Source organism: Rhea pennata, chromosome 21 (assembly GCF_028389875.1).
Source record: "Rhea pennata isolate bPtePen1 chromosome 21, bPtePen1.pri, whole genome shotgun sequence".
NCBI classification, from domain to species: domain Eukaryota; kingdom Metazoa; phylum Chordata; class Aves; order Rheiformes; family Rheidae; genus Rhea; species Rhea pennata.
In genome coordinates, this window is record NC_084683.1 from 3,347,284 (window position 1) to 3,418,663 (window position 71,380).

General features: G+C 50.9%; 2 protein-coding genes and 2 pseudogenes across 2 annotated transcripts; 2 read left to right on the top strand and 2 right to left on the bottom strand.

Annotated features, from left to right (window-relative positions):
• Positions 1-1,413: 1,413 nt before the first annotated feature.
• On the top strand, positions 1,414-15,365 carry LOC134149718 (alanine--tRNA ligase, cytoplasmic-like; annotated as a pseudogene).
• A 123-nt stretch (positions 15,366-15,488) lies between these two features.
• LOC134149719 (exosome complex component MTR3-like) lies at positions 15,489-16,283 on the top strand. Its single transcript, XM_062592930.1, has one exon. It carries the CDS (start codon positions 15,489-15,491, stop codon positions 16,281-16,283), a length of 795 nt encoding a protein of 264 aa, XP_062448914.1.
• Positions 16,284-20,481: 4,198 nt separating this feature from the next.
• LOC134149720 (RNA-binding Raly-like protein) lies at positions 20,482-47,081 on the bottom strand (annotated as a pseudogene).
• Positions 47,082-49,979: 2,898 nt separating this feature from the next.
• On the bottom strand, positions 49,980-56,422 carry LOC134149721 (eomesodermin homolog). The gene is made up of 6 exons (XM_062592931.1): positions 56,357-56,422; positions 51,466-52,085; positions 51,037-51,191; positions 50,729-50,850; positions 50,131-50,289; positions 49,980-50,036 (listed from the first exon to the last, which is right to left on the bottom strand). The coding sequence occupies exons 1-6, from the start codon at positions 56,420-56,422 to the stop codon at positions 49,980-49,982; spliced, it is 1,179 nt and encodes a 392-aa protein (XP_062448915.1).
• Between the last annotated feature and the right edge of the window lie 14,958 nt (positions 56,423-71,380).

The window sequence follows — 71,380 nt, forward strand, 5'->3', positions numbered from 1 at the left end:
ACCCAGTGGATCCACCCTTCCTGCACTGGCTCTTTCTCCCCCTTATTCCCCTCCTGGCCCTGGCCTTTCTAGTACCCCTCAGACGCCCCTCAGGCGCCCCTCAGACGCCAGCACCTCAGCCCTGCGCACCAGAGCAAGCCCGCGCTGAGCTTCCCGAAGCCTTGTCGTAACGCGGGATCACAGCACCCGCAGAGAGCATGCGCAGAGAGCATGCGCAGAGAGCATGCGTGGCACTGCCTGCCTGGGGCCACCAGCAGCGCTCTACAGCGGGGCTGCAGCGCCTCAAATGGCGGCGCCCTGCCCAGCTTCCGCCCAGCTTCCGCTGAGCCGTGTCATATGGCCTCATGTACTGCCATTGCATCAGCCAGACGCCGCCCTGCCCCTCAGCCTGGCAAAAGGGGTGGGGCTTATCCTGAGTGAAGATGATGACAGCCAATCGGAGAGGGGCACCCGGTGCCATCAGCGGGGGCGGGGCAGCTCTTGCAGAGCGGCTGGTGGTGCAGAGTGAGGGACTGCGGCGGGGGCTGCGCCAGACTGGGTGCTGGTGGCAAGGCGCTTGCGGCCTGCGCAGCACTGCTGGGTACAAGCCTGCCGCAAAGCGTGCCGGGAGCCTGCCTCTGTCAGCGGCCATGGCGGATGCAGGGGCCGGAGCAACTGCGATGGCCTGCGGGACCTCTGCCAGGGCTCTGGGCGGCTTGAGGGGCTGTCGGCATTTGGGTTTGCCCCCACAACCTCTCTCTGCCTCCCAGAACGGTGCAGGCCGGGGGAAGGTTCCCTGCGAGGGGGACGGTGGTGAGAGGGTGGAGGCAACAGCATCGCTGGTACTGGTGCTGCTGGGAGAGGCTTTTCTTCCCGCCTCCCTCAGAGGCCGAGGACAGTGCTAAGTACCATGTACAATACGCAGGAGCTGGTCTTCTGTCACTGGTGTGGGTAAGGTAATGTGACTGCTTGCAGGGGTGATTTCCAGGCATCCTTACAGCTGACCCAGCTTGGAGCAGGTAGGTTGGAGCAGGCGATCTCCAGAGGACCTTTCCAACTGCAGCCACTCTACGATCCTATGATTTATTCACCTTGAATTGTTGTAGGACTTAGCAGTTCTCCCCAGAGATAGGGCAAGGCAGACACAGTCTCTGACTAACAGTTCAGTATCCAGGTGAACTTGGGATCTTCAAATACATGGTTTCAAAAAACAGGTAACTAGAGCTAGAACTGCAGACATCTGGGAGGTTGGAGGGGGTAGGTTTTGGATCAGCACCATTTGGGACGGATTGATGATTAAACTGGGGAGCTGGTGAAAGTAATTGTTAATGTGAAGAACCCCTTTTAAGGGATAAAGGCAGTGATCCTGATGTTAGTGCTTGAGTTGACAATGTGATGTCTTGATGCAAGAGCCTTGTTCTTTGCTGTCCCCTCAGATTGCACCAAGGCCTGGCTGCTTTCCCTTGCACTTGCTTTTGACAGCTGTGGCTTGCAGTTTTAAGATGGAAGTTACACTAACAGCTAGCCAGATCAGGCAACGATTTATTGACTTCTTCAAGGAAAACAAGCACACTTATGTGCACTCTTCTTCTACAATACCCCTGGCTGATCCCACACTGCTTTTTGCCAATGCTGGCATGAATCAGGTAGGATTCCCACTCTGGTACTGTGGTTCTTATGGAAATTGCCTGTAGCAATTGAAATCTATGAGGCTGTCTGCAGAGCTTTTGGAATGCCCGCCCCTTTTTAAAAAGCTCCTCCTGGACGCCTGAACTTACCAGTAGTTTGTCAAGCTCTAGGTGCAGTCTAAAGCCTCTTGTAGCCTCTTAGATGGCAGTGCATTTGCCTTTCTCCTCTTGGATAAACGCCTGCTCCCGGTGTGACTAGCTCTGTAAACGCTTCAATTTGCAGTTTTCTCTTCATATTTTAGTGGCTGGTCTCTGGGCTGAGCTTGGTCACATTCCTCTGATTTCATTTTAGTGAGATTAAGATTTGTCCCTTTATATCCTGAAGACAGGGTTTTCAAACAAACTACAATCTCTTCCATGGATTGTTGGAAAGTCGTTCCTGTTTTCATGATCCCCTTTCATCACTTTGTTATAAAGAGGTAGCTGGTGCATCTCCTGGGGTCCCCTGCTCTATTGCAGAGTTGGTAGAAACACTAGGAGAAGTTCCTGAGTCTGCTGGGTTGACTGTGCAGCCATGGGAGCACTGCCAGTATCCCTTCCTTGACCCTTTGGACCACAGCTGGTGCTGCAAATAGGTGCATGAAGAATCCTGGCACAAATGACTAATAACTATTTTAATGAGTGATTGGGGCTGGGCTACTGAAAGTGCTGTGCAGGAGATCAGCACACAGTTTTTGCTAACTATATTGCCAGCTGGTAATCTGGCTGCTTTCAGTCCCTTTGGAAGTCCTGGCGCTTGATGTGCTCCAGGAACATGTACATGTGCTGAGTTACAGCCAGTTTTACTCCTCCTTCCATGTAGGAGACAGCAGCCTTGATGTTTCTGAATGCTACTTCAGGTATGTCCAGGCTTGTGGCATATCACGAGGTAGATAAAACTCATTGCCTTGCTTTTGCTAGCAACATTTGAAAGTGAGCTTATGATACTTTTCCTTCATTTAGATTTCTTTCTTCTTTTTCCTCTCAGTTCAAACCCATCTTCCTCAATACTATTGACCCCTCACACCCACTTGCTAAACTGAACAGAGCTACCAACACTCAGAAATGCATCTGAGCTGGAGGCAAGCACAATGACCTGGATGATGTGGGAAAGGACGTCTACCGCCACACATTCTTTGAGATGTTGGGGTCCTGGTCCTTTGGGGAGTATTTCAAGGTAAAACTGGCAGCTCTGAATCTTTAGCGCAAAGTTGCCCATCTCCATGATTTCAGCAAAGTGTTTGTCTACAAATGTACCAAGAGGAAAGAAAAGACCTCTGCTCAAGACTAGTTCCAAAGGTTCCCAAGGCATGTTGTGCTCCTTTGGAATAGGTAAACATGGAGTAAAAACCCCACACTGCAGGATGTTTTGAGATTAGTCTCAGTGTTTACAAAGGTGCTTATATTCTCACTGCTGGTTTGGTGTCTTCAGGTAGAGGTTTTATTGGCAGTAGCCATGGAAAGTTGTGTATGTTCTGACTATGACCTCAAAGAGGAGTGATCATAACATAATGATATTGTTGCCCAAGATTCTTGCTAGAGGAGGGTTCGACTTCGCAAAAGGGATGTTAAGAATACAGTATAACAGCAGATTTCAAAGGGTTTTTTTTAGGCAGAGAACCTTCTAGGGGCTAATTTGACTGCATTTGGAAAGCCATATGAGATGTTCCATGTACCTTGTGCGTTACATATATTAGTTTGCATATTTCTTATAACAAAAGTCTGCAAATTCTTGACTGTTTCCTCTGTGGAGAGCCGTTCTGGTCCAGCTTCTGTCTGGTAGACCTAATAGCACAAGGAGACGTCTGGAGAGACTTGGCTGAAATGTTGTGTGGAGACTAGTTTCCTGATCTTCTGAATGACCCTAAGTCAGGCATAGAAGGTTTCTGCATGTTTGAGAGACTCCCTGGGTAGACTGTAGTCAGCTAGTGAGTACAGCAGCTGATACTCTGCATGGGCGGGTGTTGCATGTTGAAGAGAAGCTTCCTTTTACTTGCTTATTTCATCTTTCCTTCTACAGGAACTCGCTTGCAAACTGGCTCTGGACCTTCTCACCAAGGAGTCTGGCATCCCTATTAAAAGACTCTATGTTACTTCCTTTGGTGGAAATGAAACTGCAGGGTTGCAACCAGACCTGGAGTGCAAGCAGATCTGGCTGGATTTGGGGTAAGGTCCTACAGTCAAGGAAGCTGCATGTTTTGATAAGCAATAGGGAAGGTATCAGCTAGGCAGCATTGGAGGCTTCTTTTGTGGCTTGAGGGGGACAGATGTCTCTGGTCCTGCTTGCCCAAGTATGAGTGCACTTCTGAGTTTTGGTAGTTCTACCCAGTTTAGCCAGCAGATGCAAGAGGTCAATACTGTTGAGGAAGGTGGGTTTGAACTGAGAGGAAGTCTAAACCAAGGAAGGCATCTGGGACCTGTCTCCAGCACTCAAAAGTACAGCTTTGTGTTGACGGGCGCTCCTTTGCATCAGGAAATCTTTAATTTTTCACAATTTATGCAACTATCTGCCTTTGTTTGGCGAAAGGTGGAATGCCTTATGTGGCAGAGTAACAGGCGTATCTGGCATATCACAAATAATGTTTACAGGGTGGTAGAACTGCAAAGCCAAAGGGAAGCACTAGTGTTAGATGGAAGAGGCCAAGACCTGTACCCTAGATCTTCCAATTCAAAATTTCTTGTATAAGCTTAAGAACATAAGTGCCCTGCTAGGTCAGACCAACAATCTTTTCAGTTCAGTGTGTTGTCTCTGACAGCAGGAGGAGGAGATGCTATTCAAAAAGAACAGGCGGGCCTGGCTGTGGTCTGCACTCTTTTCCTCATCCATTTCCAGCATCTGCAGTTGTTGGATTAAGGACAATAGAGCGTGTGACCACAAGGCAGGCAAGGAAGGGTTGGCTACTGGTGACACTCAGAGTTCATGAGGGGTTAAACAGGATAGATTTAATAAAGGACTTAACACTCCAAACCGCACAGGAAGCCCTGGGAATCGCACAGAGAAGTCACTGATGGGAGGCTGCCAGAGGCATGGGTCAGACACACGAGTGGGACGCCCAGACAGGGCTCCACTTGTATCCTAAGGGCTTCTTAATCTACTAGAACTGTTCCCTTGTCTCTGCTTTGCTAAGCCTGAGTAGCTGCTGGCTGGGAAGCAGCTAGACATTGTTGACAAAATGGAATGTGCATGCCTGGGCATGATGGGAATTTGGTCAATGTGTAGTTTCACACGCTGGGCCTGCTATCATGTACTCTGCCAGTCACTGACTCTTCAACAGGTCTTCTGCAGGTTCTCTCACTACAGAGGGATACCCTTCTATTCTGTTTATGTTGTAGGGACCTGCACCTCTAAAGTATATCTGATCCTACTTTGAGCCTGTTGGATTTTTGTAATTCTCAGTCATAGTCCACCCTCAACCTCCTCCCCTCCAAACTGAAGACTCTTACTATTTCTAGCTTCTCTTTGTAAAGCAGAAGTTCTACCCCTAGGTAGTTTTAGCTGTCCTCTTCTGTTCTTTCTCTGCCCCTGCCTCACCCTCCCTGAGATGTGGAAACCAGAACTGCACTTAGCAGTCAAGCTGTGAGTATGCTGAAATTTGATGTAGCAATGAAATGCCTTTGGTATTGTGGCTGTTGCCCCCTGTGAAACCTGTTATGAACCCCATGACACAGATCTAGACTGTGGGGCAAAACCTGCCTAGCATGCATTAAAGTGAGATAGCCACTTTTGTTCCTGACTGAGGCTTCACTGAGAAGTTCTGTAGGCCTCTGCCTACTCAGCAAGGAATCTGGGTGGTAGGATCGTGAGAATTAAGCTCTTGGCTTGGTCTGTCACAGGGCCCTGACCACTCTTCTGCCCATTCAGGGAATTGCTGAACTGAAATCTCTTTGATATAGTCCTCAATTCAGGGGATTCCTGCCTTGCCATGAGTCTCTGTTGTTCAACAGGAGTTTCTTATTACAGGCTGTCTGAGAGTAGGATTCTGCCTGGCAATATGAAGGAGAACTTCTGGGAAATGGGAAACACAGGCTTCTGCAGCCCTTGCAGTGAGATCCACTATGACCGGATTGGGGACAGAGATGCCTTGCACCTGGTCAATCAGGATGACCCCAATGTCCTGGAAATCTGGAACCTGGTGTTCATACAGTTCCACTAGTGGGTGAGACCTGCATTTCCAGGTGGCTCCGGTTTTGCATGGGAGTTTACTCAGGCTGTGTAGTTAGTGATGACTCCTAGCACAAGACCACATTTTTGACCGTTCTGCCCATTTTTCTTCTGAGCTGCTGAATGGAGAGCACAACTGAACTATGAGTCCTGGGACTTGCATTTATCCATGCTGTTCCTCATTAGACATGTAGAGTCCCATTAACCACAAGCCATCTCTCCTGTCAGCCTTAACCCCAACTTAGCAGTTTGGCCACTTTCTCGCCCTCTGACTCAGATGTCTCTTTACTGCTTTGCTGTTTGCTACAGCCTCATTCCTGTACCTACAAACACCTTCAGCAATTTAAGCCTTGTAGAAAGCTTTTGAACTTTGGTATTGCAGCACTGAGAAGTTAGAGGAGTTGTGGCGCTTGGAGGCTTGGCACACTATCATTGACTGAGGGAGAATCCATATGAGCCTTGCTCTTCATTCAGTCCTGCAGGGTCACCCTTCAGTGTCTTCCTGTCTCCCATCAGGCTCTTGAGGTCAACAGGTTTGGGACTGCTGACCATTCCTTTTTTTCAAGAAGCTGTGCACTTTGCAATGTCCCCCAGCCAGCTTGAACAGAAGAGGTTGGTTATACCTGGTTTTGAGGGCAAATTAGGAATGATTCCATAGCTCACTAGTAGGGGTTAAGTGGGAAAGAGATGCCATCCTGATCTGGGTCTAGGTTGTTGTTGAGGTTCTTGTTAATTATATTTTATCACAGTTCCCTTGTGTGTGATTTGTGTATGGGCCTGTCTCTTATACAACAAAATCTCATGGAGAGGAGAGATGGGCATGTCTCTGCAGTGCCTCTATCCGTAATGGCTTGTCTTTCCTTTTGGGTTTGGACAGGGAAGCTGATGGGAGTCTGAAACCTCTTCCCAAGAAGAGTATTGACACTGGGATGGGTCTGGAGAGGCTGGTTTCTGTGCTGCAGAACAAGATGTCCAACTACGACACTGACCTTTTCATTCCTTATTTTGAAGCCGTACAGAAGGTATGAACAGGGTAGTCTGGGCTTGAAGACTGACCCAGCTTTGTCTGTTTCCCTATTTCCTGGACCCTCAGGGAGATGTAGGGAGGTGATTGGGCAGGGATAGTGTCTGCAGATCTCTGCTTTCCCAGCTATGGTGAGCTCTGCAGATTTGTCCTTTGCTGAGGAGGGTAGAAACTCAGGCTGGCCCAACTGATTGCTACCTTGGGGTATGTTTCCAGTGCAGAGTGAGGGACATGAGCCGTGCGGCTTTCCCATCTATTTCCTGTGAGCTGTCCTAATCGTGTACTCCTTGGTCATCTCTGACAGTGGGAGATGCTCTGGCCAAGAGCCACCCTTTCGCCAATGATAGATAGCACATGTTGCCACTGAGTACTAGACTCAGAGACAGAATTTGTCCTTCAGACTTCTACCCAGAACCTCATGTTGTGCTAATCTGCAGAAATCCCCTGCAGAGAGGAGATCTCTGCCCTAAACCATGAATGGTCACTTGCAGAACCAGTGTGCAATTACTCTGTCTTCCTGGGTGGGGAGGGCTGTTACCAGTGCCAGGAACTAACTGTCATGAGCCCTCTGTGTAATACACATTTATTCCTATGGAAGTGTCAGAGCTCTCCAGGTGCAGATTGTACTGGAGAAAACACGGAAAGCTCAGATACTTCCTGATCCTCAGAAGGATGTGGGGCAGAACTTCAGAGTTAGAGCTAGAGGGCCACCTTTCCATATGTTAAAGCCATCGGCTAGGCAAAGCAAGTGTGTTCTTGTTGTTTTCCTGCTGTGTGTGGATGTGCTGGAAGCCTGACTGTGAGGACCTTGGCCCATGGTGCAAGATTTGCACCATGTGCAGCCACTCCATTATTACAGCAGTGTCTTTCTCATGGGTAGAGATAGAGACATCCCTAAAAAAGGGAAGCTGGGACCCACATGACAGAATTGGAAAGGCTTTTTCCTGGGCAGGTTAATGCCAGGCTGGAATCTAAGAGCCAGTGCACAAAACAGATGTTTTCTTCTTTGGATCTCCATCCACTCTGTCCCTCTCCCTACCTCTGCTCCCTTGGGTTTTTTATGCTGTGGTAATTTTACTCTACCTCCCCCTGGCCCTGGACATCCTTTGGCCCTGCAAATGCAGGCTGTGGCACCATATGGAGCCCAGCAGCTCTCTGTCTTCCCTGGATACATCAGCTCAGCTTCTTGTAAGAGGAGTGTGCTGTCTCTGAGCCCTAGGAAGGGAGGGGAGATGAGGCTGACTTGTTAGGTGCTTCCCCTGCAGTTCTGCCATGGTGCTGATCCCCCCCATTGTGCCAATTGCCTCCTCTCTGCACAGGGCAGTGGTGCCAGGCCGTACATGGGACAGGCTGGTGCTGATGATGCAGATGGCATAGATACGGCCTACCGCGTGCTGGCTGACCACGCATGAACCATCACGCCGGCCCCTGCTGATGGGGGCAGACCTGACAACACTGGCAGAGGGTAAGAAGGGGACTGCCATGCTGCTGCTGCTTCTGTTTTGTTCAGTACAGCTTTCCTGAGGGGAGTGGAGTCTTGTGAGTCTGTGAAATGTCTTTGAAGGCATCACTAGAGCAGTAGATAGAGGAGTGCTTGCCACAGTATATTTGACACTTCAAAAAGCCCTGCAGCACAGTCCCCCAAAAGATGAAGACACGTCAGTCTGAATGCTCTAGTGAGTACCAGTCCCACTGTATCAACCCCCAGAAAGGATCATTATGGACAGGTGGACACAGAGCTACACTTGCAGTAATGCTGCTGTCAAAAATGTAATGAAATTTGGGCTGGGGCACTGTGTAGTGGGTACCACTCATAGGACTGGTTCTGGGCACCTAGTGTGTCTGAGGAACAGGGCTGAGGCCAGGCACTTCACCTCTGGCTTGCTGCTGGTGAGAGCAGTTAGCTGAGAGAAGGAGAGAGGGTAAACAAGCCTTCATTCTTGGTCCTGGAAGGGGATGCTGGTAGGTGGATACAGAGGGATCTTATGAGCATGAATCAGAGATGTAATGTTAGCATGAGGGCTTGTGCTATCTCCTAGGTATGTGCTGAGACGGATTCTCCGATGGGCTGTGCGCTACTCCCATAAGAAGCTCAATGCCCCCAAGGGCTTCTTTGCTACACTGGTTGATGTTGTGGTACAGTCATTGGTAAGTTCTCTTTTCACTCTGCTATATGTGCTAGCATGTGCAGATCACCGTGCTGAAGGGCTGATCCTCTTGGCTGTGTAGGGAGGTGCCTTCCCTGAGCTGAAGAAGGACCCAGATATGGTGAAGGACATCATCAACGAAGAAGAGGATCAGTTCCTGAAAACACTCACCAGAGGACGTCGCATCCTGGACGGGAAGATCCAGAGCCTGGGAGACAGTAAAAGCATCCCTGGTAAGGCTGTGACTTCTTTCCAGATGCACCAAAAGATGTTTATCATTTGGGGCTGAGTCAGGGCTTGGCTGGGCTGGGAGCTGAGAGCTGGAGTCAAAAGCCTGTTGCTCAGCGGAGGGCCACCCCATTTTTCTTTCCTCTGTGTTCGCTTCCTTAGATCTGCAGCTGCCCAGACACAACATGGTAGTGTGATCTCTGCCCTGAGCATGCCAGTGAAGAGCTTATCAGGTGTTCATGTTCACCAGAGACTTGTTTTCTACCCTGCCAATTACTGACTGCCATAGCACAGAGCCAATTGGGTGGGACAACCAGTTGAGAGCAGGAAAAGGGATATTGGCTCAAGGAACAGGAGTGCTGACTACTATTTTTACTCTGCAGGTGACACTGCCTGGCTTCTGTATGACACCTATGGTTTTCCTGTGGATCTCACTGGGCTGATTGCAGAGGAGAAGGGCCTTGTTGTGGATATGGAGGGCTTTGAAGAAGAGCGGAAAAACGCACAGGTAGACAACAGCTCGAGGGGGCACTGGTCTGAGAGGATGCAAGGAGAATTCCCAATCTTTAAGCTTCTGGTCATGAGACTGCTCCTTTTTTCTGTGTACACTCACACCTCTGTGCCCTATGGGAGAGTCCGGAGCACACCATGAGACTTCCTATGGGACATGCCTTTCCTGTGTAGCTGAGGCTGTGTTTGTACACTAAAGTTGTGAGGCCTGTGGCCTCTAACTCAGCCTTCAGACAGAATTACTGAAGTCCTGGGAGCACCTTCCCTTGTTCCCATGGAAGTCCTGGGCCTCCCTGTCTGAGAAGCAGAGTGTCCAGTCAGGCCTGTAGCTTGGATGTGTCTCCTGACGCATGCAGTACAGCAATATAGGGTAGCATGGATGAGCAGGCCAAGTACTTGACCTGCCTGTGCTGGGCTCAGATTTGCTTTGAGTGCCTGCTGGCAGTGCTGGAACAGCCTGCTCTGAAGCCAGAAGAGGTGGGAGCATTCTACCAGGTGGCGGGTGTTTGCCCAAGCATAGCTCTGAGCCAGGTGATCCTAGGAATGTGAGAGTGAGAGCTGTGTGTCCAGGCTGGTGTGTGCAAGCCAGTGCTGAAGTGGGTAATCTCAAACGTCTGTGCTTGTCACTTGCAGCTCAAATCCCAAGGCAAGGGTGCTGGAGGGGAGGACCTTCTAATGCTGGACATTTAGGCCATTGAAGAGCTAAGGGCCCGAGGGCTGGAGGTGACTGATGACTCACCGAAATGCAGCTACACTTCAGATCCAAGTGGTGCCTATGGTATGAGAAAGCCTTCTCAGAACCATCCTCTGCTGCGAAACCTTTCCTCATACATCTCACAGGCAGGAGCCTCTCTGTCAGGTCTTCCTGGCATTTGCCTCAACAAGGGCCCCTCTGAGTTTACCTTCCTTGGGGCATGAAAGTGGGTAAAACACATGCACATGAATAGCACGTTTGTAATAACTTGAGCAGAGAAAGAGAATTGCAGACTGTCCAAGGGCTGCTGTAGGGACTGTTCACATCAGTTGCTGCTAACCTGATCAAAGAGACCTAAGGGGACTCTTCCCCGCAGCTTCTTGTCTCCACGCTACAGTGTCTACATTTCCTACATGCCCGTTGCCAGTGCCACACAACTTTGCAGATGCTCCTCAATCTATTAGTGTCCTTGGCCTGCTTGCTGGTTTTGGCTCTTGCTGCTAATTCTTTGATATAGCCACACATGCTGCTGTCTTGTATTGTGAAAGTGTGGAAAGAAGTGTCATTCTCTGCCTTGAAAAGTATTGAATCAAATTCCCTCTTCCTCAGCTAAATGTTGTCCTAGTTCTTCCTCTTTACACCTGTTTGTGTGTATAACTGCCATGAGCTTGTGCAATAACTGGGAGCCTTTGCTATGAAGTTCTGCTTCTACATGGTATCTGCAAGGTTTTCCTATTCTACTGACACTGCCTGTCCTCCCGGTGACAGATTTTGGGAGCCTCGTGGCCACAGTGAAAGCCATCCGCAGGGAGAAGAAGTTTGTGGAGGAAGTGTCCACTGGCCAGGAGTGTGGGATAGTACTGGACCGCACTTGCTTCTACGCTGAGCAGGGTGGGCAAATCTATGACGAGGGCTACATGGTCAAGGACGACGCCAGCAGGGAGGATGTGAGTGGGCTTGAGAGTCTGTCATAGTCTGAACTGGGGCCTGGGCGGGTGCATTCAGAGAGGAAGAAGGTGTCAAACAAGCTCTAGCAATTCCATGTCCATAGCAGGCATCAGACATTTCACAGGTTTTCTTCTTGGGGGTGCGGCATAGCACAGGTGTGCTGGGGTTTGCTCCCCTGCTTCTTGGGAGGCTTCACTAAACTTCATAACTTCATACTGCAGTGTTAGGCTGTCACCAGGATGCAGGTGTCTGCAGTGGTGGTGCTGGGACATGGTGCTTCTGAGCCATGAAGTGGGGAGCTGATTCAGTTCTGCCATGCCCCGTAACTGTGCCTCACCTTGTCCTTCATTCATTTCTCTGCTTTGCAGCCTGCATACTATGCCTGCAGGTGCTTAGCTTGCTCATATCACATGCAGCAGTCCAGCTTTCCCTCAGCTGAGGCTTTTCCAGTTGCAGTCAAGGCCTCTGGCTAGACTGTCTGTCTCCCCCTTGGTCTGTCTCCCTCTGCTCACTGAGTGCCTTTCCCTCCTTGTACAGAAAACAGAGTTCACGGTGAAGAATGTGCAAGTCCGAGGGGGCTATGTGCTTCACATAGGAACTCTGTATGGGAGCTTGAAAGTAGGAGATCAAGTCCATCTGTCTATTGATGAGGTGAGTTAAGACACAGTATAATAGATGGCTTCACCTCTCAATTCTGGGAGGTTTTACCCATTTCGTTCCATTAGTGCTGCTCTGGGATGAGAGTCTGCTCTCCCTGCAGCATGTGGTATCATGGCTCTTCCAGTTGAGCTGGAGTAGTGGCCTTCCTGCCTGAGATCTGGCTTCCTCCTTCTGCAAGGCAGATAACACGCTGCTGGCTCTGAGCTACGGACACTGGCTTTTGCTGGTCCGTAGCAGAATCATGTTCAGGGCATGACTGGGAGCTGAGACATGTATGCTGCCCCACTGTCTTGGGGATGACAGCTGAGAGCCTGGGTGGGCTGCCGTAGTCCAGACATTGCTGTAGCAGGCTCAGCCTGCCGAGTGAGCTCTAGGCTAAGCCCAAGTCTGCAAAATGCATTTCCCTTCCCTGAAGGAGCTCTTCTGGAGCAAAAAGGAAGGCTACCATCTTGCAGCGCTTTTACCTATTGAGGAGGGGAGACAGTGTCTGTGACCTGGTCTGTCCCTGGCCTCTTTTCAGACAGGCCCAGTGAGGGGACATCCTGGGAAATGCTGTGTGCAAATCGAATGGGAAATGCCCTACTCCCTAAGCCAAGGCTCCAGGGCAGTGGATTTGATGAGCTGTTTCTGGTCTCCTCAGGCTAGTTCAGGTTTCCCTTGAAGCTGCACCATAAAATGCACTTCCCTTGTTAGAGACTCTGCAGTGCAAGGCCCTATTTAACAGTGGCTTCCTCCCCCAGACCAGGCGGAGGTCAGTCATGAGCAACCACACAGCCACCCGCATCCTCAACTTTGCCCTGCGCTCAGTGCTGGGGGAAGCTGACCGGAGGGGGTCATTGGTGGCACCAGACAAGCTGCGGTTTGACTTCACGGTCAAGGGAGCCTTGTCTACCCAGGAAATCAAGAAAGTTGAAGGAATTGTCAACCGGATAATCGACGAAGCGAAGGTGGGTATGGCTGTCAGGTTCAGAAGGACCTTGTGGGCTGGGATGATACTCAGTCAGTTCACTGTCCCAATCCTGTAGAAAGGATCCTGTTCTTTTCCTGGCAGACCCAGGCATAGGCTTGCCACAGTGTCTGAACTAGCCTCAGTGGACGACTGGGGCACCAGTTTTCAGAAGAAATCTGGTGTGAACCCCATTCATTCTGTGCTTTCTCCTCCCTGTGATTGAACTGTGCAGTGTAACATGGGTTTATGTTTGTTGCCATTCCCCAAAATGTTCCAGGTCAAAGATAAGTTTTGCCTTGGTCACCAGTTACCATTGACTCTTCTCACATGGACTGACTCTCTGTGTTCAGTCTTTATGTTCAGCTGGACAGGGACATAGTTAGGAAAAAATGCCTTGGGTCAAGTTTTTGTATGATCTGGGATGCTGGAAGTTTGGCCCAGCAGGAGTTTGCTGAGCTACTGATGCAGTATTGTGCACAGATCTGAATGACCTCAAGAAAATTTTGATTGATACCTTGCTCTGTTCACTGGTTCTGAGGCCTCTCTAGGAATGGAGTAATTCCTTGCCTGCTCTAGTGTCGTATTAGCTATGAGAGCCAAGGAGAACTTGACAGAGTAGTTTCTCAGGCCTGGCTGGTGATGTGAGCCAGACCCACTATGATGTGAGAGAGTTGCTCTGCCCAGCACAAGCCCTGTCTCAGAGCAGACCGTGGAAGGAACCCTCCGCGCTGCTTGGGAGTTTGTAGTTAGAAATCACTGAATGTGCAGGAGCACACAGGGTCTGAGCAGGCCCTGGTATCAGGAAACTTGAAGATGGAGTAGCTGTTAAACAATTTGGGATCCCTGCAACTCAGCAAACTGTCACTCCTGTGAGGTACATAACTTTCCTTTTAGGATATTTCAGAGGAAGCCAGGATTCTGTTGGAATGCAGGCCTTTGGTCACAGCTGACAGGACCAGCTCTTATCTGCACTCCTTTCCTGTCCTCTGCAGACTGTGTATGCCAAGGACTGCATTCTCGCAGCAGCCAAAGCTATCCAAGGCTTGCAGGCTGTTTTTGATGAGACCTACCCCGATCCTGTCCGTGTGGTCTCAATCTGCATCCCTGTGGAAGACTGCTGGCTGACCCCTCTGGCCCCACAGGCTCGACCACTTCTATTGAGTTCTGCGGAGGGACGTGAGTATCTGGACAGGCAGTGGAAGGCAGTGGAGTGGGTGAAGAGGAGTCCCTGTGGATCCTGAGTTCCTGAAGGTCTGCTGTAATGTGTGCTGGGCACAGAAGGGTGAGAGCTTGAGGTAATGATTATAAGCCTCAGCGTTCCCAGTGCACTGTCCTGAGTAAAGCTATGTTTCCTATCAGCCTTTGCAGACAGGAAAACTGCCTGTACACCTATGTCCCTGCCCACACATACAGTCTATGGCAGTGCTGGGAGCATAGTCTTTGCCACCCTTTTTTCCCTCTTAGGCTTTTGATGGCTGAGTTGAGTCCTGTCTCCACTCTTGCTGCATCTCCTTTTATTATTTTTTTGTTATTTTTTTTTGTTCCCGTGCTGATACCTGTTGAGATTTTTAACTGTCTCCTGTGAGTTTGTGTCTGGGTTCTTTCAAAGGCACTTGCGGAACTCCAGCCGTACTGGCCCCTTTGTGATTGTGTCAGAAGAAGCAATTGCTAAAGGCATCCGGAGGATAGTTGCAGTCACCAGTGCTGAAGCTCGAAAGGTAAGGGAGATGTAGGAGATAATCTTCTGTGAAATCTGTGCACTGCAGGAAATCACTGGAGCATGCACACACACATGGTAACCCTCTACCGAGGTTCCTTTCAGTCAAGTTTGGCCAGTATTTCTACTGCGATAACTCAGCGCCACAGGGTGTCGTTATGAGTACGTAAAGGACTCCTGGCTTGAACACCACCAGCCCAGTCACAGATAAGGATGTTGCTGTCAGTGAAGGTTGTGCTGGAAGTCTCTGTGTGTGACATAGCTGGAGGAGAGAGCTGGAGGAGTCTAAGTTCTAGCTGTCGTGTTAGTGGGGCAAAAGGGCATAGGGTGGATCCCAGAGGTGGCTGCAGGGCGAGCTCACATTGATTTGCAGGATAGGCTGCAGATCTAAAGTCCTCTTGGGGGGGTAAGTGTCAGAATTTATTCAGGCTTGGTACTGTGCTCTCCGTTGAGTGTGGGAATGGCAAGGAGTCTCCGTGTCTGGAACTGCAGCATATGGTTCTGGGCAGAGGTCAGCTTGGTAACTCTCTCTGCAAAACATAACTTGAATTTTATTCTGCTAGGCCCTCAGGAAAGTAGACAGCCTCAAGAAATTGCTGTCTGACCTGGATGCCAAAGTGAAAGTGCAGAGAGCTCCCAACAAGGATGTGCAGAAGGAGATTGCAGATCTTAGTGAGGTGAGGATGGGGGCACTAGGGGGAGGTTCAACTCAGCCTGCTGCCTGCCATGTGCACCGCTGGCTGTGCTCCTCCCTCCCTCCCTTCCTCTTTCCCTGCTTTCCTCGCGGGGTGGCCGGCCGGAGGATGCCGCTGGATCACCGCCACCTGCGGGGCCCCGAGGAGTCGCAGCTACCAGAGGTGTGGGCAGCGGCGGTGGCTGAGGAGGAAGACCCATGCACCTTGCGACCGCTGTTCGCGCACATGGGGCTGCTCAGCCAGGCCGAGGGCTCGGCCTACTTGGAGCTGGCGAGCGGCACCAAGGTGCTATGCGCTGCCTGGGGCCCACGCGAGGCGGCCGCGGTGGCAGAGCCGGGTGGTGCGGCTGCGACGGGGCGGTTAGTATGTGAGTTACGGCACGCGCCCTTTGCCGGGTGTGGGCGGCAGGCGGCAGCACGTGAGGCGGCGGCGGAGCACGAGGCGATGGCAGCGGCACTGCGTGAGGTGCTGGAGCCGGCAGTGCAGCTGGCACGTTACCCGCCCGCACGCCTCGCCGTCAGCGCGCTGCTGCTGCAGGACGGCAGCTCCGCCCTGGGTGCCACCGTCAGTGCCGCCGCGTTGGCGCTCACCAATGCTGGCATGGAGATGTACGACCTGGCGGTGGGCTGCGCCCTGTGCCGGCTGCCCGGTGCCGCTGCCGCCTGCTGCCTCCTGCAGCCTAGTGAGGCCGAGGAGCGCCGCGCCGCTGCCCTCCTCACCGTGACCCTACTGCCCTCCCTCAACCAGGCGTGGGGGTTGCTGGGCTGTGGCCAGGGCGGCCCCCCTGACAGCTGGGCCCAGGCCCTGCGCCTCGGCCTCGATGGCTGCCACCGCCTCTACCCCGTGCTGCGGCAGAGCCTCCTGCGTGCTGCCTGGCACCGTGCCACCCCCTCCACTGCCTGAGCCGGCCTGAAGGGCCCCCTCCACTGCCGCAGGCCCCAGAGGCCAGCAGAGCGGCCTCGTACTGCTAGAGCCCCCAGATTTGTCCCCCTGCACTGCCAGAGGCCTCTCTGGAGCAGTTCCCCACTGCCCGAGCCCACTGCACCCAGCTGAGCAGCCACTTGCACTGCCAGAGACCCCCAGAGCCTTCCTGAGCAGCCCTTCGCAGCACCACAGACCTCCCAGAGCACCCCAGCTGCTGCCTGAGCAGCCCGTCCATATTGCTAGAGGCCCCCCCTCACATTGAGTGGCCTTCACACCACCTAAGCCCCCCAAAAGCAGCCCCCCCCACACACAGATTGCCTGAGCTGCTGCGGAGTGGACCCCCTATCACCTCAGCTGCTAGAGCCTGTCTGTGCCCCCCCCCTCCACACCACTGGAGTGCTCCTGGACCCCCCCCACAAAGGGACTGCCCACACTGCTGAGATCAGCTGCTTTAACCACTGGATCCCCCCCAAGAGCATCTTCGCACCTGCTGGAGCCCCCCAGTCAGCCACCCGCGCTGCTGGAGCCCACCAGCGTCTACTAGGCCACCCCTGGACTCACCAAGGCCCAAAGCTTGGAGGTGGCCCTGGTGCCAAGGATGAGACTGCCATGTCCAGCCTGTCCGTTACCAACACCCCACCACAACCATCCACACAACAGGACTCGAGCAGCCCTGGCAGGAACCATCTATCACTACAGCCTGTGTGTTGCTTGGACTTTACAGAGACTTGCCTGGACAGTGCTTCGGGGTGGTGGAGAGACATGTTTTGGCTGTTTTTTGTTTTTTGTTTTTTTTTAATATATATAATAAACCCAGCTTTTCTGATGAGTCTTTGGCCTGCTTGGGTCTGCCAGCGAGACATTGAAGGATGTGCTCATTTGCCTGGCACTGCTAGTCCATGGCTACTTGTCCAACTGACTGCCAAGCAGCAGGCTCAGTCCTTCACAAAGAGGGGGCTCTGCGCACACACTTGGACATTCCTCTGTTGGCTCCTGGTTATGTGCAACTTGGTGTTAGAAGTGGCAACTACAGCAGCAAATTTTGCCCAATGTAGTCTACCTCTGTTCCTGATGCAGGCAAGACCTGAGATCAGGGCTGCCCTTACCACTGAGCCTAGAAGTGGCCTGGGCCAGGCACTGCAGGGAGGTTGTTTCTCTGCCAGGAGCACAACTCACTCAAGTGGCCCTTTTTTTTTCCCCATCAAACCTCAAACTGTTTTTGGAAAACAAGTAGCAGGAGTCACACTTGACTCCCTCCTGGTTCTGTTGTGCTGAGCTGTCCCATGAACCAAGGAGGTGCCCTGGCCCTGGGGTTGTCACAAGGAGAGAGCAGCACTGAGGCCAAGCAGGCTGTGCGCAGCCCAGGAACAACTTTTCTTGTGCATTGTGCTGTCAGATGCTTGGGCTGATGCAAGGCAGAATCTTGTGGGCAATGGTAGCAGGGAGGTGCAGAGGCAGATGGGCACTGACTTGCCAGACTCTGACCTTTGAGTTGTTACTGGGGATGGAGTGGAGCTGGTCCTGTGAGGCCAGCTGCATCACGCTGCACCAGCCTTAGGACCCTGAGGCTTGCCTCAGCCTGTTGAGAAGGAGTATCCTGGGCGAAGACGGTGACTGATGTGTTTCCACTGAGAACGCCACTTCATGTTCACGCAAAAAAGCCAAGCTGTGCTTGGTCTTGTGACTCAGCAGGGCTGGCTTGTCACACCTACGCCCGCACTGCACCACTGCTGCAGTGAGCTCTGGGCAGGTGAATGGGAGCGGACCTGGGAGCACTGCAGTGGATGCTCATCTACGGACAAAGCAGCTGCTTACAATCCCACAGCCGAGCAAATTACCTTGTGGACTGGGGATAACTAGTACAGTCTCAGAGTGGGGGGCGATGGATAGCAGTAACATAGAGCCTAAGAGAAACCAGGCTGGTACCAGCCTAGGGTTACAGGACAGCCAAAGCCCAAGGCAGCTTCACACCATGCTTGGTCCTGGGAGTGATAAATGCTGTAGCTACTTTTAATCAGACAGCATGAAAAGCACTCAGTTGAAGGCCAGGAGGGTGCCTTAATCCTCTTCCTCCTAAAACCGTGAAGTCACAGGAGCCCATGTTGAGCTGCGGGGCAGCTGCGCGGCTCTTCTTGCTGTCATTGTTTCCTTCCCACAGGTCCATGGGAGGCTTGGGCTCGACTGGGGAGCTGGAGGTAGAAACCACACAAAGTGTAGTTTTAGACACTCCTGCACTGGGGCCAGGCCCAGCACCAGTTGCACAGCTAGGCTGGTCAGTCCAAGTCTGCCACATGCCTGTCGCTGACTGTACACCCATAGAAAGTGTTAAGATTTCAGTTTTAATCACATGCACCCAGGAGCTGCAATGGCACCTCTCACACCTTCCACCTGCCTGAGACCACGTGGATCCAGCTCAAGAAACCTTTGCTTCCTTGAGCAGCCCCCAGTGCACATGTGCATCCATGGAGGACTCAGAGGCCTGCTCTCTTTAACGCCACTTCTGCCACATGGCATTGTGGAGAGGCAGCTAGTACCTTTCCAAGGAAGTAGCCAGTATATACTGCACTGTATATCCTAGGACTGTGTGTTGCAGCTGCTTGGAAAAGTCATTCTCTCATGGATGCAGAAAAGCGGGTGCATTTAAGCTTGTTAAAAAGTACATCAGACTCAAATAACCAGAGAAAAGAAATACAAATTTTATTTTGTTTTCCTTCCAACGCAATACACTCTTTTACCAAGGCAAATTAGAAATACAGAACAATTTCCTACCAGCAAGAGGACGACCTAGAAATGAGAGACATTGAAATAAGATACAACTCTGCAGAACATGGAGAATGAAAGGGACCACGAGTCCCTTGCCTGAAGATAAGTCCCAAAGCACTCTCCTGCCACTGTCTACACAGCCAAAACGTGCCTGATGACAAAGCAAACACCTCCCATTATTGGTGACAAAGCTGCTCAGTGGGAGTCCTGGTGACTGCAAATGCTGTCGGGTAGCACAGCAGAGAACAGTCAAGGAGTGACCAACAAAGACGACACATTTGTGAGTGTGGGTGACTGGCAGCAATTGGGCTTGCACTACACCGCACTAGGCTGCTGGCGTCGAACTGCAGGAGCTGCCAGACCAAACAGGACGGGCTGCAAAGGCCCCTTCCATGTGCAGTTCCTGATGACTGGACCTCCCATAAGCAATGAGGGGTATTTCCAACTTGTCACCTCCCAGAAGAGACAGAGCTGCAACTTTGCCCTGTTTTGTGATGCCAGTGACACGGGTGGAAAACTATAGCTTACACCAGCCTTCTGCATTCGTCTGCCAGCGCTGAGGCTGAGCTCAGTGCGCAGACCCAGCTCCCTCCCCGGAAAGACTCAGCCCTTGCTGTGAAGGCCCCCTGGAGCCACCTCAGGGCGGTACTCATCTGCACAGCCTCTGATGGTACAGCAGAAGGACGACCGCACAGGGGTTGTCACGACATGATGCCATGCAGCTCTGAGCGCCTTGGCCGGCTGTACTGGCACCCGCTGAACTTTCTGAGAGGCCACACTTTCTGAGAGGCCACACAGTGCCATGGCTGGCACAAGTTCCCTGTGGGGCTCAAAGTGCGCAGACAAGGGCTGTGGGAAGGGCAGGCTTGAGGACATGCTTTCAGGGCACAGGAGGCTGACATGTGAACTGTGTAGCACACAGAGGCGTTGGTGCAGTGCCTGGCACGGGGAGAGCTAATGGTGCTGGGTCCTTTGTGATACAGTGTGCTGCACCAAGCTCCAGGGCCTCCTTGCTCCCTTGGCAGCACAGTGCAAGAAGAGGGTGGACCCTTGCTCACAAGGTGGCCTAGATTTCTGCTCAACACTGATGTTCCTTTGGGACATGATTCTTTCTGCTTCTACCCTCTAACCCTCCCTCCCTCAGTACACATTTATTTATCCGTAGTCTAAAAACAGAAAGGAGGGGGAAAAAAACCGCAAACACAAAGGCTTCTCTTACCACAGCAGGCCAAAGTCTCATAGGAGCGGGACATGGGGCTGCTGGCAACAGTGGCAGGGGATGCCCATGCTAGGCATGAGTGCTGAGAGTGGGTACTTCGCATCATGTGTGGCACTAGGTGTAGGCCTCAAAAGAAAGACGAACACAAGACAGGAACTGCTGGCCCACCAGGAATGACATGGTATCCCAGTCCATTTACTGACTCCCCTCGAGGTCTGAGGTGTGATTTTTCATCTGCAAGAAAAAACATATAGCATGGCCTTTCCATGAGGAGCCCTCTGGCCCTGTTGGCAGAACCAGACACATCACCCTGCCCAGCACAGTGCGCAGCAGCACCATGGCCTGTGCATAGGTGCCTGTTCCGCCTCAGAGATAAGGGAGGGAGCCTGGAGTCACCCCTAACAGTCTCAGTGCCAAAGCAGCCTCAAGCTGTTCTCTCTGTATTGCACAGGGCACAAGAGCTGCAGATCATCACTGTGCCCAGCTGACAAGTCAGGCTAGGCTTTGCCAGCATCACAGTTGCAGCCAGATAGGGCTCTGCAGTGAGTTGGCTAGGCAGCAGTGCCTGCTGCTGTGTGCCCTCAGGGTAGCAGGGTGGGGGGCGTAGCAGCCTGCACTGTCATCCAGGGGCATCCCAAGGCAACCTGCCCTGGAGAAATGGATGCCTGTGCCACCACATGCCCAGAGACCAGTGGCACCCTCCAACTCATGAGCCCATTTCCGCCTCAGGTGGATAAAGGCAGGTCTGCCCACTCAGGCATGGCTTGTATGAGGCGATCAGAGAGCAGGGGGTATTTTTAGGACTGACTTATTCCAGCCTCCTTGTCACAGCTGGCCACACGCCACCACTGTTTTCTCTGGACACCCCTTCCACTCCTCATGACAGGGAGCCACCAGAGAAGTGTCCCAACAGAGCGGGCGGCTCCCTAGCCCTAGCCTGGCCACAGTCCCTGCTTCCCCATCCTCCTTCTGGCTGCAGTATCTTTGCAGGTACTGAGAGAGCCACAAGTGGTTATCTCCACTCCCATTGTCACCAGCCTGTCGGTCACCCCAAGATCCTGCACTGCTGGAGCAAAGAGAGCTGAAGGTGCTGAGTCCAAATGACACAGAGCAGATGCTGCCAACACTGCACATCATCGCAGCAGCTGGGATCCCACAGCCCCACAGGGCTGTGTGATTACATGGGAAAGTGCAGCCTCCCTGGCAGATGGCTACCTCTGATTCAAAGCTCAGAGGAGGCACATGTGAGAAGCAGCTGCAGGTGCTTGTTGCGTTGAACAGCTTTGATAAAGGATATTTGCATGCTGATGGTTTTTGCACCTTGGGCTAACCCCTGCACTGCTGGAGTAAGACACTCACAGCTGTTAGCTGCATGATGCACAGGTATGGGGCAGGGGCTGTCTGCTCGTTTGCCCTGCCTGGCTCTCTTGATCACCATTGCTGTGAGGCAGGAGTTCCTGGGGCCATGCAGGTTCAGGGCTCCGGAAAGGGGCCAGCTCTATCTCCATGTTCCTAAGGACCCTGGGCACAAACATATCCTGGGAACACAGCTTGATCTAGTGCTGCAGAGCACAGGCCCTGGGAGCCAAAGCTGTGCCCTGGACCCGGCGTGCTGGCAAGGGCCAGTCTGGGCTGAGCAGGAGTGGTCCTGGTAGCAGTCAGCACGGGGAGGGCTGGCCGCAGGCCTGGTAAAGGGCCATAAACTGCACAGGCAAAAATCACCACCTTCCTTGGGCCTTTCCCAAACCTACAAAAGTTGTAGCCCCAGACAGCACGTCAGGGCAGTTCAGGTGCCCTAGAACCCCGGGGCAGGGACAGCCATACTGCTTAGGCATCTCCTCTACTCCGGGCATATCCCAGCAGAGCCCATACAGGCAGTGGCAGGGCCACAGCCAAGAAGTCCCTTCTCAGGGCTCCTCCAGCATCTAGGCACTGGTTATGGCTACACATCAGCACAACACAGCACTTGCTCCTACACCTCATAGTGCAGAGTTGTGCAGTAGGTCAGCTCTGAATCCTCCTCCAAGCCCTCACAAACCCTCACAAACCCCAGGGCAGAGAGATCTGGGCTCAAGTAGAGATAAGGTTTGGTAAAGGAGGTAACTAGGGCCGCGGTGCACCCTGCCTCCCAGTACAAAAGCTGGCCCTGGCCTTACCGTCTCCTCAGTGTCTGTGCTCTCTTCTGCACTGTCGATGTTGCGCAGGTCACTGTGCCCATCAGCTCTGGATCCCTCCTTCCCTTGGGGCTCCCGTGGCCCCTCTCCTGCTGGGGATGGCAACTCTGCACCCACTTCGACCCTTTTCTTCTCAATTTCCTTTGATCCTGCAGGGACAGAGACTGCAAAAACTTGGAGTGCCTGAGCAGAGCAGTAGTCTTATCCTCGCAGGGCAGGGGGTAAAACTCCATGATGCTGGAAGTCTGTGGTCAGCTTTCCCATTACTAGGAAGGAGGAAGGCCCAGGGAATTTTCCAGCAGGCTCTGGAGGCCAAGCTCACTCCCTTGCATGCAGAGATGGAGCCCACCCCTCAACTTCACACTGCCTGGCAGCTCCTACTTGGGGTTAGGCTCACACTTTGGCATCCAGGCTTCCTTGTACCTGCAGGCTGGCCTTGTACGAGCTCTGTACAGACACATGTATGTCGGAGCCAGCTGGGATTCTCCCCATCATGATTAAGTATGACATGTATAACATCCCCTCACCTGAGAGACGGTCTCTCCGCTGGTCCATGCGGTCCAGGCTTTCCAGCAGACTGTCCACCTGTGCCTTGATCTGACTCAGCTCCCCTTTGATCGAATGCAGCTCTTCGGCCTGCACTACAGGCAGTGTGGGCAGAGGAGCTGTTAGAGTCCCAGACAGGGAAAAGGCAGAGCCAGGGGAATCCACAATCCGGGGGCAGCATGCTCCAAAGCATCCTCCCACCAGGCTCCTTCAGCCTTCCCAGGGCAATCGCGTCTCTGGGCAGTGGCAATGGTTTCAGGAGACAGCCCCCAGACAGGCAGCCAGCCCAGGATGGGCTGTTTCTCTGCTGGAGCAGGGGACTCACAGCAGCAAGGTTAGCACCGAGCAATTCACTCAGGCACAGGCACTGCTGTCAAGCATCAAGAAACATAGCCTAGGCCTCTGTGGCTTAGCAACTACCAGGGGAACTGATACTTTGTGAGTCTGTGTCACTGTGTTTCTCCCTCCCACAGCACAATCTTGTCTCCATGAGCAAATCTCCAACCTCTGTGATCACCAAAATGCTTCCAGCATCCTCAAGGGCTTAATGGAACTATCACCTTGCTCCTTCCCTTCTACCCAGGCCACTTAACACTTACACTTTGTCCGTCCTGTCATGGAGCTGGTGCTGCTCCTCATCCCAGGCTGGGGGCTTAGACTACTTTTGCCTCCTGCCCCAACATGAGTTCATCTGGCCTTGACAGAGATGTGGTTAATGAGGGGCGGGATCTTCTGGTACTCATATACCCTACAAGAGCACAAAACCACAGCAGTGTGAGCAGGGCCTAGAAGGCATTGCAGCAGGACAGGTTAACATCTCTGGCTCTGTTCCTTCAGGCAAAACCGACGGGTGAGGGATTGTGCCAGGCAAAGGTATACCTGCATTACAGGAGGTCACAGTGCCTACCCTGGCCTTGCCCCTTGCTGGAGCAGGCCAACACACTGTCCCTGTCCCAGCTGCTCCACCCTCAAGGTATGCAGCCCCGGGAGTCTGGGTACAGGTGTTCCTTGAAGAGGGCAGTGCTGCTAAACTTCTCCTAGAAGTGGGGAACAGATGCCTGGGGCTGCCAGCCTGGGACACCCAGCTCACTGCTATCAGTCAACAGAGCTGCGATCATTTGCCAACCCACATGCAATCAGCACATCCCAGGCCTGGGAGGCCACACTCACCAGTATGGGAAGTCATCCCTGTAGAGATTGTAGTCCAGATCACAATTACTGCTGCAGGAGGTAAGAAGAGAGAGTCACTCACACTGCAGTGACCACTGACGTGCCACAGCATGGCACAGCACTGCTGTGAGACAGCCACATTGAGCAACATGTGGGCACAGCAGGACAGGGACATCCACTCATCCTGCACAACCTCCTCCTCTGCCTGGGGAGCAGGAGGCATCTTAGAGGGTAACAAGTAGGCTTCCATGCAGGACAGCACAAGGAAGATGGCTCTGTGTTGGCAGCAGTCTGCCCCCAGAGCCAAGCAGGGTATTTGGGTGCCCACAATGGAAAGATCCCCCTGTGCAGCACCAGCTGGAGCAGGCCTTGCTATCTGGAAATCTGCATTCAGCGCTCTCTGATGTTAAATTTCACAGTCCCTTGCTGTCTGCTCACTCAGCTCCAAATTAAGAAGTGATCTGTCAGCAAATCACCTCCAGTGCAGGCAGCTGACATGGTTGTAATAAATCATGCTCTGTGAACCAGGAGGGGATTGGGGGAAGAAAGATGCTGAAGCTCATTTTGCCATTTCAGCTCTTGCAGAGTTGGTGAGTGTTAGATTAAACCTAGCACAAGGTGAGACAAAGCTCTGCTTGGAGCATCATTGCTCTGCTGGGAGTGGGAAGCCTTCTCCAGCTATGTGCTAGAAGGGCAGTTGAAGACAAGGTCCCCCTAGGGCCAAGGGTGTCGCTGAAGGCAGCAGGAGCAGCTTCACCTGCCCACAGAGGGAGCGGTGCTGGAGCTTGGGGTCTCTGGAAGAGCTGAATGTCTGCTGGAGGGTTTAAAGAGCAACCTTAGCTTCCCTGTCTGTGCCACTAAGCTGTAGCCACTTGGGCTGACACTTGGGTGTCAGGCCATGGGTGCTGCTAGTGCTTGGGAGCTGGCCTGTGGTTCAGTGCCTTTGCAGGCAATGCTTGTCAGGTGCTGTTGTCAGTTGTTGCCAGGTGACTTGTGCAGCAGTGCATGCTAGGGCCATGCTAGGCCCGCGGCTGCTCTTTGGGCTTGTGAGATGACTTTGGTGGGAGGCCCTCCTTGGCAGTGCTCTGGCCGTTGGTGCCGTGGCTGGTTCTTTGCTTGCTTGTGGCACAGTGGCTGAGAGGCCAGAGGTGTAAGCAGGCTTTGTGCTGAGGTGCTTTGTGCCTGCGTGCCTTAGTGGGTAGTGGCAGGCATGTGGCTGCTGTTAGTGTTTGTGCGAGGTGACTTGTGGAGCAGTGCATGCTCGGTCAGTGCTCGGCCCCTGGCTGCAATTTGCGCTTGTGAGGTGAGTTGTGCCCAAGGCTCTGATTGGCAAGGCTGTGGCGCTTGCTGCTGCTAGTTGCTGGGAGGCTGCTGGTGGCAGAGTGTCTGCCAGGCCAGTGCTCTGTGGGGACCTGTGAGGTGCCTTGTTGCTGTGTGCTTAGGAGGCCAGGGCCAGGCCCCTGGAGGCTGTTGGTAGTTGTGAGGTGACTTGTGCAGCCGTGCGTGATTGTGGTGAGCTGCGGGCAGGCTTGTGAGGTCCATTCTGTGTGAGGCCCTCGAGGCCAGTGCAAGGCACGTGGGTGCTCTTGGTGGTGCTGAAGTGGCTAGAGTTGTGCGTGAGTGGCATGCCGAAGAGGGCAATGGTAGGGGCGTGGCTGCCGTGTGTGGTGCTGAGGCGACATGTGCCTGAGGCCGTCGTTGCCAGTGCTGTTGCCCTTGGTGCTGGTGGTGGCTGTGAGGGCCCTTGTGCCAAACTGCATTGTAGGGCAGAGCTGTAGGCAGGCTTGTGAGGTGCCTTGTGCCTTGTGCGTCAGCGGTCAGTGGCAGGCCGCTGGCTGCTGCTGGTGCCTGTGAGGTGACTTGTGAAGCAGTGCCTGCTCGTGCAGTGCTGGTTGCAGGGCTGCTCTTTGCTGTTGTGAGGTTGCTGCTGCCTGAGGCCCTGAGAGGCCATTGGCAGGCCGGCAAGCAGATGTTTGCAATGGTGAGGTGCCTTTTGCCTTGTTGTCCCAAAATCTGGGTTCTGTTACCCAGCGTGCAAGCAACCAATAGACACACAGGGTCGAGATATTTGTTTATTTCATTTCTGCGCAGAGATGGGTGCTAGGTGGCAAATCCACAAAGGTAGCACACCTTCTCCCCCTCTCATTCTTGATTTATACACACTTTTCAGGGAGTATTTTATACAAATCTTTCTATTGGTTACAGTTTTATTACCTCAGGTAATCGCCCTGCGCTTGCGCTTTCACATTCTTGTTAATTAGCATAGGAAGCGAAGAAGAGGTGGTAACATCATTATCATGTCATTTCCATCTCATTATTCATTTAGAGGTGTGAAGTTTAATATGTTAATAAGCCTTAATGAACCTATGGTCACTTCTGGGTTATTCTGCTGTTTTTGTCTTACCTACCCCTCGCAATCTTCAAAGCGCTGTTGTTTCATCAAGGTTCTTTAGCCGGAGCTGGTTATCCTTTGCAGTACTGTTTTTCTCTCCCCCTTGTCCTTGAGTCTTGTTAACTATTTGCAAGGTTTTTCTCACAGTATTTCTCTAACAATTCCCCCCTTTGAGACTTGTTAATATCACTTATCTAGCAAGTCTCATTTAAACAACTTCAATTATTTTTACATGGATGTTAAGTTAATTCTAAGTATTTCCCATGGCATGGGTAATCCGGGAGATTTGGGGAACAGAGAAGCAAGCAGTAATCTGAGTCACTTTTTCTGAAGGCCTGTATAAGCTGCAAAATCAGGTTAGTTGTACCAATGAGCATGCATAACAAAATTAACAGTATCCACATTTTCCATCTTAACTCTATAACAAACAAATTAAATTAAACAAATTAATACTCTTATAAATCAGCTCTAAATATAATTAACAATACTATCAGAATGCAAAATAACACCTAATAACACTAAGCGCACTCTATTTCCATATAAAAGAGTTCAGTTTTCCAAGTGCAATTCATCACTTTTGTAACTTCTGTATTATCTTGAGAGCTATCTTGTGGGTGTGGCAGTCCACAAGTCATTCAAAGGTGCCTTCTTTATTCGGGAATAGTGGGTCCAGGAACTTATTCCCTCCACCTTTACTGCAGTATGAGTTGTCAGAAGCAGCAGGTAAGGTAAGGTCCTTTCCACTTTTCTCTTAGTGGTTCTTCTTTCCATGTCCGAATATAAACTAGATCCCCATGCTTGAAGTCGTGCACAGGGGAATCCAATGGAAGGGAGGTACGCTGATTAAGGTACCTAGGTGAAGATGTTAGTACCCGAGACAAAGACAATAAATACTCTCTCAACATTTCTTCCCCTCTTACATGCATTTGATCACTTCGTCCCCCTATTTCATTAACTGGGTAAGGTTTCCGGTAAAGTATTTCAAAAGGGCTTACTCCCTCTTTTATTCTTGGGGTTATTCTTATTCTCATCAAGGCCATTGGTAATACATCTACCCATTACCCTCGTTCTTTCCAAATTGCTCCATGAGCAAAAAAAGTCCCCCCAAAAAATTTAACAGACTCACTGTCGCCTCTAAATATGTTTGCTCTGAATCCGCTCCAGTCAAAATGTCATCCACTTACTGTAAAAGAGTGACATCTTTGTTACCTTCCTGCCATTGGGCTAGTTCTTTGGCCAAGATCTCACCAGACAGGGTAGGACTGTTCTTGAATCCTTGAGGAAGAACCATCCAGCATAACTGCTCCTTCCTCCTCGTAGTGGGACTTTCCCATTCAAAGGCGAAAATTGTCTGGCTTTATTCTTCTATAGGAATACAGAAAAAAGCATCTTTTAAATTTAGCACTGTAAAATAATTGTTAGTCTCAGGCACCGAGGCTAAAAGAGTATATGGGTTTGGCACGGTTGGATGGATATCTCTTGTTATTTGGTTCACTGCCCTTAGGCCCTGGACCAGTCGATATTCTTGGGAGCCAGTTTCCTTACCAGCAGGATTGGTGTATTGAATTCAGACTGACACTCTCTAAGCAAGCCATATTGCAAGAAGGCATTAATTAGGCGTTCCAATCCTCTATGTGCTTCTAGCTTGATAGGGTACTGATGCACCCTAACTGGCTTCGCTCCCGGTTGTAGCTCTATTTTGACCGGAGTCGCGGTTTTTGCTTTACCTGGCTTTGTTGAGGCCCGAACTAAGGGAATCACCGCATCCAATACACTTGAAGGCATACTTGCACTGTAGTAAGGCAACCCTTGCTGAGCGTCTACGTGCGACATAATCCAACATAATATTCCGCGGAAGTAAGTAAATTTTATACTCACCAACCCAAAGATTCACCCCCCTTTCGCCCTGGCACAAATATCTCTGGTCAGCGTTGCACCTTTGAGTCTCTTGTCGTCCCGACTTTGGAGGGAGGTCAGAGGACTCCCTGATCAACAGGTCGGTGCGCGCTGGAGCTCAATCCGATCCAGTCCGCTGTCGGGAATGGCAAGATGATCCAGGAGTCAACCCAAAATCACCCCCAGCACCCCCCAAAACACCCGGAATTCAACCCAAAATCCACTCTGGCACCCCAAAACACCCGGGACTCACCCCAAAATCACCCGTAGCACCCCCCAAAACACCCGGGATTCACCCCAAAATATCTGCCTTCACCCCCAAAACACTTAGAGTCACCCCAAAATCACACCCAGCACCCCCAAAGCACCCGGGAGTCATGCCAAAATCCCGGCTCGGCCCCCCAAAACACCTGAAGTCACCCCAAAATCACCACTGGAACTCGCACGGAATTCACCATAAAATTCCCAGCTGGCACATCAAAACACCCGGCAGTCACCCCAAAATCACCCCTGGGACCCCCAAAACACCCTCAGTCACCCCAAAATCCATGCCCGGCCTCACCCAAACCACCTGGAGTCACCCCAAAATCTTTCCCAGGACCCCAAAACACACTCAATCACCCCAAAATCCACTTTGGCACCCCCAAAACACCCGGCAGTCACCCCAAAATCACCCACAGCACCCCAAAAAACAACCGGAGTCAACCTAAAATCACTGCCCGGCCATTAAAACACAGTCACCACAAAATCACCCCGGTACCCCCCAAAACACCCGAAGTCACCCCAAAACACCCCTAGCACCCACAAAACACCTGGAATTCACGCTCAAATCCACCCCAGCACCCCCAAAATACCCGGCAGTCACCCGAAAATGCCCGCCCGGACCCCCAGCAAGCCCGGGATTCAACCCAAAATCCCCACCGACACCCCCAAAAACACCCGGAATACAACCCAAAATCCACTCCGGAACCAGAAAACACCCGGGAGTCACCCCAAAATCCACGCAGCCACCCCAAAATAACCGGCAGTCACCCAAAAATCCACTCCAGCACTCCCAAAACATCCGTGAGTCACCCCAAAATCACTACCTGGCACCCCCAAAACACCCTCAGTCACCCCAAAATCCCCGCCCAGCCTCCCAAACCACCCGGAGTCACCCCAAAATCACCCCTGGCACCACAAAACACCTGGGAGTAACCCCAAAATAACACAGCACCCCAAAAAACACCCGGAGTCAACTCAAAATCACCGCCCGGCCCCTAAAACACACTCAGTCACCCAAAGATCACCCCCGGCACCCCCCAAAACACCTGAAGTCACCCCAAAATCCCCGCCCGGCCTCCCAAACCACCCAGAGTCACTCCAAAATCACCCCCGGCACCCCAAAACACGTGGCAGTCAAGCCAAAATCACCCACAGTACCCCAAAAAACACCCGGAGTCAACCCAAAATCACCCCAGCACCCCCAAAACACACGGAGTCACCCCAATATCACACCCAGCACCCCCAAAGCAGCCGGAGTCACCCCAAAATCCACGACCTGCCCCTCAAAACACCCGAAGTCACCCCAAAATCACCCCCAGCACACAAAAAATGCCCGGAATTCACCCTCAAATCCACCCTGCACCCCAAAACCCCCAGGATTCACCATAAAATCGCCGCCCGGCACCCCAAAACACCTGGCAGTCACCCCAAAATCACCCCCAGCACCCCCAAAACACCCTCAGTCACCCCAAAATCCCCACCCGGCACCCCAAAACACCCGGAGTCACCCCAAAATGCCCGGAATTCACCCCAAAATCTCCACCGCCCACCCAAAACACCCGGGAGCCACACCAAAATCACCCACAGCACCCAAAAAAACACCCGAAGTCAACGCAAAATCACTGCCTGGCCCCTAAAAAAACCCTCAGTCACCCCAAAATCACACATGGCACCCCAAAAAACCCGGGAGCCACCACAAAATCCCAAATGGCAACCCAAACCCCCGGAGGTCACCAAAAATCACCACCGGCAACCCCCAAAACACCCGGCAGTCACCCCAAAATCCCCAACGGCCCACCAAAACACTCGAGGATCACCCCAAAATCACCCCAACACCCCCAAAACGCCCAGAGTCACCCCAAAATCACAACCAGCACCCTAAAACGCCCGGGAGTCACCCCAAAATCCCCACTGCCCCCCAAAACACCGAGGAGTCACCCCAAAATCACCCCCGGAACCACAAAACAACCAAAGTCACGCCAAAATCACCACAGGCACACGAAAACACCCGGGATTCACCCCAAAATCCCCACCAGCACCCCCAAAACACTCGGAGTCACCCCAAAATCACCCCAGCTACCCCAAAATACCCGGGAGTCACCCCCAAATCACACCCAGCACCCCCAAAACACACGGGAGTCACCCCAAAATCCACGACCGGCCCCTCAAAACACTCGAAGTCACCCCAAAATCACACCGGCACACACAAAACGCCCAGAATTCACCCTCAAATCCACCCCGGCACCCCCAAAACCCCCGGGATTCACCATAAAATCCCCATCCGGTACCCCAAAACACCCGGCAGTCACCCCAAAATCACCACCGGCACCCCCCTAAACGCCCGGAAGTCACCCCAAAATCCCTAAAAGCAACCCCAAAACCCCGGGATTCACCCCAAAATCACCCCCAGCACCCCCAAAACACCCAGAAGTCACCCTAAAATCACACCCAGGACACACGAAAACACCCTCAGTCACCCCAAAATCCCCGCCCAGAACCACAAAACATCCGGGAATCAACCCAAAATCACCGCAGTCACCCCAAAGCACCCGGGAGTAACCCCAAAATCACACCCGGCACCCACAAAATGCCCAGAATTCAACACAAAATCCACCCCGGCACCCGAAAACACCCGGGACTCACCCCAAAATCCACGCCAGCACCCCCAAAACACTCAGAGTCACCCCAAAATCACCCCAGCACCCCCAAAACACACGGGAGTCACCCCAAAAACCCCAACGGCCCCCCAAAACACCCACGGATCACCCCAAAGTCACCCCCAGCACCGACAAAATGCCAGGAATTCACCCTCAAATCCACCCCGGCACCACCAAAACCTCCGGGATTCACCATAAAATCTCCGCCTGGCAACACAAAACACCCAGCAGTCACCCCAAATTCACACCAGCATCCACAAAACACCCAGGAGTAACCCCGAAATCACACCGGCACCCCCAAAACACCCCAGATTCACCCCAAAATTACCCCCGGCACCCCCAAAAAACCCAGAGTCACCCCAGAATCAGTACCGGCACCCTAAAACGCCAGGAATTCACCCCAAAATCCCCACCGGCCCCCCCAAACACCCGGCAGTCACCCCAAAATCACCACCAGCTCCACCAAAACCCCCCAGATTCACCCCAAAATCACCCCCAACACCCCCAAAACACTCAGAAGTCACCTCAAAATCACCGCCACCACACCCAAAACACCCAGAATTCACTTCAAAATACCCACTGGCACCACAAAACAACCGGAGTCACCCCAAAATCACCCCCGGCACCCCAAAACATGCGGAGTCAACCCAAAATCACTGAAGGCACCTCCAAAATCCACAGGAATCACCCCAAAATCACCCCCAGCACCCCAAAACACCCGGGCCTCACCCCAAAATCACCACCGGCACCCCCAAAACACCAAGAATTCACCCCCAAATCCCCGCCGACACCCCCAAAACACCAGGAAGTCACCCCAAAATCACCACCAGCTCCGCAAAACTCCCTGAGTCACCCTCAAATCACCACTGGCACCGTCAAAACACTCGGAATTCACCCCAAAATAACCACCTATGGCACTCCCAAAACACCCGGCAGTCACCTCAAAATCACCCCAGCACCCCAACACACCCGGAATTCACCTCAAAATCCACCCTGGCACCTCAAAACCCCAGGGAGTCACTCAAAAATCACCAACAGCCCCAAAAAACACCCAAGAGTCACCCCAAAATCACCCCGGCACCACAAAACACCCAGAGTCACCCCAAAATCCCTGCCGGAACCCCAAATTACCCAGATTCACCCCAAAATCAGTACTGGAACCCTAAAACGCCAGTTATTCACCCCAAAATCCACACCGGCATCCTAAAACCCCACAGAGTCACCCCAAAATCACCACCAGCACCCCCAAAACACCCGGGAGTCCCCCCCAAATGACCCCGGCACCACAAAATACCCAGAGTCACCCCAAAATCCCCACTGGACCCCCCAAATCACCCGGAGTCATCCCAAAGTCAGTACCGGAACACCAAAATACCCGGGATTCATGCCAAAATCACCCCCAGCACCCGAAAAACACCCGGAATTCACCCCAAAATCACCTCCGGCACCCCCCAAAACACCCGGGAGTAACCCCAAAATCCCCGCCCAGAACCCCGAAAACACTCGGAGTCACCCCAAAATAACCCCTGGCACCCACAAAACTCCCAGAGTCACCCCAAAATCCCCACCGGGATCCCAAAACACCTGGGAGTCACCCCAAAATCACCACCGGTACCCCCAAAACACCCGGGATTCACCCCAAAATTCCCCCGGCACTACAAAACACCCGGAGTCACCCCAAAATCATCCCGGCCCCCAAAATACCCGGGAGTCACCTTAAAATCAGTCACGGTACCCCAAAACACCCTGGATTCACCCCAAAATCCTGACTCACATCCCCAAAACACTCGGAGTCACCCCAAAATCCCCAACGGACCCTCAAAACACCCAGAGTCACCCCAAAATCACCATTGGCACCACCAAAGTACACGGAATCACCCAAAAAACACCGCCGGCACCCCCAAAACACCCGGAAGTAACCTGCAAATCACCACCGACACCCCCAAAACACCCGGAGTCACCGCAAAATCACCCTCGGCACCCCGTAAACTCCTGGAGTCACCCCCAAATCACCCCCACCACCCCAAAACATCCAGAGTCACCCCAAAATCCCTACGGGCACCCCCAAAACACCCGGAGTCACTCCAAAATCAGTACCGGCACCATAAAACGCCAGGAATTCACCCCAAAATCCCCGCTGCCCCCCCCCAAAATATCAGGAAGTCGCCCCAAAATCACCACTGGCTTTGCCAAAACCCCCCAGATTCACCCCCAAATCACCCCAACACCCTCAAAACACTCGGGAGTCACCCCAAAATCACCCCTGGCACCCCAAAACACGTGGCAGTCAAGCCAAAATCACCCACAGTACCCCAAAAAACACCCGGAGTCAACCCAAAATCACCCCAGCACCCCCAAAACACACGGAGTCACCCCAATATCACACCCAGCACCCCCAAAGCAGCCGGAGTCACCCCAAAATCCACGACCTGCCCCTCAAAACACCCGAAGTCACCCCAAAATCACCCCCAGCACACAAAAAATGCCCGGAATTCACCCTCAAATCCACCCTGCACCCCAAAACCCCCAGGATTCACCATAAAATCGCCGCCCGGCACCCCAAAACACCTGGCAGTCACCCCAAAATCACCCCCAGCACCCCCAAAACACCCTCAGTCACCCCAAAATCCCCACCCGGCACCCCAAAACACCCGGAGTCACCCCAAAACGCCCGGAATTCACCCCAAAATCTCCACCGCCCACCCAAAACACCCGGGAGCCACACCAAAATCACCCACAGCACCCAAAAAAACACCCGAAGTCAACGCAAAATCACTGCCTGGCCCCTAAAAAAACCCTCAGTCACCCCAAAATCACACATGGCACCCCAAAAAACCCGGGAGCCACCACAAAATCCCAAATGGCAACCCAAACCCCCGGAGGTCACCAAAAATCACCACCGGCAACCCCCAAAACACCCGGCAGTCACCCCAAAATCCCCAACGGCCCACCAAAACACTCGAGGATCACCCCAAAATCACCCCAACACCCCCAAAACGCCCAGAGTCACCCCAAAATCACAACCAGCACCCTAAAACGCCCGGGAGTCACCCCAAAATCCCCACTGCCCCCCAAAACACCGAGGAGTCACCCCAAAATCACCCCCGGAACCACAAAACAACCAAAGTCACGCCAAAATCACCACAGGCACACGAAAACACCCGGGATTCACCCCAAAATCCCCACCAGCACCCCCAAAACACTCGGAGTCACCCCAAAATCACCCCAGCTACCCCAAAATACCCGGGAGTCACCCCCAAATCACACCCAGCACCCCCAAAACACACGGGAGTCACCCCAAAATCCACGACCGGCCCCTCAAAACACTCGAAGTCACCCCAAAATCACACCGGCACACACAAAACGCCCAGAATTCACCCTCAAATCCACCCCGGCACCCCCAAAACCCCCGGGATTCACCATAAAATCCCCATCCGGTACCCCAAAACACCCGGCAGTCACCCCAAAATCACCACCGGCACCCCCCTAAACGCCCGGAAGTCACCCCAAAATCCCTAAAAGCAACCCCAAAACCCCGGGATTCACCCCAAAATCACCCCCAGCACCCCCAAAACACCCAGAAGTCACCCTAAAATCACACCCAGGACACACGAAAACACCCTCAGTCACCCCAAAATCCCCGCCCAGAACCACAAAACATCCGGGAATCAACCCAAAATCACCGCAGTCACCCCAAAGCACCCGGGAGTAACCCCAAAATCACACCCGGCACCCACAAAATGCCCAGAATTCAACACAAAATCCACCCCGGCACCCGAAAACACCCGGGACTCACCCCAAAATCCACGCCAGCACCCCCAAAACACTCAGAGTCACCCCAAAATCACCCCAGCACCCCCAAAACACACGGGAGTCACCCCAAAAACCCCAACGGCCCCCCAAAACACCCACGGATCACCCCAAAGTCACCCCCAGCACCGACAAAATGCCAGGAATTCACCCTCAAATCCACCCCGGCACCACCAAAACCTCCGGGATTCACCATAAAATCTCCGCCTGGCAACACAAAACACCCAGCAGTCACCCCAAATTCACACCAGCATCCACAAAACACCCAGGAGTAACCCCGAAATCACACCGGCACCCCCAAAACACCCCAGATTCACCCCAAAATTACCCCCGGCACCCCCAAAAAACCCAGAGTCACCCCAGAATCAGTACCGGCACCCTAAAACGCCAGGAATTCACCCCAAAATCCCCACCGGCCCCCCCAAACACCCGGCAGTCACCCCAAAATCACCACCAGCTCCACCAAAACCCCCCAGATTCACCCCAAAATCACCCCCAACACCCCCAAAACACTCAGAAGTCACCTCAAAATCACCGCCACCACACCCAAAACACCCAGAATTCACTTCAAAATACCCACTGGCACCACAAAACAACCGGAGTCACCCCAAAATCACCCCCGGCACCCCAAAACATGCGGAGTCAACCCAAAATCACTGAAGGCACCTCCAAAATCCACAGGAATCACCCCAAAATCACCCCCAGCACCCCAAAACACCCGGGCCTCACCCCAAAATCACCACCGGCACCCCCAAAACACCAAGAATTCACCCCCAAATCCCCGCCGACACCCCCAAAACACCAGGAAGTCACCCCAAAATCACCACCAGCTCCGCAAAACTCCCTGAGTCACCCTCAAATCACCACTGGCACCGTCAAAACACTCGGAATTCACCCCAAAATAACCACCTATGGCACTCCCAAAACACCCGGCAGTCACCTCAAAATCACCCCAGCACCCCAACACACCCGGAATTCACCTCAAAATCCACCCTGGCACCTCAAAACCCCAGGGAGTCACTCAAAAATCACCAACAGCCCCAAAAAACACCCAAGAGTCACCCCAAAATCACCCCGGCACCACAAAACACCCAGAGTCACCCCAAAATCCCTGCCGGAACCCCAAATTACCCAGATTCACCCCAAAATCAGTACTGGAACCCTAAAACGCCAGTTATTCACCCCAAAATCCACACCGGCATCCTAAAACCCCACAGAGTCACCCCAAAATCACCACCAGCACCCCCAAAACACCCGGGAGTCCCCCCCAAATGACCCCGGCACCACAAAATACCCAGAGTCACCCCAAAATCCCCACTGGACCCCCCAAATCACCCGGAGTCATCCCAAAGTCAGTACCGGAACACCAAAATACCCGGGATTCATGCCAAAATCACCCCCAGCACCCGAAAAACACCCGGAATTCACCCCAAAATCACCTCCGGCACCCCCCAAAACACCCGGGAGTAACCCCAAAATCCCCGCCCAGAACCCCGAAAACACTCGGAGTCACCCCAAAATAACCCCTGGCACCCACAAAACTCCCAGAGTCACCCCAAAATCCCCACCGGGATCCCAAAACACCTGGGAGTCACCCCAAAATCACCACCGGTACCCCCAAAACACCCGGGATTCACCCCAAAATTCCCCCGGCACTACAAAACACCCGGAGTCACCCCAAAATCATCCCGGCCCCCAAAATACCCGGGAGTCACCTTAAAATCAGTCACGGTACCCCAAAACACCCTGGATTCACCCCAAAATCCTGACTCACATCCCCAAAACACTCGGAGTCACCCCAAAATCCCCAACGGACCCTCAAAACACCCAGAGTCACCCCAAAATCACCATTGGCACCACCAAAGTACACGGAATCACCCAAAAAACACCGCCGGCACCCCCAAAACACCCGGAAGTAACCTGCAAATCACCACCGACACCCCCAAAACACCCGGAGTCACCGCAAAATCACCCTCGGCACCCCGTAAACTCCTGGAGTCACCCCCAAATCACCCCCACCACCCCAAAACATCCAGAGTCACCCCAAAATCCCTACGGGCACCCCCAAAACACCCGGAGTCACTCCAAAATCAGTACCGGCACCATAAAACGCCAGGAATTCACCCCAAAATCCCCGCTGCCCCCCCCCAAAATATCAGGAAGTCGCCCCAAAATCACCACTGGCTTTGCCAAAACCCCCCAGATTCACCCCCAAATCACCCCAACACCCTCAAAACACTCGGGAGTCACCCCAAAATCACCCCCGGCACCCCAAAACACGTGGCAGTCAAGCCAAAATCACCCACAGTACCCCAAAAAACACCCGGAGTCAACCCAAAATCACCCCAGCACCCCCAAAACACACGGAGTCACCCCAATATCACACCCAGCACCCCCAAAGCAGCCGGAGTCACCCCAAAATCCACGACCTGCCCCTCAAAACACCCGAAGTCACCCCAAAATCACCCCCAGCACACAAAAAATGCCCGGAATTCACCCTCAAATCCACCCTGCACCCCAAAACCCCCAGGATTCACCATAAAATCGCCGCCCGGCACCCCAAAACACCTGGCAGTCACCCCAAAATCACCCCCAGCACCCCCAAAACACCCTCAGTCACCCCAAAATCCCCACCCGGCACCCCAAAACACCCGGAGTCACCCCAAAACGCCCGGAATTCACCCCAAAATCTCCACCGCCCACCCAAAACACCCGGGAGCCACACCAAAATCACCCACAGCACCCAAAAAAACACCCGAAGTCAACGCAAAATCACTGCCTGGCCCCTAAAAAAACCCTCAGTCACCCCAAAATCACACATGGCACCCCAAAAAACCCGGGAGCCACCACAAAATCCCAAATGGCAACCCAAACCCCCGGAGGTCACCAAAAATCACCACCGGCAACCCCCAAAACACCCGGCAGTCACCCCAAAATCCCCAACGGCCCACCAAAACACTCGAGGATCACCCCAAAATCACCCCAACACCCCCAAAACGCCCAGAGTCACCCCAAAATCACAACCAGCACCCTAAAACGCCCGGGAGTCACCCCAAAATCCCCACTGCCCCCCAAAACACCGAGGAGTCACCCCAAAATCACCCCCGGAACCACAAAACAACCAAAGTCACGCCAAAATCACCACAGGCACACGAAAACACCCGGGATTCACCCCAAAATCCCCACCAGCACCCCCAAAACACTCGGAGTCACCCCAAAATCACCCCAGCTACCCCAAAATACCCGGGAGTCACCCCCAAATCACACCCAGCACCCCCAAAACACACGGGAGTCACCCCAAAATCCACGACCGGCCCCTCAAAACACTCGAAGTCACCCCAAAATCACACCGGCACACACAAAACGCCCAGAATTCACCCTCAAATCCACCCCGGCACCCCCAAAACCCCCGGGATTCACCATAAAATCCCCATCCGGTACCCCAAAACACCCGGCAGTCACCCCAAAATCACCACCGGCACCCCCCTAAACGCCCGGAAGTCACCCCAAAATCCCTAAAAGCAACCCCAAAACCCCGGGATTCACCCCAAAATCACCCCCAGCACCCCCAAAACACCCAGAAGTCACCCTAAAATCACACCCAGGACACACGAAAACACCCTCAGTCACCCCAAAATCCCCGCCCAGAACCACAAAACATCCGGGAATCAACCCAAAATCACCGCAGTCACCCCAAAGCACCCGGGAGTAACCCCAAAATCACACCCGGCACCCACAAAATGCCCAGAATTCAACACAAAATCCACCCCGGCACCCGAAAACACCCGGGACTCACCCCAAAATCCACGCCAGCACCCCCAAAACACTCAGAGTCACCCCAAAATCACCCCAGCACCCCCAAAACACACGGGAGTCACCCCAAAAACCCCAACGGCCCCCCAAAACACCCACGGATCACCCCAAAGTCACCCCCAGCACCGACAAAATGCCAGGAATTCACCCTCAAATCCACCCCGGCACCACCAAAACCTCCGGGATTCACCATAAAATCTCCGCCTGGCAACACAAAACACCCAGCAGTCACCCCAAATTCACACCAGCATCCACAAAACACCCAGGAGTAACCCCGAAATCACACCGGCACCCCCAAAACACCCCAGATTCACCCCAAAATTACCCCCGGCACCCCCAAAAAACCCAGAGTCACCCCAGAATCAGTACCGGCACCCTAAAACGCCAGGAATTCACCCCAAAATCCCCACCGGCCCCCCCAAACACCCGGCAGTCACCCCAAAATCACCACCAGCTCCACCAAAACCCCCCAGATTCACCCCAAAATCACCCCCAACACCCCCAAAACACTCAGAAGTCACCTCAAAATCACCGCCACCACACCCAAAACACCCAGAATTCACTTCAAAATACCCACTGGCACCACAAAACAACCGGAGTCACCCCAAAATCACCCCCGGCACCCCAAAACATGGGGAGTCAACCCAAAATCACTGAAGGCACCTCCAAAATCCACAGGAATCACCCCAAAATCACCCCCAGCACCCCAAAACACCCGGGCCTCACCCCAAAATCACCACCGGCACCCCCAAAACACCAAGAATTCACCCCCAAATCCCCGCCGACACCCCCAAAACACCAGGAAGTCACCCCAAAATCACCACCAGCTCCGCAAAACTCCCTGAGTCACCCTCAAATCACCACTGGCACCGTCAAAACACTCGGAATTCACCCCAAAATAACCACCTATGGCACTCCCAAAACACCCGGCAGTCACCTCAAAATCACCCCAGCACCCCAACACACCCGGAATTCACCTCAAAATCCACCCTGGCACCTCAAAACCCCAGGGAGTCACTCAAAAATCACCAACAGCCCCAAAAAACACCCAAGAGTCACCCCAAAATCACCCCGGCACCACAAAACACCCAGAGTCACCCCAAAATCCCTGCCGGAACCCCAAATTACCCAGATTCACCCCAAAATCAGTACTGGAACCCTAAAACGCCAGTTATTCACCCCAAAATCCACACCGGCATCCTAAAACCCCACAGAGTCACCCCAAAATCACCACCAGCACCCCCAAAACACCCGGGAGTCCCCCCCAAATGACCCCGGCACCACAAAATACCCAGAGTCACCCCAAAATCCCCACTGGACCCCCCAAATCACCCGGAGTCATCCCAAAGTCAGTACCGGAACACCAAAATACCCGGGATTCATGCCAAAATCACCCCCAGCACCCGAAAAACACCCGGAATTCACCCCAAAATCACCTCCGGCACCCCCCAAAACACCCGGGAGTAACCCCAAAATCCCCGCCCAGAACCCCGAAAACACTCGGAGTCACCCCAAAATAACCCCTGGCACCCACAAAACTCCCAGAGTCACCCCAAAATCCCCACCGGGATCCCAAAACACCTGGGAGTCACCCCAAAATCACCACCGGTACCCCCAAAACACCCGGGATTCACCCCAAAATTCCCCCGGCACTACAAAACACCCGGAGTCACCCCAAAATCATCCCGGCCCCCAAAATACCCGGGAGTCACCTTAAAATCAGTCACGGTACCCCAAAACACCCTGGATTCACCCCAAAATCCTGACTCACATCCCCAAAACACTCGGAGTCACCCCAAAATCCCCAACGGACCCTCAAAACACCCAGAGTCACCCCAAAATCACCATTGGCACCACCAAAGTACACGGAATCACCCAAAAAACACCGCCGGCACCCCCAAAACACCCGGAAGTAACCTGCAAATCACCACCGACACCCCCAAAACACCCGGAGTCACCGCAAAATCACCCTCGGCACCCCGTAAACTCCTGGAGTCACCCCCAAATCACCCCCACCACCCCAAAACATCCAGAGTCACCCCAAAATCCCTACGGGCACCCCCAAAACACCCGGAGTCACTCCAAAATCAGTACCGGCACCATAAAACGCCAGGAATTCACCCCAAAATCCCCGCTGCCCCCCCCCAAAATATCAGGAAGTCGCCCCAAAATCACCACTGGCTTTGCCAAAACCCCCCAGATTCACCCCCAAATCACCCCAACACCCTCAAAACACTCGGGAGTCACCCCAAAATCACCCCCGGCACCCCAAAACACGTGGCAGTCAAGCCAAAATCACCCACAGTACCCCAAAAAACACCCGGAGTCAACCCAAAATCACCCCAGCACCCCCAAAACACACGGAGTCACCCCAATATCACACCCAGCACCCCCAAAGCAGCCGGAGTCACCCCAAAATCCACGACCTGCCCCTCAAAACACCCGAAGTCACCCCAAAATCACCCCCAGCACACAAAAAATGCCCGGAATTCACCCTCAAATCCACCCTGCACCCCAAAACCCCCAGGATTCACCATAAAATCGCCGCCCGGCACCCCAAAACACCTGGCAGTCACCCCAAAATCACCCCCAGCACCCCCAAAACACCCTCAGTCACCCCAAAATCCCCACCCGGCACCCCAAAACACCCGGAGTCACCCCAAAACGCCCGGAATTCACCCCAAAATCTCCACCGCCCACCCAAAACACCCGGGAGCCACACCAAAATCACCCACAGCACCCAAAAAAACACCCGAAGTCAACGCAAAATCACTGCCTGGCCCCTAAAAAAACCCTCAGTCACCCCAAAATCACACATGGCACCCCAAAAAACCCGGGAGCCACCACAAAATCCCAAATGGCAACCCAAACCCCCGGAGGTCACCAAAAATCACCACCGGCAACCCCCAAAACACCCGGCAGTCACCCCAAAATCCCCAACGGCCCACCAAAACACTCGAGGATCACCCCAAAATCACCCCAACACCCCCAAAACGCCCAGAGTCACCCCAAAATCACAACCAGCACCCTAAAACGCCCGGGAGTCACCCCAAAATCCCCACTGCCCCCCAAAACACCGAGGAGTCACCCCAAAATCACCCCCGGAACCACAAAACAACCAAAGTCACGCCAAAATCACCACAGGCACACGAAAACACCCGGGATTCACCCCAAAATCCCCACCAGCACCCCCAAAACACTCGGAGTCACCCCAAAATCACCCCAGCTACCCCAAAATACCCGGGAGTCACCCCCAAATCACACCCAGCACCCCCAAAACACACGGGAGTCACCCCAAAATCCACGACCGGCCCCTCAAAACACTCGAAGTCACCCCAAAATCACACCGGCACACACAAAACGCCCAGAATTCACCCTCAAATCCACCCCGGCACCCCCAAAACCCCCGGGATTCACCATAAAATCCCCATCCGGTACCCCAAAACACCCGGCAGTCACCCCAAAATCACCACCGGCACCCCCCTAAACGCCCGGAAGTCACCCCAAAATCCCTAAAAGCAACCCCAAAACCCCGGGATTCACCCCAAAATCACCCCCAGCACCCCCAAAACACCCAGAAGTCACCCTAAAATCACACCCAGGACACACGAAAACACCCTCAGTCACCCCAAAATCCCCGCCCAGAACCACAAAACATCCGGGAATCAACCCAAAATCACCGCAGTCACCCCAAAGCACCCGGGAGTAACCCCAAAATCACACCCGGCACCCACAAAATGCCCAGAATTCAACACAAAATCCACCCCGGCACCCGAAAACACCCGGGACTCACCCCAAAATCCACGCCAGCACCCCCAAAACACTCAGAGTCACCCCAAAATCACCCCAGCACCCCCAAAACACACGGGAGTCACCCCAAAAACCCCAACGGCCCCCCAAAACACCCACGGATCACCCCAAAGTCACCCCCAGCACCGACAAAATGCCAGGAATTCACCCTCAAATCCACCCCGGCACCACCAAAACCTCCGGGATTCACCATAAAATCTCCGCCTGGCAACACAAAACACCCAGCAGTCACCCCAAATTCACACCAGCATCCACAAAACACCCAGGAGTAACCCCGAAATCACACCGGCACCCCCAAAACACCCCAGATTCACCCCAAAATTACCCCCGGCACCCCCAAAAAACCCAGAGTCACCCCAGAATCAGTACCGGCACCCTAAAACGCCAGGAATTCACCCCAAAATCCCCACCGGCCCCCCCAAACACCCGGCAGTCACCCCAAAATCACCACCAGCTCCACCAAAACCCCCCAGATTCACCCCAAAATCACCCCCAACACCCCCAAAACACTCAGAAGTCACCTCAAAATCACCGCCACCACACCCAAAACACCCAGAATTCACTTCAAAATACCCACTGGCACCACAAAACAACCGGAGTCACCCCAAAATCACCCCCGGCACCCCAAAACATGCGGAGTCAACCCAAAATCACTGAAGGCACCTCCAAAATCCACAGGAATCACCCCAAAATCACCCCCAGCACCCCAAAACACCCGGGCCTCACCCCAAAATCACCACCGGCACCCCCAAAACACCAAGAATTCACCCCCAAATCCCCGCCGACACCCCCAAAACACCAGGAAGTCACCCCAAAATCACCACCAGCTCCGCAAAACTCCCTGAGTCACCCTCAAATCACCACTGGCACCGTCAAAACACTCGGAATTCACCCCAAAATAACCACCTATGGCACTCCCAAAACACCCGGCAGTCACCTCAAAATCACCCCAGCACCCCAACACACCCGGAATTCACCTCAAAATCCACCCTGGCACCTCAAAACCCCAGGGAGTCACTCAAAAATCACCAACAGCCCCAAAAAACACCCAAGAGTCACCCCAAAATCACCCCGGCACCACAAAACACCCAGAGTCACCCCAAAATCCCTGCCGGAACCCCAAATTACCCAGATTCACCCCAAAATCAGTACTGGAACCCTAAAACGCCAGTTATTCACCCCAAAATCCACACCGGCATCCTAAAACCCCACAGAGTCACCCCAAAATCACCACCAGCACCCCCAAAACACCCGGGAGTCCCCCCCAAATGACCCCGGCACCACAAAATACCCAGAGTCACCCCAAAATCCCCACTGGACCCCCCAAATCACCCGGAGTCATCCCAAAGTCAGTACCGGAACACCAAAATACCCGGGATTCATGCCAAAATCACCCCCAGCACCCGAAAAACACCCGGAATTCACCCCAAAATCACCTCCGGCACCCCCCAAAACACCCGGGAGTAACCCCAAAATCCCCGCCCAGAACCCCGAAAACACTCGGAGTCACCCCAAAATAACCCCTGGCACCCACAAAACTCCCAGAGTCACCCCAAAATCCCCACCGGGATCCCAAAACACCTGGGAGTCACCCCAAAATCACCACCGGTACCCCCAAAACACCCGGGATTCACCCCAAAATTCCCCCGGCACTACAAAACACCCGGAGTCACCCCAAAATCATCCCGGCCCCCAAAATACCCGGGAGTCACCTTAAAATCAGTCACGGTACCCCAAAACACCCTGGATTCACCCCAAAATCCTGACTCACATCCCCAAAACACTCGGAGTCACCCCAAAATCCCCAACGGACCCTCAAAACACCCAGAGTCACCCCAAAATCACCATTGGCACCACCAAAGTACACGGAATCACCCAAAAAACACCGCCGGCACCCCCAAAACACCCGGAAGTAACCTGCAAATCACCACCGACACCCCCAAAACACCCGGAGTCACCGCAAAATCACCCTCGGCACCCCGTAAACTCCTGGAGTCACCCCCAAATCACCCCCACCACCCCAAAACATCCAGAGTCACCCCAAAATCCCTACGGGCACCCCCAAAACACCCGGAGTCACTCCAAAATCAGTACCGGCACCATAAAACGCCAGGAATTCACCCCAAAATCCCCGCTGCCCCCCCCCAAAATATCAGGAAGTCGCCCCAAAATCACCACTGGCTTTGCCAAAACCCCCCAGATTCACCCCCAAATCACCCCAACACCCTCAAAACACTCGGGAGTCACCCCAAAATCACCCCCGGCACCCCAAAACACCCTGCAGGCATCCCGAAATCCTGGCCAGGCCCCGCAAAACACCGGGAGTCACCCCCAAATCAAAACCAACACCCGAAAAACACCCGGGAGTAACCCCAAAATCACTGCCCAAACCCCAAAACTCCTGGAGTCACCCCAAAATCAACCCCAGCACCCAAAAACTCCCGGGAGTCACTCCCAAATCACCCCCGCCACCCCAAAATACCCGGAATTCACCCCAAAATCACCCCTGCACTCCAAACACCCGGGAGTCACCCAAAAAACACTGCGGCACCCCAAAACACCCGGGATTCACCCCAAAATCCCCGCCGGCACCCACAAAACACCCAGCAGTCACCCCAAAATCACCCCAGAACCCCCAAAACCCACGAGATTCACCCAAAAGTTCCCTCGGCACCCCAAAACACCCAGAGTCACCCCCAAATCACCCCCAACACCCTCCAAAACACCCAAGATTCACACGAAAATTCCCCCAGCACCCCAAAACACCCAGATTCACTCCAAAATCCCTCCCAACAGCCCCAAAACACCCGGAGTCATGCCAAAATCACCCTGGTACCCCCAAAACACCCGGAGTCACCCCAAAGTCACCGCCGGCCCCCCAAAACACCTGGAGTCACACTAAAATAACCCTGGTTCTCCCAAAACACCCGAAAGTCACCCCAAAATCATCCCCAGCATCCCAAAACACCCAGAGTCACCCCAAAATCCTAGCTGCCCAGCACCCCCTGAACTGCCCTCCCTGCTCCTCGCCCCTTGCCCCCCTTGCAGGGCCCTGTAGCCCCTTCACCACAGCCCCCCAGCGACAGCCACCTCAGTGGAGAGGGGATAGGGCACACGACACGCCCAGAGCTGCCTCCCCGGCAGAGTCGCTCCCTGCGGCCTCTTGCCGGTCACAGCAACTCTGTAACATTGCAAAGAGCCAGCAGCGACCTCCGCCCGAGCAGGATGCTCCTCTGGGATCTGCAGGTGCACTCTTCAGGTGACATTCAAGCACCACATAAATGCCCTTTTATTCGGCAGCTTTCCAGCAGTGACAAAGAGCGGCTGCCCCAGAGCAGCAGGCAGCAGCAACTCCATAGCACAGGCTCTTAGGCGCCTCCTGGGCTGGCACATCCCAGCACTGCCATGCCTGCTTAGCAGGAGCCGGAGCAGAGGGAGCCTGAGAAGAGGTTTTGGAAAGGGGAGTCGCAAAACACAGGAAGCAGCCACGATGTTTGCAAGTGTTTCCAAAGAACTCCTGGAGCCCTTGCAGAAAATGCGGAAAAGGAAAGAGGGGGCAGGAGGGAGGAAAAAGAAAGCGAGGGAGAGCAAGACGCACGCACGTCCAGAGGCACACACATGCATGTGTGCGTGCGCACACACAGCCGGATGGCCGAAGACTCTGCTGAGGAAGTAAAGGGATTGCTGGAGGTTCGGGGGTCAGTGCTGTATCTGGAGAAAAACCATCCTTGCGAGCCTCCGGCCTCACTGAGCTCTTACCAGCACAAAGCAAGAGCTCTAAGCAGCAGGAGCCGAAGCACGCCTGCGCAGCGACCTGTGCTCTCCAGCCACTCGCTTCTCCAGCCTGCAGAGCACTTCTGCACACCCCGGGAATGAACCGGGGGCTGAATGAGGGCCTCGCTGCTGCCACCCCACCGCCCCCGAAAAGCTGGCGCGGGGCAATGCCTGCACCGCGGAGCTGCTGCCAGCTCGTGCCGGGCGTTACTCTGCCTCGCCTTCGCTGGTGCTCCGCTCGCCACCTCACCCGGGCCTCTCACGGCCCTCTGCGGCACCGATGGGGCAGCGTGCCCTCGCCTTTGAGGGGGGCCTCAGCAGCTTCCTCCCCTCCAGCAGCTGGCCCTTTGCCAGCTGCAATCGAGCCATGTAGCTGCTCGCGTCGGCTGTGATTCCGGCCGGGTGAGAGAGGTGCACGAAACCCACCGCAGCCTCCCCGAGCCCCTGCCCCGCCGCAGCCTCACGCCGGAAAAAGAGCCGTGCGGCCATGTCAAGTGACTCAAAACAACTGTATTGCTCTACGGACAGATGGGACTGTAACTGTTACATGAAGTTTAAAAATTATGCCCTATCTCCACTGAAAAAATCTAACCAGCTCTGAGCAAAACAGGGAACAATAATGCCAGAAATGGCTTCTTTGGCCTCAGTATATACAATCCAAGAACAGATTAACCCTCACCTAAAGTTTCATTAAAAAACCGCTAAAATGATACACGTTACAACCATCTTTTAAGTGCCTGCTTCAATAGTGATAGGGTTTTGTTGTTTTTTTATTTTTTTATTATTATTATTATTTTACAAACTGTAGATCTCCAAAGCTTATAATGTCTGTGGAAGAGAACCTGGGCTTGTATCAGCCCTCTTTCTACAGATTTGTTAACTGACTTCCTGCTCCACAGATACATTCTTCCCTTACTTAGGGCTATCATGCCCCACTGAAAGAGAACTGGACATCGTTTTGGGGGCCTTTTTATTTTTTAGCACTGAGAACACTCCAGGGGGAGGGAACTTGCCTTGTTCTTTGCCTGATCTTGTTAACAAATAGTGTCTGACTTTCAAAAAACTCTAAAAATGTTAGACCAAATTAGACCAAATTTTGGTCTGAGACATTGAAGGAAACCTGGTTTTAAATGCTGACAGGAGGAAGAAGACAGACAGGTTTTCGAGTAACAGCTGAGCTTTAAAAACCATTGTATGAATTTGCGCATTCATAGTTTGAATACATTTTAGCAATATAAGCTAAAAGGCAGTATGCATTAGGAAAATGTACCTGGTTACTGCCTCCCCTAAAAAGCAATGAAAAGTAGTCAGCCTGGCTTTAGTGCCATTACAGACAACACAGGTAGAGCCTTGTTCTGTCGGTCTTCTCAGATCATCTTTCTGGGGACGGTGATCAAAAATGGCTCAGTCCACCTATTACAGCAGCTAACCTATTTCTAGTGTGATCTGATCCCCCTCGCCACACGAGGGGAAGAGGGAGACTGATGCTAGCCAATTCAGCATGCACTACTCAGTAGCATACTCACACTAGAAGCCAGCCTGAAATTGTGGTAGTGAGCCCTGGAGAGGAACCAGCTGTGGGAAAGGCAGGAAGAAAGAGAGAATCTATCTGCTGAAAAAAAAATATTATCAGCAAGAATCATTTCCCTACTGCAGATAGAAACTAAAGACATAATAGAAGACTGAATTTTGCTCACGAGCCTGGAATTCAACCGGTGGTCAAAACCTGAGTGAAAAGAGGACTCTTCCTCTGGCCACATAAGCCTTCTGCACTTGATTAACACTCCTCACACATGGAATACCTCTGCAGGCAGCTAGTTACCCATGTGAGTGAAGTTAGACCTTGATTCATCTACAGGACTACACTATCTTCTTCCTCTGCAGCACTCACTGTGTTAATTCAGTAGTTCAGGTAGGCGAGCCTCTCAGTACTCCATTTCCCCCTTTTTCTCTCTTGCTACATTTTATTTGGTTCTAAAATGAAAAGGAGGGAGAGCACAGGAGGTTAAAAGTCTGTAGAGGATTTCTCCTCCCCAGATTAGGATTTAATTGTATTTGTAGTGAGTCCCTTCTGGTTGCGCTTGGTCTTTCAGAGCAATATATCATCAATACGACGCCACCATCAGGAAACGCCGACGGGAAGGGGCCGGCGGGTCATTTCATTTTTCTACCTCGGTCTTTAATATCCACACAGAAGTTTGGGATTAGTGCTGAGGAATGAAGTTTCGTTGAAAAATCAAAAGGGAGTCCCAAAGTGTCAGCGCCAAGAGAGTGTGCAGAAGAGGTCATCAGTTTTTGGAGAGAGTCTGTTAACGAGAAAAAAAAATCTTTTCTGAGGAGCCATATGAAGCCGATTCCCTTTTGGGGAAGAGCCTGTCCCTGCTACAGTTATTTACCCGCCTAGAGTCGATGTATTAAAAATAAATACATGCGATGTGTGTAGCTTGAAGAACCTCTCCCTTCGGAAAAACGTGAAAATAACCGAGTTAGTTGTTAATTCAGAGGAAACGGATTTGAATGGTTAAAAATCCAGTTGGTCCCTTTCACAGGAAATTTGGGTCTAGCTAATTGCAGGGGAAAATTTTTCTTGGGGAGCAGACTCTCTCACTTGGCCAGAGTAACTGGCGAGAAAACAGATCATGCAGTTGCCTGAGAAGCAAGACAGTAGCGAGTGAATTCCAGTTAACATCCGAGGAAGTCCAGATTGTCTTTGACGGAGAACTAGATTTTGCAGCTTCACTGCAAAGACTGAAACAGTTTGCCTCTTATTGCGCAGTATCTCCTGCAATCGTGCAAGCTATTTTTTTTTCCTAGGCTGTGTTTTTACCTCAACTTATTCCTCTCCAGTACACCTCTGGTTTCACAGTTGCACATAGTTTTAATGTAAGAACCACTGAAATAACAGCAACGAGGCTGCCGTGGAGATTATTCTACGGCCTTTTCTGCCCGAAAGCTGCAAGATAGTGTAGTCAGACCCAGGCTGGGTACATCTAACTTTCTGTTTGGGGAGGCTTTGCACATTTTCTTAGCACATGCGCTCATTCCCTGTCAGTCTCTTGTGCAGCCACTTTGGAGGAAGGGAGAAAATCTTCTTTGAGGTCGCCCCCTCCATCCAAACCCGCAATAAAGGATCTGCAGAGGAGGGTCGGGTCTTTTTACCCAGTGAGTGCTGTTTGTCTCGGTAAATCACATTACGAAGCAAAGTGCAAGGGTAGTTAACTCTATCTTCTGTTAATGTAAACAAATAAGAAGCATCCAGTTCCTTGATCTTTATTTAAATATAGAGTTGTTTATCAGTGTCATCCTATGAAGATTAATTAGATACCTTTATGCACAATTTGGTGTCTGACACCCCACAGAAGTGTACTTACTAGTCATAGTTGTCTCTCAAGTGTCTCTGAAGCATTTCGCAAAAGGATTATGGTCAATTTTGAGCTGGCAAATCTTTAAAAAAAAGAAAAGCAGAATATAGTAAGATGAGATGTTGAACCCATGCCACGTAGGTTTATTAATTCTCATTTTATACACTCATGCTTACATCAATGTTTTGATATCCTGTAACTGCTATGAATTGCGTTTCAGGAAAAATAAATGTTTGAGTCTTTGAAGAATCATTCAAATCTTCCACGCCATTTTCAGTCACTTCTACAATATGCAGCCGAGGTTGGTATTTGTGTAGAGACCATAGTTCTATCATCTAGAAGAAACCACACAAGAGGAGTTGTTCAGACAAATCACGTTTAATGTTAATACTTACAAGAAGGTTCAGGCTATTAGAACAGATCTTTTGACTCAGGAATGAAACAGTTCTAACTCTTAGCAGACAAGAACTCACAAGCTGTAGATCTCACCTTAACTAGGTTATTAATATGCTAAACTCTGCAAATGCACAAAATCAAAAGATATAGGCTAGACCCTTGTTTCTGCCTTACTCTGAAGAAAGGTTAGCTGAAGACAAGGAAATACACTTCTATTTCTGATGCTGTCTCTTCTTTTGAAGCCAGTTAGAAAATAAATGCTCACAATCCCTTTTAAGGGAGCGGGTGGGGGGGTGGGGAAACGAGTCACAAACCCAAGGACGTGGCAGCCGGGTTAGCAAAGCCGGCGAAGCTGTCCAGAGGCTGTGCCCCATTTACCTGTGCGATGTTGTTGTTGGGACTTTTGTTGTTCGTCAGCTTCAGGTTCCTGAAAGAGATCTCCTGCCCCATCCAGTGAGCCCCGGTGTCAGGCGATTCAGAGAGAACATAAACCTTGCTGCCTGGAGGAAAAAGGCCCAAATTACTAAGAGAAAACCGAGAAGCCGTGCGCAGAGGCTTTGGGGTGCCCCAGCGCAGCAAGGCGAGGGAAACAAGCTGCAAGCAGCGCTCAAGCCCCGGCTGCCCCCGCGGCAGGATGCTGAGGCGGCAGGAACACTTTTCCGGGAGTTGCTGCTGCCCGCACGTACCTTGCTTGTTGTTGTCGGCTTTGCCGCAGGTCACCCACTTGCCCCCCTGGAAGTGCCACTGGTTGGGGTCCACCAGCACCACCTCCACAAACACGTTGTAGTGAGCCGTGGGGTTGAGGCCGGTGACATTAAAACTCAGGAAAGGGAACATGAGCCTGCGGAGGGGAGAAAAAAAGCACCTCGCATGTGAGGAGGGCTGGGGGCAGAGCCGCAGCCAGCCCCACGCCTCGGCACCAAGCGCCCGCCTGGGGTGCCCCGTCCGTGGACCACCCTCCCAGGCCTTGCCTCCCCCTCCGCCCACTGCGGGGACACCGAGAGCCGCTCTCTGTGCCCATCGGGTCCCGGAGACACCTCGAACCCGGGGCCACAGCCGGGCGGGGTCGCATGCCGCAGGCCTCCCTCCCCCCGGCGGTCCGCCGCCCTGCTTACCGGCCCTGCTTGCTGATGACCATCTCCGTCTGGTGCTGGTGAAACTTGAGCCAGAGGGGCTGGCTGCAGAGTAAAAGCTGCGCCCACAGCCCAGGCCCTGCCGCCGGCACCCCCAGCGCCCCCAGCCCGCCGCAGGAGCCGGCCGCCGCCACCTCCCGGTAAGGGCCGTAGAGGGGGCCATCGCCCGCTGCCTGCCCATACTGGTAGCCGTCGCCGCCGCCAAACTGCGCCCGGGTGCCAGGCAGGCAGACAGCGCCGGCGAAGACCCCCGGCGGCAGCACCGAGCCGTAGGGGTAGCGTGCTGCGGCAGGCGGCTGGTACATGGCGCTGTGCTGCACTGCTGCTGGGTAGGGGAAGAGGGAGTAGCCGCCCCCCAAGTCGGCGCCCAGTGGCCCGGGTGACTGCAGGTAGTAGCGCTCGGGGCTGAGGTCGTCCATGGAGTAGTGGGCGGCGGCGGGCGGCAGCTCCTCCACGCCGCAGGGGGTGGCCTTGTGGCCATCGGGCTTCGGGGTGCCGAAGGGCGGCTCGCCCACCTCCGCCTCGCCCAGCATGGCTGGGAACTTCTTGGGCCCCTTGTTGAGGTCCAGGCAGGTAGAAGGGCGTGCCCGGCAGGGCCCCCGCTGCGGCCAGCAGCAGCTCACCCAGCTGCATCAGCAGAGCCTCTGCAGCCGCTGCAGCGGGGCTCAGCCTGGACACTTTATACCGCCACGCCCGGCTCCTCGGGCCACTGGGGAGGGGCTTGCGCGGGGCCGCTTCCTCGCTGCACCTCCGCCCCCGCTGGCCCATTGGCTTGGCAGCATGGCACTAATTTAATTAGACAGCTAAGGTTGGGCTTAGGGTTAGGGTTCACGGCCACGGCTCTTCTTCCTTCTGGGAACACTTGTCTTCTAATATTTGCCCCACCCCTCCATAGACTGTGAAAGACACACCTACCCTTCTTATAAAAATATGCTGCCTTGTCCCACTTCTGCCCAGCTTTGTAGAGCATTCACAGAGATCAACACATATTAAATAAAGGCACTTAAGCCTGCTACAGAACCATCATTTTTCATCTAAATGGAATAATCTTTCTAAAACTTGTAATTTCCTTGCAAATAAATACAGGCAAGCTGGGTCTTCAAGACACCCATTAGCAGGCAGAGCTTTGCCATTATCTTCCAGTTATATAATTTGGGTACTTAACGGTGGCAGAAATGCTGTCCAGTAAGTATGGAACATAGTAACTGCATTGTTATGTTTTCATGTTGCTGAGCAGAACTGGCACCTAATTAACAGGCTCTGTAAATGAAAAAGACTAATGTAAGGCAAATTCATGTTTAAAATGATTATTACTAGGGTGAATATCTTGCATTTGGATCATAAATGAAGCCTATCTCTGTTCAATATAAGTAGTGAACAGGCTAGTTCTATGGCACACATCCCCCCTCCCCTTCAGTCAGACGGTCCTAGACTGAGTTGCTTGTCTCCCTAAGCGAGAGGACACTGTTTCCACGAACCTGGCTGAATCTCCTATTGCTGTAGCTTAGGGGCTGGTGATGGTATGTGCAGATACAAGCCTGGAGTCTAGTAAGGACCGATAAGCAAGAACCAGGAAGGAGAGGTGGCAGAAGGGATGGGATGCGGCAGCAGCACTGGAAGATCAGAGCAGCACAGCACAGTAGGGGTCAGCTTCTGCTCCCAGTTAGCTTCTTACAGGTCCTCTGTCACGCCACACCTGTTCTCTGCTCGGGATACCCTCCTCTCCTTCCTTCCCACTGTTTCTCTGCTTTTCTTCTCTGCTTTTTTTCTCAGTTTAGTCTGCATTCTGCCTTACCAGCTCCCCCCTCATTTTTGTACCTCTTCCCCGAGCCTCTCCTTTATGGACCGGCAATCATATAAGTTTACAGTAGAACTGTCACAATTCAATACATCAGCAGAGGTTTAAAATAAGACCAGTTTCTTAATCTACATGCTAATTAGAGAGAAGCACGGTAGAAAAAAATAGATGAAACGCATTCAGTAGTCTGCTTTATCACTGACTGCAGAGAAGGTGCATGTTTCCTTCAGCCTTGGACTTCAGCTGAAGCGCTCAACAGTGCAAAACCTGTGCAAAGTCCTTCTACTATCACTTGCTTTTTCAGCACGTAACATAATGTTATGTTATGCTTACGGCTTCTACAGTGCAATGTCCTATACTGAAGAGCCAGGTTTTGGCTTTGTTTTTGTACTTTTTTAATATTACAACGTTCTTGCTTACGCACTTCAGTTCTATCTTGGTAATGAAACAATTTTCTTGCTTAATTGTCACTTAAAATCCCTATCAATTTTGATATAAACTATATTCTCAAAAGGGTGGCGATAATTTTAGAAGACTGACTGAAAGTTGTTCGATCAAATGAGTGGGATGGATTCCCAGGTTTTTTTTAACCTCATGGTTACACTTATTTGCAGAAGCAGGTATTTTTCTTGGCTTTGCAGTAATCTCAAAACACTGTGGTCCCAGCAGATTTTTGCTTTGCCATTTTCAAACGATAATGTGTCAAAACCCTCCTGGGTCTGTCCTGCTCAGTTAGTTCTGATCAGCATGCCCTTTTTCCTTTGGACTTTTCCTCTTCTTTCTTTCTTTTTTTTTTCTTTTTTTCCCCAATCAAGATGTATTAATTCAATCTCTCTAATTTCAGAGACAGATAGAGTGCAGCAAACAAGTTTGGTAGTGGGAAGGAAGAAACTTCTCTTCATCCCTGCAAAGTGTAACTACATTTGGCCAATCTTTTCCCTGCACAACTTAAAACCCCAGAGCAAAGCAAGGGCCCTGCCTAAGGGTGCAGACGGCACTTAACACAGCCAGATGCTCCTGTTCGTAACAGGTCCAGGGCACATCACGGCAACAGAAATAGTAAGTCTTAACTTTGGAGCTGATGACAAAAGGACAAGCAGACTAAAGAACACATTTTAGGCTGAAAAAAAGCCTAAAAACTATCTTCAAATTTACATCTTGGCACAGAACCAAAGAAAGCACTGGTGACTAAAATAGTGCTGCAAATAGCAACAGCAGGAAAAGGATTTTGTCTGCTTTCTTTCCTCCCCCAGCAGCCAGGAGTTTCGGAGGGACCTCCTGCCTTGGCAGCGCGCTCCCACGCAAGAGGGCACTGCAACTCCGTGCATCGGGGTGCGCGGCTGCAGCCCCGCGAGCTGCCTTTGCACAAGGCTCCCTTGAGTTGAGTCCTTGGCTTCTCATCTAGGCTGGTAGCAAATGCAGCAATCTGGACTGACAGTTGCTGTTTACCTCCATGCCCAGGTTGCTGAAGCCAAAGAAACTGTAACATCAGCAAGGAAAAGAAAAAAAAATCAAATCCACCCCAAATAAAACCTCTATCCCACCAAAAAGAGACATTTTATGACAGACAAGGCAAATTTTACAAGTCAATTTACTTGCTACTATATTCGTCCTAGTTAGGAATATACAGATCTTAGAAAACCAAAAAATGATAATGGAAAGAGGCAGAAATAGATAAGCTCACCCTAAAATAGTAAAAACATCTGTTGCAGAGACAACTCTTCATGAGTAACAGAGGTAGTAGATTCAACTCATTAATGCAGCAGAACACAATTATCTTTTTCTCCTGGATTCGTTTTCTGCCAAGTCAGTAAATTGACTCACAGAGAGATCTGATGAGCTTCACAGCTGGTCAAGGTAAGTAGCAGACCCACAAACCAAGTATGTGAAGGACAAACTAAGGAGGGATGAGACCCTCTCTCCTTTCTCAGCACCCATAAGTTCGCCCTTCCACCTCAGGGGAGATACACCATAAGGCTTTAGGAGATGCGTGGGCCTGGCTGTTATCCCACATAGCTGCTCTAATAGAGGAGACCAAAGGCTTCAGCCTCTTCCTAATGCCATTAGGAATTTTTTAGGTGTGGCTATGGCCAATCTTTAAGCCTTTCTGTAGAGGGTTTACACTCTATACTTCAGTGACCTTTAAGTATTATGGGCAGCCATTAACACTTCTCAGCACAACAGTATTAACACCAGAGTGGAGAAGGAAGCAGATCAAATCTGATTGAAGTGAATAGGGCGGAGGGGCACGTGTTTCCATGTTTGCTGCTGCTTTGGCTCTCCGGGAGACTCCTCTCATGGAAGATACTTTATCAGCAAGAAAAGGGATCTAATCCTTTTGTTTTCCTTTTTTTTTTCTTTTCCTTTTTTTTTCTTTTTTTCCCTAAGACTCCAATCACTACGTGGGGTGCTATAACACCAGGAGGGTATTGCCTCTTCATATTGTACCCTCTGTGCTCCCCTACAGGGACTGAGTACAACTCGGGACAAAGGGAAGCACTGGCCATGAAACTATGTTTGCCACTTATTAAAAAACTCACAATCCAGTCAAATAGAAATCAACTGTCATTCCACAGTTCAGTGCAATCTCATCAAAGGTTGCAGGGGTTTGTTTGTTTTGTGAGAGAGTTAAACTAAAAACAAGCTCCAAGAATAATGTCTGTCTTTTTTTTGGGGGGGGGGGTATATGTGTGTGTGTGTGACTATTTCTTGTTCAATACAGCCAAATGCACCCCTTGTTCCTCTGGAAACACTCCACATCTGAAATGGAAAGTAGCCTGTCACTGAGTATCCCTCCTGCAGCCACTGATTACAGATGCTGCCCTGAAGCTCCCAATATTTCAGGCCATTTCCGTGGAGTTACATTTCCCTAAGGATTCTCACATGTGAACCCACATCACGATCAGACTTTTTTCAGGCTGAAACTGTATTCCAGCTATCACACAGATTCCGTTATGCTACCCATCGATTAATGCCTTTTCACCATAGCAAAAGCAGGGAGTGTGGGTTTTTTTAACACCTATGGGAATGACTTTCTCTTCCTGTGGCTGCAATCAGGAAAGCACTTGAGCTAACTGTCCCTTGTCGGAAGTAGCTGGGGATTTCCAGGTCCATCTGAAATACTTGCCCGGTTGTCCTCATCACCGCTTTTGAAGGTATAGCTGTGCAAGCAAAGCAAACAGAAGTGCGGATTTACAGCACATCCTCTGTTTGATGGGAACTGCCAGTGTTTGCCCTCTTGGCACCGCAATGGCAGATACACTGGTCTGCTCACTGAAGAGGAGTCAACTGTTGCACCAACCATGGGGTAAACTATGCCGCAAGCGGGTGCCCCATGGGCAACTGCTGCGCAGTACAGAAGCTGCTGTAAATCTATGCTTCACCCTACTCCCATGGCAATTTAAACACTGTGATTGTAGCACTGTGGCTTCTCTATCAGAAAGTTCTCTCATGCTCTTTTACAGATGGAGAGTCAAGACCAAGTTCCCGGAATGCTTCTGAAGACTTTGACATCTAAACTGGCCACAAACTGACTTCACCAACCAAGCGTTAGCAGTCATATGCTGTTGCTGTAAAAGAAAGAAAAAAAAGAAAGAAATTGTGCTATTTAAATTGTCGAGCAGTCACTGCTATCCCTGGCAGGAATATGTTGTTCATTCTTACTTTCTGGTCTTTCTTCTCAGTACCAGCACAAGCATTGCTGCAGCTGCACAATGAAATTAACTGATTTGTCCAAAAAAATAATCATATTCTTCACTTCCAGACTACTACCCTGACTTTTGGAAGGCAAGAGTCTTTTTGGCAATTGTAATGCAAAAAAAACAAGGCCACCCCCCCAAAAAAAAAAAAAATTAGCCAACTGGAATAAAAGAATGCTTTAAGGACTGGTATAGAATGCATAGTAGCCCATGCCTTTTGAAGTGTCTTTGCTATAGTCCTCAGCATTAATGTCCTCACATTTCATAGTTCGGGAATTTTCATTCCATTATGAAAATTATGAGCTGGTTATCCTTGGCAGTACTATTTTTCTCTCCCCCTTGTCCCTGAGTCTTGTTAACTATTTCAAGGTTTTTTTCACAGTATTTCTCTAACAGGGTCAGGGTCAGGGTCAGGATCAGGGTCAGGGTTACACTTAGGCTTAGGGTTATGGTTGGGGGGAGGTGACACGGGACCCACGGGGGCAGTGTGGGGGGAGGGAGATAACACGGGACCGACAGGGGCAGTGGGGAGGTGACACGGGATGCCACAGGGGCAGTGGTGGGGAGGAAGTGACATGAGACCTGCGGGGGCAGTGAGGGGGGGTGTTAGGGTCAGGCTTAGGGTCAGGGTTAGGGTTAAGGTCAGCGTTAGGGTCAGGGCTAGTGTCAGGGTAAGGGTTAGGGTTAGGGTTAGGGTCAGGGTTAGGGTCAGGGTCAGGGTCAGGGTCAGGGTTGGGGTTAGGGGTTAGGCTTATGGTTAGGGCTAGGGTTAGGGTCAGGGTTAGGGTTAGGTTGAGGGTCAAGTCAGGGTCAGGGTTAGCTTAGGGTTAGGGTTAGGGTCAGGGACAGGGTTAAGGTCAATGTTAGGGTTAAGGACAGGGTTAGGGTCAGGGTCAGGGTCAGTGTTAGGGTCAGAGTTAGGGTCAGGCTCAGGGTCAGGGTTAGGGTTAGGGTAAGGGTCAGGGTTAGGCTTAGGCTTAGGTTTAGGGTCAGGCTAAGGGTTAGGGTTAGGGTTAGGGTCAGTGTCAGGGTTGGGGTTAGGGTTTAGGCTTATGGTTAGGGTCAAGATTAAGGTTAGGGTTAGGGTCAGGGTCAGGGGGGAGGTGTCACGGGTCCCCACGGGGCTGTCGGGAGGGAGAGGTGACACGGCACCCATGGGGTAGTGGGGGGGAGGTGACACGGGACCCCACAGGGGTTATGGGGGGGGAGGTGACACAGGAGCCGTGGGGGTGTTTGGGGGGGAGGTGACATGGGACCTGCGGGGGTGGGGGGCTTTAGGGTCAGGGTTAGGGTCAGGGTTAGAATTAGGGTCAGGGTCAGGGTCACGGTTAGGATCAGGTTCAGGGTTAGGTTAGTGTTAGGGTCAGGGTTAGGGTTAGGGACAGGGTTGGGATTAGGAGTTAGGCTTAGGGGTAGGGTCAGGGTTAGGGTTATGGTTAGGGTCAGGGTCAGGATTTGGCTTAGGGTCAGGGTCAGGGTTTGGCTTAGGCTTAGGGTTAGGGTTAGGTTCAGGGTCAGGGTTAGGGTTAGGGTTAGAGATTAGGCTAAGGGTCAGGGTTGGGGGGAGGTGACATGGGACCCCACGGGGCTGTGGGTGGGGGGAGGCAACACGGGACCCATGGGGGCAGTGGGAGGGGAGGTGACACGGGACCCCACAGGGGCTGTGTGGGAGGGGAGGTGACACAGGACCCATGGGTGCAGTGCAGGGGGCGAGGTGACATGGGACCCGCTGGGAGTTTGGGGGGAGGGGACACAGGACCCCACGGGGGAAGTGGGGGGGGAGGTGACACGGGACCTGCGGGGGCAGTGGGGGGGATTAGGGTCAGGGTTAGAGTCAAGGTTAGGGTCTGGGTCAGGGTTGGGGTTGGGGGTCTGGGTTAGGGTCAGGGTTAGGGTTAGGCTTAGGCTTAGGCTTAGGGTCAGGTTTAGGCTTAGGCTTAGGGTCAGGGTCAGGGTTAGGGTCAGGGTTAGGGTTAGGTTAGGGTTAGGGTTAGGCTTAGGGTAAGAGTCATGGCCACGGTTGGGGTTATGGGTTAGGCTAAGGGTTAGAGTTAGGGTCAGGGTTAGGATCAGGGCAGGGTCAGGGTTAAGGTTACTGTCAGGGTTAGGGTTAGGGTTAGGGTCAGTGTCAGGATTATGCTTAGTCTTAGGGTTAGGGTCAAGGTTAGGGTCTGGGCCAGGGTTACGGTGAACATCAGGGTCAGGAGGCAGGTGACACGGGATCTGCAGGGGCAGTGGGTGGGATGTGACACGGGACCTCTGGGGGCAGTTGGGGGGTGTTAGGGTCAGGGTTAGGGTTAGGTTCAGGGTTAGGGTCTGGGTTAGGGTCTGGTTCATGGTCAGGGTTAGGTTAGGGTCAGGGTCAGGGTTAGGGTTAAGCTTATGGTTAGGGTGAGGGTTAGGGTCAGGGTCATGGTCAGATTCAGGGCCTGGTTTAGGGTCAGGGTTAGGGTCAGGGTCAGGGTCGAGGTTACATGGGACCCACGGGGGCAGTGGGAGGGGGAGGTGACACAGGACCCATGGGGGCAGTGGCGGAGGAAGTGACACGAGACCCAAGGAAGCATTGGAGGGGGGAGGTGACACGGGACCAACGGGAGCTGTGGGGGGGGAAGTGACACAGGACCCGCGTGGGAAGTGGGAGGGGGGTTAGTGTCAGGGTTAGGGTCAGGGTTAGGGTCAGGCTCAGGGTCAGGGTCAGGGTCAGGGATGGTGTTGGGGATTAGGCTTAGGGTTAGGGTTAGAGTTAGGGTCAAGGTTAAGGTCAGGGTTAGAGTCAGGGTCAGGGTCAGGGTTAAGGTTGGGGCAGCATCAGGGTTAGGGTCAGGGTCAGGGTAAGGGTCAAGGTCAGGGTTACGGTCAGCATCAGGATTAGGGTCAGAGTTAGGTCAGGGTCAGGGTTAGGGTTAGGGTCAGGGTCAGTGTTAGAGTTAGGGTCAGGGTCAGGTTAGGATTAGGGTCAGAGTTAGAGTCAGGGACAGGATTAGGGTAACGGTCAGGGTTAGGGTTATGGTTAGGGTCAGGATTTGGCTTAGGTTTAGGTTCAGGGTTAGGGTCAGGGTTAGGGTTATGGTAAGGGTTAGGGTCAGGGTCAGGGTCAGGATTAGGAGTAGGGAGGGTCAGGGTCAGGGTTAGGGTCAGAGATAGGGTCAGGGTCAGGGTCAGGGGGGAGGTGACATGGAACCCACGGGGGCAATGGGGGTGGGAGGTGACACGGGACTCGTTTATCAAATGCATCTCGGAGTCGGTCAATAACGTGCATATACAGCTCCGCAACTCCTTGGAGTATTTTTGTAAAAGAATGAGTCGGCTTCCCGGTCTCTGGGATTTTTAACACAGCTTGTAAGGCTAGAGACGCAGACTGCCTTAAAATATGCGGATCTAAACGGGCTTGAAGCTGCGGGTCCTCTAGAGGCGCTTGTCCCAAAGCTGTGGCGAATCGCCGACGGGTCTATCTAAGTTTTCTGAAGAAGCAGTATAATATAAATCTCGCCACTTTTGTTCCCATAGAAACTTCTATGTCAGGGTTAGAATCATTGCTGCCAGCTGATGGAGATCATACGGTGTTAAGAGCTGGCCCGTCAGAACAGAGCTAAGGTGGCGTTATCAATGCCACATTGAGTCCGAACCCAATTGATGTTTCCTAAGAGTTTTTGGACATCATTCAGAGTACATATGTCCGCAGTTATCGATATTAGTTGTGGCCGAATTGTTTGTTGCAGGATCTTCCAGCCAAGATATTTGCAAGGTGGCTCCGTTTGCACTTTCTCGGGTGCTACTTGAAGACCTGCAGTTTGTAAGTTGGCGGTCAGTACTTCCAACGCTTTTATGCTATTTGCTTTAGGTGCTCCGGCTATTAAAAGATCATCCGTATAATGATACAGGTAAAGCCTTGGAAACTGCTGTCGTACTGGTTGAATAGCGCGGGCCACATCTGAATGACACGTGGTTGGGGAGTTCTTCATGCCTTGAGGCAGCACTGCCCAGTGGTATCTATCCATAGGCTCCTGCCTTTTGACCTTTGGCACCGAAAAGGCAAAGCGAGGTGCGTCGTCAGGGTGTAGTGGTATAGTAAAGAAACAGTCCTTTAGGTCGATAATTACTACGTCCCAATTTGCCGGAATCATTTTGGGCAAGGGCAGACCAGGCTGCAATGGTCCCATATCTTCGATTACTGCATCTATCTGTCGTAAATCATGCAATAAACGCCATTTTCCACTTTTCTTTTTAATAACGAATACAGGGGAATTCCAAGGACTGTTTGTAAGGACAATACGTCCCTGCTGTAGCTGTTTTTGAACCAGGACTTGCAAAGCAGCGACCTTCTCTCCCGTGAGCAGCCATTGATCAACCCAAACTGGGTGATTGGTTTTCCAGGTTAATTGAAGCGTTGGTCGCCCTTCAATGGCCTCTAGTGAAAATTTTCTGGGGAGGAAATAGCAAGTCGATACTGCCCTAACACATCACGTCCCAGGAGGCTAATAGGGATATTGGTGATGTAGGGGCGCACGGTGCATAATGTACCCTCTTTTGTCCGAATGGTAAGAATCGAGGCGCTTTGCAAGGTGTTAGACAATCTGCCAACCCCTACCAGGCCCCCGGACAGTGTAACTGTGGGCCAAGTAGCTGGCCAATCCGACGAGGAAATGTCGGTCACATCTGCTCCTGTATCTATAAGCATGGTACATTTGATGTGTAACGGGTGATGCTATGTATTATGCACTGTGATAGAAAGTGTTGGTCGCTGCTGTGCAATGTCAGTGGCCCAAAAAACAGCTGCGGCTCCTGTGGAGCCAAACCCAGGAGATCCGCTTTTCCTGTTAGTTGTTCTGGGTGCTATAGCTTTAAACAATATTAATTAGGCAATTCGAGTGTCCTTGGGCACAAAGAGTGGAGGCGACGGAGTCCATGCCATTGCATGAATCTGCCCTTCCTAATCAGCATCAATCACACCAGGTAGTATAAACAGCCCTGCCAGGGTCGTGCTTGAGCGTCGGAGCCGTCTCTGTTACAGGCCTCTATCATTTTGACTAGGGAGGCTTTTGGAGACATAGCTTGCAGGACCTTTTTGCAGTCCGTGTTAGCCTTTTCTACTGCTAGCTTTAATAGCAGCGCCTCTTTTGCTTCTCGGTTATCGACTTGTTTATCTAATGCATCTCGGAGTCGGTCAATAAAGAGCATATACGGCTCCGCAACTCCTTGGAGTATTTTTGTAAAAGAATGAGTCGGCTTCCCGGTCTCTGGGATTTTTAACACAGCTTGTAAGGCTAGAGACGCAGACTGCCTTAAAATATGCGGATCTAAACGGGCTTGAAGCCGCGGGTCCTCTAGAGGCGCTTGTCCCAAGAGCTGCGGCAACCCAGCAGTTTTACATGGATCGCCGACGGGTCTATCTAAGTTTTCTAAAGAAGCAGTATAACATAAATCTCGCCACTTTTGTTCCCATAAAAGATTCTGTGTTGGGGTTAGAATCATTGCTGCCAGTTGACAGAGATCATACAGTGTTAAGAGCTGGCCCGTCAGAACATTTTCTAGCAATGACGGAGAAAAAGGGGCGGATAAGCCCCACGTGGTCACTGTATTCCGTAATTCTTTAATCAAATCCCACTGAAAAGGAACCCGCTCATTAGGGCCCTGTTGCCGGACCTGGCCTGGGAACGCCAGGCACGGGTCATCCCCGGCGGCCACTGCATCACGGCACAATTGTGCCCAACGGGTCTGGGGGTCAAACCCCCCTAAATCCATCCTTGTTGGCTCCGGCGGTAGCGCGGGGGTCTCTGATTGACAAGGTGCCTCAGAACCCCCTTTCTCCTGCGTGAAAGACAGCAGCGGAGGGGGACCACAACATGCCCGTCCGCGGTGGCGATTCCGTATCTAAATCTATGAGGTTAGTGTTTAACAGCGAGGCTGGATGGTCTCCTGAGAGTTTAAGAGCATTTGCAGCTTTCCTTTTCCTTTTTTTTTCTTTTTTTCTCTTTTTTCTTTTCTTCCATGCTCGCAAAGTTTTTATTATCAAACGCCACATTGTCATTACGTCCCAGGCGGTCAAATCCCCCCGAGGTGCGGCTTCCCAAATCATCTGACCTGCATTTCCCCATGTTTCAAGATCAAACACCTCCGATACCATGGACGGGGCCCCTTTTGCTTTTAACCATTTCAGTAAAAGTTTCACTACTTTCTCATCATAACTAACACCTTTCTTAGCTAATATCTGCAGTAACAACTTAACGATAGCTTCCTCTTCTGTCGACAGATTAGATCCCATAGTTATGCTCCAGCTGCTCACCTGTAAACGGTGATTGCCCGGGCTCTTGCTGCAGTCCCACTGTGAGCGATTCATTCAGCTGCAGTCCCTTCCAGACGCTCCTGTCAGCGCTTGTTCGACCCTATCACACCGGGGTCACCATTTGAAGGGATTGATTGCACGGACTCCTGATAGGTTCTGATCAGAAGACCTTTATCCATATCAGAAGGCAAAACATATATATCGACACAGTAAGCACGAGTCATCCACGCGACATACACAGTGCAGTGATTGGGTATACAGCGATAAGCACGCGCTCCAGCTACTAAAGCGATTGGTTATGCCCCTTGATACAATTTTCTCACAAGCAGACACCACGGTTATTTGCTTGGCTCATATTCTGCATTCTTGTTCTGTTTCTCACAGCACACCTGCTTCTAGTCTCAGTTGAAGGACGGGTTGCCTAGCTCAGTATCTAACAAACCCCACAGAGATGTTATTTGGATCACCGTATTTGGGTAAAGGGAAAGAAATGCTGGTTTTTGAAACTAAAGATGCTTTCCTTAAAAACTGTCTACTCGGGTTGTCCTATTCCTTCTCCTCTCTTAGGGCTCAGGGATTACTGGCGCAGACCCCACCGTTAGAATTTCCAATCCATCCATTCCGAGCCGGGGATTGGGTCCTAATACAGATGTGGACAAAGTCAAAGCTACAACCTGAGTGGGAGGGACCATTTCAAGTGCTCCTGACTACCGAGACAGCAGTACAAACAGCTGAGAAGGGCTGGACTCATGACACTCGAGGAAAAGCATCTGCCAATCCTGAGACCTGGGAGACTGTTTCTACAGGAGAGCCGCTGAAGACGAAAATCAGAAGGAAGGTGTAAAACTATAACTGTAAAATAACCTTTAACTTCTCCTCCAGAAAATCAATGAATATTACCTGTGATTGAGAGAGCGGGTTAGATTATACGGAATTAGAGTGCTTACTGATGGGGATTTGGAAACCAAAATTTTAAATTTAGTGCGAGCCGCATATAATGGGACCAATATTTTTCTGGATAACCTCTCTTTATGCCCTTGATTCTGAGGGAGGTTTTGACTCTCTAAGAGATAATCAAAAATGGGAAAATGAGTGTGTGACTTTAGGTTATTCCGTGGCCCATGTATTTAACCTTACCAATTGCTGGGTATGTGGAGGGCCATTTGGCCTAGAAAGTTGGCCATGGACCTCTGTCCCCATTTCTCCTGAATGACTGGTGAGCAGGTACAATGAAATGGAGAATGATGCCTACTGGGAGGAAGACACCCCACCACCGTGGGCGTCACATGCCATGGATATCCAGCACAGGGCCAATATTGTCTGAATCGAACTCAGAAAGATGGTGTTCCCGTGGGAATCAGTAAATGCAATTGGACTTATACGTACGGAAACCACTGCCTTACCGATAGTTGTATGGCACTTAATTGCTCACAACCCAAGAGTAAGCCAATAGCTTGTGGAAACTCCACTAATGAATCTTTTGCACCTCGTCAATTAGGATGGGCTTGGATAAATTAAATCGGATGCCGGAAACATTTTTTTGGCTTTTGGTCCCCTGTCAATCGATCAGAAATTACTTACTATAATAATACCGATACACCTTACGAGGGAGTAACGATAACTTGGGGACTCCTTCCCACCGAAGGTGACGACAGTAAACGTTCAGGAACTCTCACCCGTCTGCCAAACAGGCAAACTTTGTGTTGGAGCCTTCACACAAGCTATAGACGAGATCTTTTTGATGATTACAATTTGATTTATAACGCTAGCACTCGGTGTAACTGGAGGAAAGACTTTGGCTCCTGGTTTTGCAGCCCCAATGGACATGAGAGCTGGGAACCCTATCATCCTCTGCAAACAAGGAATACTACTTACTTCCAAACCCCTTGGACTTCCACAGGCCTGCCTGAATATGGTACTCGAGCCTTAAAGGGCCATTAGTGGGTGTGTGGTCAGTATGCATATAAAATATTACCAGCAAATTGGTCAGGTACCTGTTATGTTGGGATAATCCGTCCGTTGTTCTTCTTACTCCCTGGACCGGTGGGTGGAGAGTTGGGAGTAAGGCTCTATGAAGACCTGGGAAGATCAAAATGGTCACTTGATCAATCCATAACAGCTGGGGGTGACCAGACTGGGGTGAACATGAATGGCCCCCAGAGCGGATTATACAACATTATGGGTAAGCTACCTGGAATCCTAACGAACCTATAAGTGGGGCTGGAGCACCCATTTATAATTTAAATCAGATTATTCGATTACAGGCCGTCTTAGAAATCATTACCAATCGAGTGGCAAAAGCCCTTGACCTATTGGCTGACCAGGCCACTCAAATGCGAACTGCAGTATTAGAGCACTGCATGGTTCTTGACTCTCTGTTAGCTGAAGAAGGGGGAGTGTGCGGGAAATTGAACGGTTCTAACTGTTGTATTAAGCTTGATAATAACGGATAGGTAGTGAAGGAAGCCACTATTGCAGTCTGAAAACTTGCACGTGTTCCAGTGCAGACTTGGAAAGGATGGAATCTTGAGTTTGATTTATGGTCTTGGCTTCCAGGACCTAAGTTACTAAGTTATTGCCTATGTTGTCAGGTTAACGACACTTCCTCGTTTAATACCCTGTATAGTTAAATTTCTTCAGAAAACAGTACAGGATACATTAAGGTCTATGAAAGTGGTCACAATCACCACTGGACAAGAGCAGAAAATATTATTAATAACACACGATCCAGCCCTTGAAATTAAAGTTGTCTAGTAAGATTTATGGAATATGAAAATGCAAAAACAACAATAAAAGTAAGGGGAAGAAAAGGAGGGGGCATTTGTAAGGAGTAAGAGTGAACTTCCAGTGTCCAGGGCATCCCACAAGAATTTTTTACTTTATTGTTTAAATAACCTACAAAGCAACTAAAGAGCATTTTACATCAATCACCACAGACGTATATAATATATATAAAATTGTGACTGACATGAAAAAGATATGGAACAATTAATTATTCATGGTTTTACAATGGAGGCAGCTACAAGAGTGTAAAATGAAAGCATTAATTTTTCCTTCCTGTTGATATAGTATGATACTTAGTAAGCAAGCGTCTAGTAGTCATCGGGAGGAGTTTGCACGTAGTTGCATTGCCACTTGCAGTCTGCAGGTTTCCCTAAAGGATCCCTCCAAGTCACTCTCTCCTGGGTGTAACAGAGCATGGTCCCTCAGTGACTTCAGTCTACTTCAGCGAGACGATTTAATTTCCATTTCTGCTTGCGTTCTCTGGAAACTGTTGCCACGTTTCTTGTAAATAGAGAAATTCATAGAACCTAATTCAGATGAAATAAGTTTATTTTCCAGAGTTCTGCTCTCTGTTCACTAGTAGATTTTTTTTTTCCCTTCCCTGTTTATCTCCCCCGAGTAGCTGAAGTGCACTCAGATGGGCAGCGGGAGAAGTTGAACACCATGGAATTGTTGATGCTCATATAGCCCTCTTTTTTGGTTTGTTTTTCACAAGCAGAAATTCGGTTGCTGCAATTTTCTGGGCCTCCGGTAGCACAAGTAAAAGCGTGTTCAGGAGTTACAGCTCTCCCTGCCTATCGTGTCCTCTGCTGACCACGGCAGTGTCTGGTTCACTGTTGCAATGTTATGATTTTATAAACTCACTGACAGTTTTGATATGTTACTTGGGACCAACCAGTTCCAGCTCCTCTCTCCAGAGATAACCCCACAGGAGACACTTGCTTGTGCTCTTTTTTCATAGCCCTTGAGTAAGTTGCAAACTGTTGCAGGAGGACTCGAGAATAGTTGTTTTTTACTATTAAAACAAAATGGGGGGAAAGGGGAAGCAATGGCCAATCTGGCCAATTCAGCAATTGATTTTTTTTTTTAATTAAGAAACTTTAAGCTCAAGTAGCTTCAGTCTCTGGCCTGCTTCCTGCAGGAAGGAAGCGCACTTGCGCTTGTGTATCTATGGCGCATGTATCTTCATGCTACTATAACATCTCGCAGACAGCTTCTGTTTTTTATAAAGATGGTTGCAAATTCAGAGGTCTGTTGATGCTCCTCAGGATCCTCACCAATATTCTAACTGAGGAAGCGTCCATCTCCAAAAGCAAGGGCCTTCGTATTTAAATGACTCCAATGACCGCTTGGTGGCTCGGACATTAAAAGAAACAAAAATTTACTCTGAATTGTTATGAATCTGTTACGAATCTGTTCCATTTGCGTGGGCTTATATTAAATTCCTATAGACTCTACCTGGTTCTAGGACTAAATTTGGAGTTCATCAGAGATGTGTGTGACCAGCCCTCAGCACTGCGCAGCTTTGCAGTGGCAACTGCCCTTAAACCTGCGGCTGAGACAGGTGGTTTTACAAACGTGGGCAAACTCTGCCTTCGGGCCCCCCGGTTATTGCTCCGCTCTTGAAAAGTAGTGAAAATGCACTTGATTCATAGACAACTTTCATAAGAGAATTATGAGTATTTGGCTAAATAGCAGCTTCGTCTCTGGCAAGCTGAAGTATTTGTTCAAGCTCAGAGTTAGGCTTGAACACGATGTCTGCCAGGGATATCGGCAATTATTTCTGCTTTTGAGCCTTCTCTTGAAGGCTCTTTGCTCGTCTTGGTTCTCCAATTTGAGGAGTTTAACTGATTTTTTTTCTGTTTTGTTGTTACCTGAATTTGGTGCTTACACGTTCTGTGAATCTTTCTCCAGTATTTAGCTACCTTAGATGCTTCTAATCCCTTTCTGTAGGACTCACAGTCCTTATTCCTGTCCCTTCCTCCCGCAGAGTGGATGAGATTCGAGCCCCTTATAGTACGTGTGGTGTTAATATGCACCCCACTGTTCTCTCTTCTTTCTTGTAATGCCACTATTTTATCTTATTTTATTTTGTAGCTTACTGGTTAGGACAAACTGAGACCATGTGGTATACTCAAATGCATTCAGTGGAAGGAAACCTAAGAGAACCAAAGGATTTTATGCTGGGGGGGGGAGGGGATCTTTGATCCTGTGTATTTACCTAACATGACTGCACAATATGAATATGTAAATGTATGTAAAGGACAGGAGAGATCGAGTTTTACAGATGGGGATTCTTATGGCAGTGAGTTGTTTTATGAAAATAAAAAGATAGCCATTTCCAAAATGCAGAAGGTTAGCAGTATATATCTGGCTCTCTGGCTATTTATTAAATAATGAGTTTTAAAAGTTGCCATTCTCAGGAACTTTCACGGTAAACTTGACTGATGAAACTTGGCAACAAACGTTAGAAAAGTTACAAACGTTCTTGCCTGATTTGAATATCAAAGGTGTACGCAGGAGAATTTCAAAAATCGTTTCTGTAAAGACAGCTTGTAATAGACTGACTGTTTATAGTGAAACTTAATTGATTAAATACTGTGAACTTCCGACATGTTTGTGTGAGTTGTCCTTATTTAGAAAAGTGAAGGTACCTCTCACTACTGTACCAAGATTACATTTTTTTTAATACTGAAAGAGTGTCATGGTGTGCACTTCTATTTTCACCTTGAAAAACCAGCTGACCTGGAAAGGGTCTTATTTAGAAGCTCCGTTTTTCCAAAATACCTCGTGTCAGGTATATGGAATACGATTTTGTAGTACGGTTATAATTGACTTTGCAAGCGGGTAGGATAGAGTGAGAGAAGCGGATTAGGAACAAGCCTTGTGCAGTGATTTTTTTTAATTGTTCTTGCATGATGTGGACATCTAACCCTGTATCGGGATGGTGACAAACCTGAAATGGGGGAGATCCCTCCCCCCAAATTTATTGTAACGTATTGTAACTAAGTTACTGTCTGAATTCGGGTAAGAGGATTTTTCAGAGTATCTTAGAAGTTGCCTTTTATAGAACTTCTTTCTTGAAAGACAATTTGTATTTCCTGAAAGATAATTTATATTCTTCTAAAAATATTTCCCTCGAAAATGCAGAGCTACTTAGTTAAAACTTTATCCCATGCTTCTGCTATTTGGAAATCTCTTATTCCCTTTCTTTAACTATTTTTCCTAACAAACGGTATATATCTAACAGCTGTCTTACTTCTCCCTTTTAATCTTTCACATAAATTTTGTTTTTAGATCTTTGCCATTTTTGCTATGAAAAAGTACAATGTGTGGCAATTGACTTCTTATAAATATATCTTTACTCTTTTTTTTCCGGCAATTTACTTTGGTTTATGTTAAAATCTTCTGAACTCTTCTGAAGACAAAATAAAATGTGAATTAATGATCACCCAAGCAGGTTTATAGGTCTTTTAGCAAAGCAAATGGCATTACGCTGGACAGAATTTCTTCAGAGGTCTCACTGAAACCAGCATAATACAAGCACATGCTCAAATATTTTGTTGGTTGGAGCCACAATAGTTTATTCTGGGCAAGGAGAATGTTAAATACTGTAAGATCAAAATCGATGTTATTATATGTCTTTAATGAACGGCAATGGTGTATTTTCTCTCCTGTCACAACAGGTTGTCTTGGCTCGAGAACTGGCAACTTCTAGAGAATACGCCAGTAAGTATCGACTCCTTCAGCATAAATATTTTCTTAAGATGCTGTATCAATAGAGTTATATTATGAAATGTGCAAAAGTAAGATTTAGGATCTTTATGCCAATTTTATCGAACAAAATTTGCTTGGATGAACTTCGTTTGGTTGCTGCTCCTCTGCATTTTCATTCTGTCTTTTGCATTAAGTTAAAATTCTGGAAAAACATCATATCATAAAAGAAAACAAGGTGCTATATGTGATGCGTGAGAGAGATGTAATGTCCCGTCTGGATCACCCCTTCTTTGTGAAACTCTGCTTCACCTTTCAGGATGATGAAAAGCTCTGTATCCTTTGAATTTCAGTATTTGCTGCTACGCTTTTTTAAAAATAATAATCTCCAATTTTGATTCCTTTAAACGGCAGCTAACAAATGATGAAAATCAGATATTTAAAATATTTGGATACAAGTGTTTGAGATGCAATTTTTGCAGCCATGCTTTTAATAATAAAAATTGAGTGACTAGAATGAGTGTGCCCCCTCAAGGAGAAGTGGGAATGATGGGGGTGGGAGAAGCTGAATAGAAATTAGTGTTCACACAAATTCTGAAGGAAAAATTGCAAAAGTTCGTGTTAAAAAAAAAAAGAGTAGTTTTTTCCTGGGATGCATGTAAAATGTTTTGATATAAATTAAAATACCAAAATTCTTATATTTAAGATCGGAGTAACCAGCTGTGTTTACTATTATTTCTCATTTAAGCAATTAGGTCTGCTATAGGGTTTCTCATGTATATGTGCTTATAGACCAGGCTGAGTGACAGAGCACTGAAAACCTGTTTGAGCAGCTGCTCCCGAGTCTTTGTCCCAGCAGTAGCTGCGAAGTGCAATTTCGTCTGGAAAGCTCATGGGTTTGCAGCCAGTTTGGTTGGAGCGTTTTTGTTTTTTTGCTGTGAAGGGATTGTCAGTAATGTGAATTTCCTCCTAAATATTCTGCAGCGTAGACTTTTACTCATCGTATACAAAACTAACTTTTTGTAACCTTCCAGATGAATGGCAGTAACAAGCTTAGACTGAATGTTCGTTATGACTGTAAATGGTTTTCTTTGTAGTCAATTATTTGTACAATTTAAATCAAATCTTCAGATGACTGTCTCAGGGAAAATTATGGTTTTAACTCCTATTTAGTCTTTGTTATGCTTATGAAATTAGGACCTGTGTCCTGGGTTTGGGATGCATTTAATAAGAACATGTTTGGGGTTGTTTGTATGTAACATTTCAAATTAATGAGCTTCTTCCCTATTGCTCCTTTGTTTTTGTTCATTATTTGCATTCTTGTCTTCAGAATAAGGTGTGGGATTTTTTGTTGTAAAATGTCCTAGTGATAGACCTTAACTTCTTGCGTTCAGATTTTGGGCTTAGCTATGCCAAAAATGAAGAGCTTCTAAAGTATATACACAAAATTGGCTCATTCGATGAGCCCTGTACCAAGTTTTATACTGCAGAAATTGTGTCAGCCCTGGAGTATTTGCACGGGAAGGGAATTATTCACAGGTAATATACAAAATTAAGAGCAATGTGCTTTTGATTATGCACAAGGTATTTTTCTAGAGATGTTCTTAATGAAACCTAAAC

Coding starts and splice junctions, on each gene's coding strand:
- LOC134149719 (XM_062592930.1), top strand. CDS start 15,489: ATGCCGCTGGATCACCGCCACCTGCGGGGCCCCGAGGAGTCGCAGCTA.
- LOC134149721 (XM_062592931.1), bottom strand. CDS start 56,422: ATGAGGACAACCGGGCAAGTATTTCAGATGGACCTGGAAATCCCCAGC. Junction 52,086..56,356: donor GCTACTTCCGACAAGGGACA/GTTAGCTCAAGT, acceptor TGCTGGCCGCAG/CGGGGGCCCTGCCGGGCACG. Junction 50,290..50,728: donor CCAACAACAACATCGCACAG/GTAAATGGGGCA, acceptor GGTTTCTTCTAG/ATGATAGAACTATGGTCTCT.